Source organism: Nomascus leucogenys, chromosome 23, assembly GCF_006542625.1.
Source record: "Nomascus leucogenys isolate Asia chromosome 23, Asia_NLE_v1, whole genome shotgun sequence".
In the NCBI taxonomy this organism is placed as follows: Eukaryota; Metazoa; Chordata; class Mammalia; order Primates; family Hylobatidae; genus Nomascus; species Nomascus leucogenys.
The window spans coordinates 23476744-23548832 of NC_044403.1; the positions used below are offsets into that span (position 1 = coordinate 23476744).

General features: G+C 36.9%; 2 protein-coding genes across 9 annotated transcripts in view; one reads left to right on the top strand and one right to left on the bottom strand.

Moving 5' to 3' along the window:
* CLEC2B (C-type lectin domain family 2 member B) overlaps positions 1–2054 on the top strand; it is a 16572-nt gene extending 14518 nt beyond the window's left edge. Inside the window, exons 4-5 of the mRNA XM_003265467.4 lie at positions 709–812; positions 1791–2054. Coding sequence (XP_003265515.1) covers positions 709–812; positions 1791–1899 — 213 coding nt within the window. The 3' untranslated portion in view covers positions 1900–2054. The remainder of the gene's footprint in view (positions 1–708; positions 813–1790) is intronic.
* A 13374-nt stretch (positions 2055–15428) lies between these two features.
* Positions 15429–60230, bottom strand: KLRF1 (killer cell lectin like receptor F1). 8 transcript variants are annotated; one of them, XM_030804601.1, is made up of 6 exons: positions 60152–60230; positions 27984–28082; positions 26957–27106; positions 18507–18646; positions 18024–18136; positions 15429–16016 (listed from the first exon to the last, which is right to left on the bottom strand). In XM_030804601.1, the coding sequence occupies exons 2-6, from the start codon at positions 28069–28071 to the stop codon at positions 15908–15910; spliced, it is 600 nt and encodes a 199-aa protein (XP_030660461.1). In that variant the 5' UTR covers positions 28072–28082; positions 60152–60230; the 3' UTR covers positions 15429–15907. The 8 variants fall into 8 exon arrangements, 5 of the variants coding, with proteins under 5 accessions (XP_030660461.1, XP_003265513.4, XP_012357803.2 ...); XM_003265465.4 differs by lacking the exon at positions 60152–60230 and adding an exon at positions 32774–32916; XR_004028288.1 differs by lacking the exons at positions 18507–18646; positions 60152–60230 and adding an exon at positions 32774–32916.
* Between the last annotated feature and the right edge of the window lie 11859 nt (positions 60231–72089).

Below are 72089 nucleotides of genomic sequence, written 5' to 3' on the forward strand. Positions count from 1 at the left end.
AGTGATACAGTGTGAAGCTTATAGTTTCCAAGCTATTTAGTAGCAGAGTAGCCTCAAGGACTTTCTAATTCTATGATTAAAGAAAAAGGTCGAGTGTTAAGCAAGGTCGAGGTAAGTTAAACAATGCATCAGAAGAAGAAATGTCAGGAAAAAAAGCATTGCATTTATTTCTGAATGATGTATTTGGAAATTTAAATGTTTAGCAGAAAAATAAAATTTGATAATTAGGTTCTAAAGAAACTAGATATATGAGGATGTGTATGTGTGTGTATTTACCTACGTAGTTTGGGAAGATAAACTGAAGTAAAAAGTAACACTAAAATGAAGCTACTACTATTTACTGGGAAGTGGACAAATAGTATAATAAATATCTCGTAATTGAAAACGCTGTGCAAGAGCTCAATTTCAAACTTGTCTTTCTAGGAGCTCACAGTTTGAAAACTGTGAAGGAATAGATATTCAAATTGAACATTTATCAATTTGGAATCTTATCTAAAGAAAATATATCTAACCTACTTGTTTCACGAAAAAAACTGAAGGTCAGAGGAAAAATAAAGTACTTCTTAAAAACTCCATAGTTATTTTCTAGTGAAGCCAGGAGTTGAACAATTGTTGCCTTGCACTTCACAACCTACAAAACAAGAGGTACATGGTAGGTTGTCGTAAAAATCGGCATGTATGATTTTGAAATTAACTTTGTCTCTAAAGAATTTTCTTAGGCGGTACAAATGCAGTTCTGATCACTGGATTGGACTGAAGATGGCAAAAAATCGAACAGGACAATGGGTAGATGGAGCTACATTTACCAAATCGTGAGTTTATTTTTTTCTGGGATCACTTAAATTTAGATAGTGCAGCCTTCTCTAGGACTTACGCTTTAGCTAAATTTCTCTAGAGCCCAAGATTTTTGCACATGTTAGAAAGATGGAAGGGAGATTGAATATATATTGAGATTCATTCAAGGAGGCAGCCACGAAGGTTGGAAATTAAGATATAAGGGAACAGATCTCCTAGTTGGCTATTTGGAAAATAAAGACCTGAGATTCATATACACAACTCCCCCCACCCCAATTAAACTTTTGTCTGATTATAAACTATCTTGTCCAATTATATGACTCTTCTTTAAACTTTTTGTTGCCTATTTTCTGATGTCTTTTACAGTACAATTTCAGTTTGATGTTCATTTTAATCTGATTTTATTTGCAATTTCACTATTATGCAATTTGTCATGGGCTTCATATCTTTAGCGTTATAATTTGGAAAATGTGTGTACACATCCCAAATGGTGACTCTCAGTCACTTAGCCACTTAGTTTATGTTAGAGTTTCGCAATAGAAACACTACTGATATTTTGTACTGAATACCTCTCTGTCGTGGAAAAGCGGCACTTTTCTTTGTGCATTGTAGGGTGTTGGCAGCATCCCTGGATAAACTATCCACCCTACTCAACCTCTGCCTTCGCTTGTGACAATAAAAAACATCTCCAAATATTGTCAAGTGTCCCTTGGTTTGGAACCAAAATCATCCCTAATTGAAAACCATTGGTTTATATGAACTGGTAGCTCCACTGATTATATGTAACCAACCTAATGCCAGTTTAACATGTACAAATTCTTGGTAAAGAAACTCTTTTGATCTAAATTAGTATAGGTATCTCAACACTAGCCCAAGACAGAACTGTGCGATAGCACACCTTTCAGCACTTTAGACAAGTAGAATTTTTGTTTAAAGGTGTCAGTGGGCAAGGAAGAAATCACGTGACTACATAATGGTTAATCCCTTTGTTGCAGGTTTGGCATGAGAGGGAGTGAAGGGTGTGCCTACCTCAGTGAGGATGGTGCAGCAACAGCTAGATGTTACACAGAAAGAAAATGGATTTGCCGGAAAAAAATACACTAAATGTCTCGGATAATGGGGAAAACAGAAAGTAACACTAGTAAGTGTAAAACCGGCAGAGAATTTTTTTTAATTAAACGAAGTTCAAGTTTTGTACCTGTCTGGTTAATTCTGCTTATGTGTCAGGCTACACATAAAAGCCACTTCAAAGATTGGCAGAAAATGGTTACAGGTATTCTGCTGAGTTTTTTTCTTTCTTTCTTTTTTAACTGTAAACCAGAAAACAATTGCGGGGATCAAGGATAGACATAGCACTTAGACAGGACTTTCATGACCCAATGTGGAACAATTTGAGTACCACAATAGGAGATTATGGCCTATTGAACAAAATGTGAAACTGGGAGACCACAAAGATATAAATGGAAAGATGAAGTACCTCCTGACAGAACAAGAATGGCACTGAACAATGTTATATGGACAATGGCTATTTTATTCAAGACTATTACAATAGGGAAAAGAGACTAGGACTCAGTCTGAACTAAAATCTGTCAAAACAAAGGGGGGTGGGGCTTTAAGAGTGAAGGTGAGGAGGAGATCATACACCGTATGTGTTTGCTAACCGGCTTTACCCAAAAGAAAATTAAACTTTCTTCGATCTGTACAAGTTGATCAAACAAATGGGGTCATTCTTGTCATATGCAACTAAAACAGGGTAGACAAGCCAGGGGAAAAAGGCACTCAGGGCACACAGCATTGCTTCAAAATATAATTATCTACAAACCCAGTTGCTAAAACTACCTGTTGTAATCTAAAACCAGTTTTATCTAACAGCTATTAACCTACTGTGACTGCAAAACTGGTTTTACCCACCACTGTCACACACCAATCAGAACTTGCCAGCTCCTCAAAACTTTACTAGGGCCAATAAATTTTTTTTCAAAACAATACGTAACTTTCTTTTTTTTTTTTTTTATAACATCTCCAACCTTCATTTTGTTCTTAGACAAACCAAAGATCCCCTGGTCCTCGCATTTATGCCAAATTACAATTCTCACCTCTCTAATAAAATATTTTAAGTGTAGAGATTTGTCCCTATATTTTATTTTGATTTTGACCTACTTGGTGTCAAGCTGGGTTCCAAAGCTGACTCAGCTTGGGGAGAATCACTGGCCCACAGAGCTAGGGCATGATGTACCCACACTGGGGCTCACTGACTCCTGTGACCCCACTGTTTCTGCAGGTTGCCTCATTTCTCCCTGGTGAGTCTCTTGGACTGCACTCCCAATTTTAGTTTGCTTCTGTGTTATCTGGATTTTGGATGAGGAGGGGATCTTTCCTCTTCTTGTTTCAGAGACCTCTTTCTGCCTCTGCTTGGAAGATCTTCTGTTAGGGAGGACTATTTTCCTCCTGACAGAGCTCCGCTGTGAGGTCTGGGTGACAGATTTCTCTTTTCAGGCTGAAGCCTCACCAAAACCATTTTTATTTTTTCCTTCAGTTGGAGAAGGCAGCTGATCTTCCTTGGGTTTATTTGGCCTTTTCATAATCAGTGCTTGCATTTAATTGGCTTTTGTGTATTTGGCATTAAACAAAATCACCTAGATAAATGTAGTTACAAATGGATTCTCAAAGTTTAAAGGCATGCCAAGATATTTTTTGTGACTCTAGCTGGTAACATGTTCAAATATTATAGAGATTATTCAACACTCTATTCTTAGGCTGGGTGCGGTGGCTCACGCTTGTAATCCCAGCACTTTGGGAGGCCGAGGCGGGCGGATCACGAGGTCAGGAGATCGAGACCACGATGAAACCCTGTCTCTACTAAAAATACAAAAAAAAAAAAAAAAAAAAATTAGCCGGGCGTGGTGGCGGCACCTGTAGTCCCAGCTACTCGGAGAGGCTGAGGCAGGAGAATGGGGTGAACCCAGGAGGCGGAGCTTGCAGTGAGCCGATATCCCGCCACTGCACTCCAGCCTGGGCGACAGAGACTCTGTCTCAAAAACAAAACAAAACAAAAACCTCTATTCTTAAATCTAAACTAAAAGACCACAGCTATAAAACTATGCACTCCAAATAAGCCTCCTATCTCAATTGATTGCGTCGCTACAAAATACTATCTCGAAGCTAGCTGAGACTCTTTCCTCTCCAGGGCTTTCCTCTTCTCTTATAATTCTTCCTCTTTATCTTTCTCTAAGCTAAACTCTTTCCAAACTCCTCAAATATTCTGGCATACTGGTTATTTAAGTAAAAACACTTGAAAGTCAGAAAATATAAAAGAAAATCATTTTTACTTTCATGTTGTTTCTTAAAAGCAAAAGGTGAAATTCCCATGTAAAAGACACTTTTCCTGTACTAAAAGGAATAGCAACATTATTATGACCAAAGACAAGTATTTGAGACCAAGAAAATACTGTATGAACCTTGTTAAAATCTTTTGGGGGCCTCCTCACATAATTGAGTCACATTCTCAAAGTTAACTATTCCTTGTCCGATCCAGTATGTTGGTAACTGACTCACCTGTCTTTCCCCAAAATTTTGTTCACAGCCTTTGTAAAATTGCCTATTGACAAAGTCAAAGTAAAAGAAAACAAAACTTAAGGTTTAGCCTTATCCCATTTTGTCAAAAAAAAAAATAATAAGATTTAGATACAATTGTTTTTAATCAACTGATGAGTTAATAATGTGTTACTATTTTATGACTAAAATCAAAAATCTGAGCTATAAGGTCTCTCTCTATATATATATGTTTAGAAGTGTTTCTACATATTTACATATGTTAGATTATATATTAAGTCTAAATGGTAAAATATGCTGTTGTTGGACAGAAATTTCTTTAAATTTTTTTTTAGATAAATGGGCACTCATATAAAATATATTTTAATTACACAAATGTTTTCTTTAGTTCACATGACTTAAATAAATATCAAATAAATAGATTGTTTTTAATTTGTTAAAATAAAATTAGAAATGGTTTCAAAATTGTCAACATACATTTTTGCCTGAGTTAACTGGTCAGTTTTATATTTGCCCCTACTAGATATTTTAAAGTCATAAACCTATAAACCCAACTTAAAACAAAATAATATTTGATATATTATTTTGATAAATAATTTTTAATAAATAAGATTAATTTAACAATCTATATCAAATTAATAATTTAACCAATAAATTATTAACAGTAATTTAATTAATTATTAGATTATTAATTTATATCATTTTAATTAAATTATTAAATAATGATTTAATGTCTATTAAATTAATATATTTAATTAAAAATTAATTATGATTTAATACAAATATATCTTCTGAGTTAACGATGAGATGTACATGCATTTAACTTCAAGATTGTTACTTAAACATCTGATATTAACTAGCTACAAATTGGTTAATAAAAAATAAAATGAGTAGCTCTAATATCTGAATTTTCATAAGTAATTCAGATATAATTGTTAATAAATTAGATAATTATTGATAAAATAAATGTTTATAAATGAAGTTTTCATATAACTGAAAATCTTAACGTTACCTTAGTTAAGTTAAATATTAGGTACTCATTAAATGTCTGGGTAATAAATAAGTTAAAAAATTAAAACAAATTGTTAAATAAGTTCCTTCTAGCATCTTAAATTTTATCAAAAGACTAACAATATCTGGGTTTTCAATCAAAATATAAATTTTAAAGGGTAATTTTGTATGAAAAAAATCTTACATCATAATTTTCTGTCATAAGATAAAATGATTGGTTGTCCCAAAAGAAAAAATAAAATCAAAAATTATAAGACTAAGACCGGAAGTTTTAAAAAATTATAAAAGATCTAAGCAAGTTAAAGAAGAGTTATAGAAGATGGGTCTTATAAAAGAGGTTATATGTGTGATTGAGTTGGGTGAGATTGAGAAAAATATACTTACACGTTTTTCTAAAAAGTAAACATTGGTATCAAGGGTGAATCTGATCCTCAATATTTGAAACTACAAGGTTTTCTTAAAATATGTATATGCTTTTCATAAAATTGCAAGAGGTTTGATTTATAATCACAAAATCTGTGTCTTTAACAGCCTTATTCTAAACCACAGTGTCTGTTTCAGCCATTTTTTTTTCCTGGAGATCTATTTAATTTCCCTAGTTACAGGTTAAACATGCTCTCCTATTCATTTACATAATAATTTCACTTCTTGAAATAAAATTTTCCTTTCCAAATTTCTCAGATTTATATCCCAGTGGTTCAACTTTGGCTGTACCCTACTGCGTGTGATTTGCAGGCATACATCACTACCTTAGGTTTTCATACCATTGAGAACCTTGAGAAAAAGCCTTTTTGTTTTGTTGTCCACTCCAGTAACTCTTTTCCTCTGTTTCTAACTCTGCTGTTATGTCCTGACAGTAAAATACTTACCATGGAGGCCTAGAAAAGCAGTGTTTTCCTTCAATATAATTTGATTTTGTACTCTTTGCTTTTCTTGATATATCTAATTGTTGCACTTATAATGTTAGACACATTGTTCCTGTGTCTGATTAAATTCAAGTGTCCTTTTCATTGGGTTCAACTTCCAGATTATCTAAATGAACATTCTGTAAGGAGAAACAATTACACTGCAAAAGATATTACTTTACCCTTTTGGTAGCTGGCTTAAAATAAAAAGATTTTACATTTCATCAAAATAAATTTTGTGTTGTCTTTACTAGGTTTGTAATTACTTAAAAAACTGAGCTTTAAAATGATGAAGATTTTTGCATCCATGTAACTTTCTATGTTGTTGTTGAAGTCTTTTGATTATCACTCTGGTTAAATAAATTATTATTTTACAGTGACCTGTGCTTCTGTTTTGATCAAGTGGTTTTTAAATTGATACATAATATTTATACACATTTATGTGATACGTGTGATATTTTGTTAGATGAATAGAATATAGGATTACGTTAGGGTATTCAGGGTATCCATCCCCTTCAATGTTCATTATTCCTATGGGTTGAGAACATGTCAAGTCCTCTTTTCTAGATATATTGAAATATACAATACACTGTTGTTAACTATAGTCAACCTACTCTGCTATAGAACATTAGAACTTATTTCTTCTATCTGATTATATAGCTGTACTATTAAATGGTGTCTCTTCATCCCCTTTGCCCAACACATGATTCCCAGCCTCTGGTAACAATCATTCTACTCTCCACCTCCTTTGGATCAACTTTTTAGATTCCACTTATGAGTGAGAACATAAAATATTTGTTTTTCTGTGCCTGGCTTATTTTACCATAATGACCTCTAGTTCCATTTATGTCCCTGCAAAAGACATAATTTTATTCTTTTTCATGGCTGAATATTACTTCATTGGGTATATACTGCAAATTTTCTTTATCCATTCATTCATTGGTGGAAACAGGTTAATCCTCTATCCTGGCTATTATGAATAGTGTCAAAATGAACAAGGAGGTGCATGTATCCCTTTAATATACTGATTCTTCCCTTTGGATAAATACCAAAATAGTGGAATTGCTGGATTGTATGGCAGCCCTATTTTTTAATTTTTTGAGAAATCTCCATACTATTTTCCAGAATGGCTGCAATAATTTACATTCCCACCAACAGTTTATAAGAAATCCTTTTTCTCCACATCCTCAGCAGGTGGTGTTTTTTTTCTGGCTTTTTAATAAAAGACTCTCTAAATGGGGTAAGATGATATCTCACTGTGGTTTTAATTTGCATTTCTCTGATGATTAGTGATGTTGAACATTTTTTTACATATCTGTTGGCCATTTGTTTGTCTTCTTTTTAGAAATGTCTATTCATGTCCTTTGCTGTTTTGTAATGTGATTACATGGTTTTTGCTGTTGAGTTTCTTGAGTTTCTTGTATATTCTATTATGTGTAAAGAAATTTTCTCTCTTGAGCTATCTATAATTTATGGTAATTTGATAAAATATACTTTTTTAAAAAAAGATAAAACCCTTTGGTATTTTTCCTCCTTCCTTGATTCCTTCAAAATTTAAAATGTACTTTTTAGTATTCTTATGGCAATATGGTTATTTACATAAAGGTATTTCCATAAGTCCAATAAAATTCTGCTCTCTCTTAATAGCAGAATACAGTTAAAAAACATTGGTTACATTACTAAGGCTTTGACTAAAATGTCATATTTAACAATATACATAACATGCTTAACTTTGAAGGTTCACAGCCTTACAATGAGTAAATAAAAACTGTTACTTCCTAGAAGTCCCAAAGACCTTAATACTCTAGATAAAATCTAAAGTTTGCCTTGGTTTGGCTTTGCAGCCTCAAGAGGCTTTAAAATCTGATATTTCTGTGTAATCAATGTAGAAAAGAAGTTTCTGGGAAAAAAGCTAGAATATACCTGTTATTAGATCATAACTCTGTACATTATTTCTGAGTTCTTGTTATTCATCTCCAGACTAGACAAGGCCATAAATTATTCTACATTCCTCCAATTCAACTTTATTGCATCAAAGTACTAAAATGAGAACTTCTCTGTTCCTCAAGCCCAATAAGCTGAAACTAGATGTCTTAAAAAACACATCTTATGCCTAATGTGTGGATCACACAAAAAGTTTACCAAACCACCTGATGCCATAATCAGAGACATTCAAAGTACAAACCAGGATGAAAAGCTGATTTTTTTCATGCTGTCATCAGCTTTTCCTAAGATATTGGAACAAAATTCCACATCATGAGGATACCCTTTTCCTCCTTAAGGTTTTCATTTGGCAAGATAACACGGGAATTAAAATTTCACAGTTAGCAACTGTTTGAGATAAGTTGACAAAACTTCACCCAAGAAATCCTTTTAGTAAATCTAGTGAATATCTTTGACAACATTCCTAACACAACTTGTTCTTCAGATTGTGTTAGTAGTCTCTTTTATAAAGGCGACATTCTCTGGTTTAATTCAACCCAGTCATAAAATGCTACTCAGTGACTACAAACGGGTTTCAGATCTTTGGATTTGTCTAGTTTGTTGCCCCTTAGGCTTGGGGTCTTAATTCAAAATCATTGTACAAACTAAATATGTTATATTGTTGTTAATTATTTTTATATTATGATTTTTAAGCTTTATTCTTATCTCCTATTTAATCGTTATGAAGCCATCTTCCCCAACGAAACATTGGCCCAATGCTTTGAGATGATTACTGATGCCAATGAAAGTATTAAAATACTCTATAAAACTTGATGCTAGACTCCAAACAAACTTTTTTTTTCTTTTGATCTTTTTGTTAAGCAAATATGGGCCAGATCCCTGATAGAGGCTTCCACATCTTCCTCTCATGTGAGACAGAGACAACCAAGACAGCCTTATCCTGGTACCAGAGGGAATTAAGCCTAACTTCAAAATGGTTGACTAACAATGCTTTCAGAAAGAGATCTTGATCAAAAGAGAAAAATGGAAAAGTTGATCATACAAATTAGGTCATTTTGTCATACTCAACCAGAGCAGAGTAAACAGGCCAGGAAAAAAAAGCACTCAGACCATTGCCCCAAAAATTTAATTTTCTACAAGCCTGGCTGCTAAAACTGCTTGTTGTAACCTAAAACCAGTTTTTCCAATAGCTACAAAAATAACCTACTGTGATTCTAAGACTAGTTTCACCTACGACTGTCATTCACCAATCAGAACTTGCCAGCTGCCCAAAATTTTACTAGTGCCAATGCACCTTCTTTACATAACATTTCTCCTTTTAATAAAACCTCCAACCTTCTCTTTGTTCTTTGGATATACCTAAGACTACCCAGTTGGTATATATGCCCTAATTTACAATTCTTACTTTCTAATCAAAACATTTTAAACTTAGAGATTAATCTCTATATTTTATTTGACTTTGACAAATCCCATGACAGGCGATAGTTTTATAAAGTGAAGCAAGGTATCACACTGAAGTTTTAGGCTCCTACCCTCCCACAGAGACTGGGAAATAGGGGCTCTATCATGCTTGAGGATTATATTTCAAAGAGATGGTCCAAGATCCTTTAGGAAGACATTCCCGGATTATAAAATCTGTCAGAGGATTTTTAAAAGATTGATATGTCAAAAGGGCAGAGTAAGAATTTACAATTATAAGTTTGCTAAAGTAGATGCTCTAAGAAAAGGGAGGTTAGGGACCTATAATTGAGAAGAACCCTGTTTAGAATGTAACCTCAAGGCCAGGAGCAGTGGCTCACGCTTGTAATCCCAGCACTTTGGGAGGCCGAGGCATCCAGATTGCTTGAGTCTAGGAGTCCAAGACCAGTTTGGGCAACATGGCAAAACCGCGTCTCTACAAAAAATACAAAAATTAGCCAGGCATACTGGTGCATGCCTGCAATTCCAGCTACTTGGGAAGCTGAGGCAGGAGGATCACTTGAGCCCAGGATGCAGAGGTTGCAATGAGCTGAAATCATGCCATTGCACTCCAGCCTAGGTGACAGAGTGAGACCCTGTCTCAAAAAAACCGAAGAATTAGAACACTGGCAAGATGGCCAAATAGGAAGAGGTCTAGTCTGCACCTCCCAGCGAGATCGACGCAGAAGGTGGGTGATTTCTGCATTTCCAACTGAGGTATGCAGTTCATCTCACTGGGACTGGTTGGACAGTGGGTGCAGCCCAAGGAGGCTGAGCCGAAGCAGGGTGGGGCATCACCTCAACCAGGAAGTGCCAGGGGTCAGGGAACTCCCTCTCCTAGCCAAGGGAAGCCATTAGGGACTGTACCATGCACTCCGGCCCAGATACTCAGCTTTTCCCATGGTCTTTGCAACCCGCAGACCAGGAGATTCCCTCCAGTGCCTACACCCACCAGGGCCCTGGGTTTCCAGCACAAAACTGGGCAGCCATTTGGGCAGACACCAAGCTAGCTGCAGGAGTTTTTTCTTTCATACCCCAGTGGTGCCTGGAACGCCAGTGAAACAGAACTATTCACTCTCCCGGAAAGGGGACTGAAGCAAGGGAGCCAAGTGGACTGGCTCGGTGGGTCCCACCACCACAGAGCCCAGCAAGCTAAGATCCACTGGCTTGAAATTCTCCCCAGCCAGCACAGCAGTCTGAGCTCAACCTGGGATGCTCGAGCTTGGTGGGGGAACGAGCGTCTGCCACTGCTGAGGCTTGGGTAGGTGGTTTTACCTTCACAGTGTAAACAATGCTACCAGGAAGTTCAAACTGGGTGGATCCTACCACAGTTCAGCAAGGCCTCTGCAGCCAGACTGCCTCTCTGGATTCCCTCTTCTCTGGGCAGGCCATCTCTGAAAAAATGGCAGCACCCCCAGCTCCTTGGGACAGAGCACCTGGGGGATGGGGCGGGTGTGGGCCCAGCTTCAGCAGACTTAAACATCCCTGCCTGGCAGCTCTGAAGAGGGCAGCAGATCTCCCAGCACAGCATTCAAGCTCTGATAAGGGACAGAACGCCTCCTCACGGTCCCTGGTCCCCATGTATCCTGACTGGGAGATACCTTCCAGTAGGGGCCGACAGACACCTCATACAGGAGAGCTCTGGCTGGCATATGGCAGGTGCCCCTCTGGGACAAAGCTTCCAGAGGAAAGAAGAGGCAGCAATCTTTGCTGTTCTGCAGCCTCTGCCAGTGATACCCAGGCAAACAGGATCTGGAGTGGATCTCCAGCAAACTCCAGCAAACCTGCAGCAGAGGGCCTGACTGTTAGAAGGAAAACTAACAAACAGAAAGGAATAGCATCAACATCAACAAAAAGGACGTCCACTCAGAAGGGGCCAACTTCAAAGACCAAAGGTAGATAAATCCATGAAGATAGGAAGAAACCACTGCAAAAAGGCTGAAAATTCCAAAACCAGAATGCCTCTCCTCCTCCAAAGGATCACAACTCCTCACCAGCAAGGGAACAAAACTGGATGGAGAATGAGTTTGACGAATTGACAGAAGTAGGCTTCAGAAGGTGGGTAATGACAAACTCCTCCGAGCTAAAGGAGCAGATTGACAGAAGTGGGCTTCAGAAGGTGGGTAATAACAAATTCCTCCGAGCTAAAGGAGCATGTTCTAACCCAATGCAAGGAAGCTAAGAATCTTGAAAAAAGGTTAAATGAATTTCTAACTAGAATAACTACTTTAGAGAAGAACATAAATGACTGATGGAGCTGAAAAACACAGCATGAGAACTTTGTGAAGCATACACCAGTATCAATAGCCAAATCGATCAAGTGGAAGAAAGGATATCGGACATTGAAGAACAACTCAATGAAATAAAGTGAGAAGATAAGATTAGAGAAAAAAGAGTGAAAAGAAACTAACAAAGCATCCAAGAAATATGGGACTATGTGAAAAGACCAAACCTATGTTTGATTTATGTACCTGAAAGTGACGAGGAGAATGGAACCAAGTTGGAAAACACTCTTCAGGATATTGTCCAGGAGAACTTCCCCAACCTATCAAGGCAGGCCAACATTCAAATTCAGGAAATACAGAGAACACCACAAAGATACTCCTGGAGAAGTGCAACCCCAAGATACATAACCATCAGATTCACCAAGGTTGAAACAAAGGAAAAAATGTTACGGGAAGCCAGAGAGGAAGGTCGGGTTACCCACAAAGAAAAGCTCATCAGACTAACAGCAGATCCCTCAGCAGAAACCCTACAAACCAGAAGAGTAGTGGGGACCAATATTCAACGTTTTTAAAGAAAAGAATTTTCAATCCAGAATTTCATAGCCAGCCAAACTAAGCTTCATAAGTGAAAGAGGAATAAAATCCTTCAGAGACAAGCAAATGCTGAGAGATTTTGTCACCACCAGGCCTGCCTTACAAGAGGTCCTGAGGGAAGCACTAAATATGAAAAGGAACAACCAATGCCAGCCACTGCAAAAACATGCCAAATTGCAAAAACCATCATCGCTATGAAGAAATTGCAACAACTAATGGGCAAAATAACCAGCTAGCATCATAATGGCTGGATCAAATTTCACATATAATGATATTAACCTTAAATGTAAATGGGCAAAATGCCCCAACTGAAAGACACAGACTGGCAAATTGGATAATGAGTCAAGAACCATTGGTGTGCTGTATTCAGGAGACCCATTGAATGTGCAAAGACACACACAGGCTCAAAATAAAGTGATGGAGGAGTATTTCCCAAGCAAATGGAAAGCAATGAATAAATAAATAAATAAATAAATAAAATAAATAAATAAAGCAGGGGTTGCAAACCTAGTCTCTGATAAACAGACTTTAAACCAACAAAAATAGAAAGAGACAAAGAAGGGCATTACATAATGGTAAAGGGATCAATGCAACAAGAAGAGCTAACTATCCTAAATATATATGCACCCAATACAGGAGCACCTAGATTCATACAGCAAGTCCTTAGAGACCTACAAAGAGACTTAGACTCCCACACAATAATAGCGGGAGACTTTAACACCCCACTATCAATATTAGAAAGATCAACAAGACAGAAAATTAACAAGGATATCCAGGACTTGAACTCAGCTCTGGACCAGGTGAACCTAACAGACATCTACAGAACTCTCCACCTCAAATCAACAGAATATACATTCTTCTCAGCTCCACATGGCACTTATTCTAAAATTGACAACATAATTGGAAGTAAAACACTCCTCAACAAATGCAAAAGAACTGAAATCATAACAAACAGTCACTCAGACCACAGTGCAATCAAATTAGAACTCAGGAACAAGAAACCCACTCAAAACCACACAGCTGCATGGAAACTGAACAACCTGCTCCTGAATGACTACTGGGTAAATAACAAAATGAAGGCAGAAATAAAGATGTTCTTTGAAACCAATGAGAACAAAGATACAACATACCAGAATGTCTGGGACACATTTAAAGCAGTGTGTAGAGGGAAATTTATAGCACTAAATGCCCACAAGAGAAAGCAGGAAAGATCTAAAATTGACACCCTAACATCACAATTAAAAGAACTAGAGAAGCGAGAGCAAACAAATTCAAAAGCTAGCAGAAGACAAGAAATAACTAAGATTAGAACAGAACTGAAGGAGATGGAGACACGAAAAACCCTTCAAAAAATCAATGAATCCAGCAGCTGGTTTTTGAAAAGATCAACAAAATAGATAGACCACTAGCAAGACTATTAAAGAAGCAAAGAGAGAAGAATCAAATGGATGCAATAAAAAATGATAAAGGGGTATCACCACTGATCCCACAGTAATACAAACTACCATCAGAGAATGCTATAAACACCTCTATGCAAATAAACTAGAAAATCTAGAAGAAATGGATAAATTCCTGGACACATACACCCTCCCAAGACTAAACTAGGAAGAAGTCAAATCCCTGAATAGACCAATAACAAGTTCTGAAATTGAGGCAGTAATTAATAGCCTAACAACTGAAAAAAGCCCAGGACCAGATGGATTCACAGCCGAATTCTATCAGAGATACAAAGAGGAGCTGGTACTATTCCTTCTGAAACTATTCCAAACAATAGAAAAAGAGGGAATCCTGCCTAACTCATTTTATGAGGCCAGCATCATCCTGATACCAAGACCTGGCAGAGACACAACAAAAAAGGAAATTTCAGGCCAACATCCCTGAAGAACATCGAAGTGAAAATCTTCAATAAAATACGGTCAAACCGAATCCAGCAGCACATCAAAAAGCTTATCCATCACAATCAAGACAGCTTCATCCCTGGGATGCAAGGTTGGTTCAACATGCAAATCAATAAATGTAATCCATCACATAAACAGAACCAATGACAAAAACCACATGATTATCTCAATAGATGCAGAAAAGGCCCTTGACAAAATTCAACACCACTTCACGCTAAAAACTCTCAATAAACTAGGTATTGATGGAACGTATCTCAAAATAATAAGAGCTATGTATGACAAGCCCACAGCCAATATCATACTGAATGGGCAAAAACTGGAAGCATTCCATTTGAAAACCGACACAAGACGAGGATGCCCTCTCTCACCACTCCTATTCAACTAAGTACTGGAAGTTCTGGCCAGGGCAATCAGGCAAGAGAAGGCAATAAAGAATATTCAAATAGTAAGAGAGTAAGTCAAATTGTCCCTGTTTGCAGATGACATGATTGTATATTTAGAAAGGCTGAGGCAGGAGAATGGCGTGAACCCAGGAGACGGAGCTTGCAGTGAGCCGAGATTGCACCACTGCACTCCAGCCTGGGCAACAGAGCGAGACTCTGTCTCAAAAAAAAAAAAAAAGAAAAAAGAAAACACTATCATCTCAGCCCCAAATCTCCTTAAGCTGATAAGCAACTTCAGCAAAGTCTGAGGGTAAAAAATCAGTGTGCAAAAATCACAAGCATTCCTATACACAATAACAGACAGAGAGCCAAATCATGAGTGAACTCCCATTCACAATCGCTACAAAGAGAATAAAATACCTAGGAATCCAACTTACAAGGGACGTGAAGGACCTCTTCAAGGAGAATTACAAACCACTGCTCAAGGAAATAAGTATATTCTTTTTCTGCACCTAATATCTTCTTATAAGTTTGAAAGCTTCTAAATTAGGAAAGAAAAGTGCAACATACAAAAATTGTATAAAATATAAAACAACACATTTAACACTTTTACCTAGAAATTCTACTTTTAGTGCTTCTATCATAGAAATAAAGGTGCTACTATTTAAGAAAACATTCAGGATATTTATTGTAGCTGAGTGAAGAGTAGCAAAAGCCTGGAAACAAAGTTAATTCTCTTTGACAAAAGGGTAAAAAATGTATAAACCCACATTATAATTCAATCATTAGAAATATAAGAAATTTTGTTTAGGACATTATTAAGAATTTAAAACTCAAGATACAGAAAAACAGGCACAATTTGATCACATTTGGCATAAAATAAGCGATGAATAAAAATCCTGGATATGATCACATGAAGTCACATTGGTTTATACTATCATGTAAAAATTTTGAAGGGTACATTTTAGTTTGTTAACAGGGGTTACTCTGAGGCTAGACCAGTGTCGATGATGGAGGGAGAAGAGAGAAGGGATTTTGGCATTTAATTGCACTTTAAAATCTTACACCTGGAGATTAATATTAGAAACTAATAGGCCAAAAATAGTGATCATTGATTATTTCACTGTGAATTTTATCAAACTCTAATACTGACAAATCCATTTGAAAACACTGCTGCAGGTTTCAGAGTAAATTTTGCTTTCCTTAATGGCAGCACAGCTGTTTTCTTTAGCTGGTCCCTTTATAAAGAATCTAGGGAAGAGAGAATAAATACTTTGTTAATCATTGTTGCTGAAGACATCCATTTTGTCTTCTGCTAATATCATCTTTTAAGTAAAAAAGTTATTAAAAATTTCAGAGCATTTTTACATACTTGGATTCACTAACGATTACAATAACTGTAACTTAGCCTTATTAGCTGTGGTTGGTCAAGAGTTGCCAGAGAGTCTGCAACTAACAGAGGTAAGAATAAATTTCCCTCAACATTCCCATTCTAGTATTCCTTCTCTTGCCCCATGCAGTTCAATTAGATTAAAATAAGATTAACTCCGTTTGGACACCTCACTTAACAACCTCTCTTGCCTTCTTATATCTAATTGTATAAGAATGATAATAATACTTCATGATATTGTTTAGCAGTTATATGAATTGATGTTTGTAAAGAACTCAATACACAAAGCGACCTGTGCATGACCTAAATAATAAATTGCATACTTATTGCATTATTTACTTATAATGTAATATATTAAAAATATTAACACACTTATATATAAAATAATAAAATAATGTAGTGTTAGTGATATATTCTGATAAATTTGTTTGACCTGTGGAAAAAGTTCAAGAAAGAATCTTGGAAAAGGTGAACATGATCTTCAAAGCTTCCAAATTGATAAAGGCAAGTAAGCACTGAATTTTCATATTAGAAAATACACCTTGTCCAAGTTTAGATTCAAATTTTGTATTGAACATATTATGGACAAAAAACTCCAAGCATGATCTAGAGTTAAAACTCAACCCTAAAGGGTAGTGATGAATGGATTTGAAATGAAGACAAAACCAAGTTTGGCAACTTCATGACGTTCAGTGACACAACTCTGCTCTCAGATGACACACATCCATAATTTTATAGTTCATTCCAAATAACGTTTTTTATTCACTTTTTATATTGATTTAGTGCAGTCAGATAGAAAATATGTAATATTTAATGATGAAATAGAAATAAGGGGAAAATAATACAATAACACCATTAAGTTGGTTAGTATAATGTACTATTTTTCTATCACTACAATGACAAATTACCACAAACTTAGTGGCCTAAAACAAGGCGAATTTATTATCTTACACTTATGAGTATCAGAAGCCCAAGACTGCCCTATAGGGCTAAGATCAAAACATCTGCAGAGTCACCTTCTGGATGTACTAGGGAGGAATCTGAGGCCACCTGCGTGCCTTGGCTCACACACAGATGTGCTTTCACATCGTATGAATCTCTGTGTTCCACTTCATATCTCCCAATATGACTCTAATTCTGCTTCCTCCCTCCTCTAAGGATTTAACTGGGATTGTCTTGTGATTTAATTGGGACCACCCAGATAATCCAGCATAATATCCCTATCTCAAGATTCCTTATTTAATTATACCTGCAAAGGCTCTTTTGCCATATAAAATAACACACTCACAGCATTTTGGAATTAGAATGTGAACATCTTTGGTGACCATTATCTTGCCTACTAACATAGGAATAGGATTTTGAATTTACCTGTTTTACTGTTTGTATTTTTAATTAAATATTTTATTATAAAATAATGCACACAAAAATGTTGACAGAACTTTTGAAATCAATAATTCCATGCATTTGTTCAGAGACTTACGGAGAATCTTGTTCTATGTTGTATATATCATTTGCATTTTGACACTATGATAATCACATAACACAAAAATGCACACTGGTTTTATTTTATTACCGAAGATGGCTAAAGCAAACATTGAGACCTTTAAAAATAGGAGACTGCATTGATTCAATCTACTTTTCTATATAAAGTGTGAGAAATTTTAAAATCATAAACCACCATTTTCAAATCCTTTTTCTTTAAAAATCAAATCAAAATATCCATCATTACTCCTGTAAATACTAAATTAATTTTCATTCTTTTGAATTCTGTAGTACCAGTAACTATTTCAGAGTTGAATTTGGTGAACCTGGAGGAGACATATTCTACAATAAACAATAAATCAGATTGCCTTTTAAGAAAGACTCACATCTTTGAATCTATTGGAGAACCATCCACCCAAGTCCATGTCATTTTCAAGGAGGTAAAGTTAAGCCCAATCCATACGTAGTTTGATTGTCTTAGGTTTTTCTGTATAAAAGCCTAAAATGTGGACAATGAGGGACTAAATGAACAAAATATTTTAGCAATTCAGACACACTGAATATTTTAAATGTTATTGCAAAAAAGCACTCTGCATGGGGATTCTTATGGTAATCAATTCATATCTTACTTATACACACATTATATCACATATCTGTTACACACACACACACAATTGCAAGTTGAATATATGAATTTGGGCCAGATCTAGCATGAGAAGTGAGACACTCGCTTGGAATACAAAATTTAAGAGGGTGCCCAAAACTCCATAATCAAGGTAAATGATGATTTAATGCAAAGATGCAAAGATATTTGAGGAAAGCCATTTTTTACTGCAAAGATGCCATAACCCTGATACTAGACCAATTACCATTTCAAGTTGGTCATGTATGATTAGTAGATGAGATTTTCTTTCCAAACAATACACATAACTGTCACTCCAACTTTTCATCTCATTAGAGAACCAATAACACTTCCCTTGGTATTTGAGCCATTCTGATTGGCATAGTACTACAGAGAAATGTAGAAAACAAAATGAAATTAAATTACATATGCATCTCTGAAAATTGGCCATAAGAACAATACTTATATATTGTATAAATAAGAGTTGAGCTACAATAAAATCACTCATAGCAAATTGTCCAGACACAAAAGATGGCCAAAACACAAATGATGGTCCTTGGGAATTAAGACAATTAATTTAATGAGATGAAGCAAAACCTAGACATAATGGGATTTTTGATGCAAGATCTATTATATTGACTAAAATAGCATGCACAAAATAAAATAGCTATTTAAGAGATTAGATAAAATATAATTTGTATCACTTAGAATTTATCCACATAAAGGTTTTTTTTAACTTTTATTTTAAGTTCAGGGGTATACGTGTAGGTTTGTTACATAGGTAAATTTGTGTCATGGGGGTTTGATGTACAGATTATTTCAACATCCAAGTAGCACTCAGTACCCACTAGTTATTTGTTCTGATCCTCTCCCTCCTCCCACCCTCCACCCTCAATTAGGCCCCAGTGTGTGTTTTTTCCCTATATGTGTCCCTGTGTTGTCATCATTTAGCTCCCACTTATAAGTGAGAACATGCAAGGTTTGGCTTTCCGTTCCTGCATTAGTTTGCTAAGGATAATAGCCTCCAGCTCCATCCATGTTTCTGCAAAGAACATGATCTCATTCATTTTTATGGCTTCATAGTATTCCATGGTATATATGTACCACATTTTCTTTATCCAGTCTACTATTGATGTACATTTAGGTTGATTCCGTGTTTTTCTATAGTGAATAGTGCTGCAATGAACATACACATGCATGTGTCTTTATAATAGAATGATTTACGATCCTTTGGGTATATACCCAGTAATGGGATTGCAGGGTTGAATGGTATTTCTGTCTTTAGGTCTTTGAGGAATTGCCACACAGTCTCCCATAATGGCTGAACAAATTTACGCTTCCACCACCAGTGTATAAGCATTCCTTTTTCTCCACACCCTCGCCAGCATGTTATTTTTTGACTTTTTAATAATAGCCATTCTGACTGGTGTGAGTTAGTACCTCATCGTGGTTAACATCACTGATCATTAGAGGAAATGCAAGTAAAAACCACACAAAGTTTTAAAATCACTCTGCTTGTAGTTTTGTGTGTGTATCCCTTTCTCCCTCTTAATATTAATTAATAATTAAATGATTACGTCAAGAATAACAATTTATTTTCAACTTCTTTATTTTCAACCTCTTAATAACTGCAATATTATGAAGTTCTTTGATTTTCCTAACTTAATATTAAGGTAAATTAAATTAGACGGAAAATATTGAGATTTTTGGCATAGTATTGAGAAAAAGTGAGATATATATAAAAATATACGTAAAGGCCAATATAACTATTTTAACTTACGGCCCATTACAAGCTGTCTCTTTTTATTTATTTTTTATTCTGATTATTTTTCTTCACATAACATAAAATTCACCATTTTAGCCACTTTAAAGTGCAAATGCAGTGGCTTTTAATACACCCACAATGTTGTACAACTATCACTTATCTCATTCTGGAGCATTTTCATTACATATAAACACTAAGTAGTCACTATTCATCTTCTACTCCCCCAGCCCTGGCAACCACTAGCCTGCTTTATGTCACTATGGATTTAACTATGATGGACCTTTCATACAAATGGAATCATACAATATGTGGCCTTTTGTATCTGGCTTTTTCGTTCATTCAGCACAATGTTTTCAAGGTTCATAAAAGTTGTAGCATGTATCAGTACTACATTCTATTTCATGGTTGTAAGAATATTTCATAACATGTATGTAGTGCATGTTGTTTATCTCTTCGTCAGCTGATGGACATCTGAGCTGCTTCCATTCTTTGGCTATTAAGAACATTGTTACTATGAACATTCATGTACAAATTTTTGTAAGGACATATGTCTTCCATTTTATTAAATATATACCTAAAATTTGAATGTTGGGTCATGTGATAATTTGAAGAACTATCAAACTGTTTTCCACAGTACTATAAAATTTTACATTTCTACCAGCAATATGTGAGCAATTTCTCCACATCCTCACCAACACTTGCTCTTTTTGTGTGATTATAGCCATCCTGGAGGGTGTGCAGTGGCTTTCCACCCTGCTTTTGATTTCACATTTCCCTAATGAATGATCATATTAAACATCTCTTCAAGTGCTTATTGGCCTTTTGTATAGTGTTTTTTGGAGAAATGTCTATTCATTTTTAAATGCTCAGTTTTAACTGGGTTGTGTTTTTGAGTTATAAGTATTCTTTCTATGTTCTGAATATAATACTCCTATCTGATATCTTTCTCTTTTGGTGTGTTGTCTTTTCCATTTGACATGTTAGAACAACATGAATTTTGGGAATTCAGAGGTAAAACTTTATGAACTGAATATTTGCATACCCCAAAATTCATATGCTGAAATCCTGCCTCCCAATATGATGGTATTAGGAGGTGGGAATTTGGGAGCCAACAACAGATATCAGAATGGGATTAGTAATCTTAAGAGTCCTGAGATAACTTCAGTCATTCTGCTATCTGCCATGAGAGATTACAATGAGAAGCTGGCAGTCTGCAACAGAGAAGGGGGCCCTCACCAGAACCCAATCACGCTGGCACCATGATCTCAGTCTTCCAGTCTTTAGAACGGTGAGGAATAAATATCTGTTGTTTATAAGCAACCTAGTTTATGGTAATTTGCTGCGGCACCCCAAACCGAGTAAGGCACAGCCACATGGCCTCATCTAAATCTAATTAGTTTCTAAAGACCCCGTCTCCAAATCCCATCACATTGGGGATTAAAGTTTTAATATATAAATTAGGGGGAGGGCACAATTCAGTTCATAGCAGCAACCAAGTAAATGTGAAGGCAAATTGTGATTGATTCTCCTGAAAAATTTTTACTAAATAAAACATGTTAGCTAAATCTGTACCCAAACTATTTACCCATGTTTTGAAGGTCATTCATTAAAGCAATTATGTAGTAGAGGTGCTCTAATAAAAGGAATAATTTTTCTTAACTCCCTGTAGTCTATAGTTAGCCTTCATTCTCTAGTAGTGGCTTTAAACATGTGCCATACCAGGAAGTTAAAAGGCAACATGGTAAAGAATAGAATTCCTTTGACAAAGTCAGCAATAACAGACCACAATCCTGCAATTCTTTGCCTTGCTTGTTATCTTGGAGTATTTACCACTCACACTGGCGGGGAAGATTAACTGTTTTCCACTACATGGTGCCCGCCAATAGTGTAAAAGCTTTCCATGAGATCACGTGCTGACTGAGAAGGTCCATTTCAAGGATGAGCAAAGGAATAGTCTTGGGGGACAACCAGGATGAAAGCATCTTTTAGCAAAATGGGGCCAATTTTAATATTTGAGAAGGGAATTGCCCCTTTAATTTACCCTTCCTCAAAGCTATTCACCCCCCAGAAAAATCACTTTAACTTATGAGTGCTTCCTGGAATAAGAGGAATTTGGGCATTCATGTCTAAGAGTCGGTCAGAGCCGGTCAAAGTTGTTTATGTTTTGAAGACTCAACCTCAATTAATATGGTAAAAGAGTGAACGTCTACTAGAAAAGGCCTGCTTTCATGCCCACCATATCCCTATGTGGGAGCGGGATCCTGCCACTCATGGATACAGAGGGAGGTGCAGAAGGAAAGATTGCCTCCAGAAACTAAGGAGTAGACTGGCACTGTTGTCATCTAACCCTAGTAAGTGTTGTAATTGTTTCACCAATTTACCAGAGATTATCCAACCTGGAACCCACTTGTCTTTTGGGATCCAATATAAACTCTCTTGTTCTCAGGGCTCACCCTGAAGCAGGGGCCTGGCTGTAGGTGGTTTGTTTGGCCTAGCAAAGAGGTGGCCTTGCTATCAGTAGTAATTTTTATTCAAGTCAGGTGAGGTGTTATGTGTAGAATTAGCAGACAACATGTAACTGAGTTTGTTTTTCATGAGTTTCTATGAAATCCAGAGCATCTATGGACTCTTGAATTGTTTTAGCAGTATATATCACTGCTAGTAAAGAAGACTTAGATATCTGCCATGAGGCTACCAAAGGATGTTTGTAAAAATTAAGTTGAATGTGTTAGCTTTTGTCACATGAGGCAAGGTATAACAGTTAGAACAAACAATAGGACTAACTGAAAAGCTTGAGAGGAAAAGCTGGGGAATGAGCTGTTTCAGGAATAAGGACTTTGAAAAGCTCCCACATAATCCTGAAAATCTGGAAGGCCAGGCACAAGCCCTGGGCTGGGTGCATGCTCAGAAATTACCTGAAAAGGTCCTAAGATCGCACCTTTGGCTGACCTTTAAGCTCTGCACACACAAACATTGTGCATATCTATATTTACAGATATACATAAAACTATAAATATTTATAGATACAGAGATACATACAAATATATATGTATTTATAGATATAGAGATACATATAAATATATATGTATCTATATTTATAGATATACACACACAATGGACTATTATTCACCCATAAAAAGGAATAAAATGTGGATGAACTTTAAAAACATTATGCTAAGTGAAAGAAGCCTAAGGCCAAATATTGTGTGATTCTATTCCATGAAAATCCAGAATAGGTAAATCCATATAGACTGAGAGTAGATTTGTAGTTGTCAGAGGCTAAGGGGAGGGAGAACGGAGAGTGATTTGCTTGTTGGGTATGTAAGGGATTTATTTTTGGGAAAAGTTTCTCAACCAGATAAACATGGTAGTTCACAATGTTTGAAGGTTCTAAACATCATGAAATTGTTTACTTTTAAAGGTTCAACTTTTCGAATTGTACCTCAGTTAAAAAAAGGAATAGGAAATAAATATATTATAGCTCAATATACAGTATTTATACCTACTTTAATTAATGTTTAATGACATGTACATGATTCCATGTTTACCTACCAAAGCCGCCTTAACTTTTCTAAGGTGTCATTGCAATGATACCCAACACAATGACAGACATTACAGATGGGGAGACAATAAAATATGAGGTAAAGCTACAATATCTATTGGTTTGGGACATACACCTGTAAAACAGACAGATAAGCCAAATGAAGAGAGTGTCAATAAGTAGAACATAAAATATATAAAATTTTCACCTATGATAAAGGAGGCAATGTGAACTAGTAGATTAGAAAAAAATCCTTTTATAATAATTATACATTTATCTGGAAAGTCATAATATATCATCTCATGCAATAAAATAAATGTCAAAATTTTCAGTTAAGTATTAAAAAGTTAAACTTAAAAGTAAAGAATAGAACTTCATCAGGGTGAAAGTATTGGAGGGTGCCCTGCCAGCAAAGATCATCTATCCACTCTAAGAGGGAGTTAAGACTGTCGGTTTGGGGATAGCGCCAAGAGATATCAGCTGTGATGGCTTGGAGAAACAGTGTAAACCAGCAGTGTAAACAAGAGTAGGGCATTTATAAGTAACTGAGAATGGCGAATAGGAGTATGACTAGACAGAAGATAGTAGGGATGACTAGTTTTGGGGGCTCAGTCCAAGCAGTGGGGGTGACTTCGTAAAGCCCTGTTGCAAAAAGTAGGGTAAGGACGAACAGACCTAATAGAATGAAGGGATCATTCCCATTCTTATGTCACCCTCTACCTCTCCCCAGCTATCTCCACCACACTACCAACCTTACTCATTCTCTCCTAGCCGTTTCTAATCTCTCCTTAGCGAACAACTGCTGGCTTTGCATTTCCCTTTCTTCCAGCACCTACACACCTGTCCCCGCCTTACATGTAGACTGGGCAGCATCTCCTGTCTCCCTACACCTCCGAATTTCCTTTAACAGCCCTCACCTTTACCCTCCTGATGAACTCATTTACTTTCTAGACAGGTCCAGCAAGACCTCCCCAGACATTTCACATCAGCAAGCTGCCGCCCTCCTCCGCACTTACTTAAAAACCTTTCTCCTTATATCAACTCTACTCCCCCCATATTTGGACCTCTCCCAACACAAACTACTATTCCTGTGGCCGCTCCTTTAAGTATCTCTCGGCAAAGACCCACCGGAATTCCCCTAGGTAATCTTTCACCTTCTCGATGTTCCTTTACTCTTCATCTCCAAAGCCCAACTACACACGTCACTGAAACAATTGGAGCCTTCCAGCTCTGTATTACAGATAAGCCCTCTATCAATACTGGCAAACTTAAAAACATTAGCAGTAATTATTGCTTAGGAAGACACTTACCCTGTATCTCACTCCATCCTTGGCTACCTTCCCCTTGCTAGTCAGACCCTCCTCCCAGGCCCTCTTCTTGTTTACTTATACCCAGCCCCGAAAATAACAGTGAAAGGTTGCTCGTAGACACTCAACATTTTCTCATACACCATGAAAATCGAACCTCCCCCTCTACGCAGTTACCCCATCAGTCTCCATTACAACCTCTGACGGCTGCCACTCTAGCTGGATCCCTAGGAGTCTGGGTACAAGACACCCCTTTCAGCACTCCTTCTCATCTTTTTACTTTGCATCTCCAGTTTTGCCTCACACAAGGTCTCTTCTTCCTCTGTGGATCCTCTACCTACATGTGTCTACCTGCTAATTGGACAGGCACATGCACACTAGTTTTCCTTAATCCCAAAATTCAATTTGCAAATAGGACCGAAGAGTTCCCTGTTCCCCTCATGACACCAACACGACAAAAAAAGACTTATTCCACTAATTCCCTTGCTTGTTGGTTTAGGACTTTCTGCCTCCACTATTGCTCTCAGTACTGGAATAGCAGGCATTTCAACCTCTGTCACGACTTTCCGTAGCCTTTCTAATGACTTCTTTGCTAGCATCACAGACATATCACAAACTTTATCAGTCCTCCAGGCCCAAGTTGATTCTTTGGCTGCAGTTATCATCCAAAACCGCTGAGGCCTTGACTTACTCACTGCTGAAAAAGGAGGACTCTGTATATCCTTAAATGAAGAGTGTTGTTTCTACCTACATCAATCTGGCCTGGTGTATGTCAACATAAGAAAACTCAAGGATAGGGTCCAAAAACTTGCCAACCAAGCAAGTAATTACGCTGAACGCCCTTGGGCACTCTCTAATTGGATGTACTGGGTCCTTCCAATCCTTAGTTCTTTAATACCTATTTTTCTCCTTCTTTTATTCGGACCTCGTATCTGCCGTTTAGTTTCTCAATTCATACAAAATCATATCCAGGCCATCACCAATCATTCTATACAACAAATGCTCCTTCTAACAACCCCACAATATCACCCCGACCACAAAATCCTCCTTCAACTTGACCTCTCCCACTCTAGGTTCCCACTCCGCCCCTAATTCCGCTCGAAGAAGCCCTGAGAAATATCGCCCATTATCTCTCCATGCTACCCCCCCCAAAAAAATTTTTTTTTCGTTGCCCCAACACTTCAATACTATTTTATGTTATTTTTCTTATTACTATAAGAAGGCAGGAATGTCAGGCCTCTGAGCCCAAGCTAAGCCATCGCATCCTCTGTGACCTGCACATACACGCCCAGATGGCCTGAAGTAACTGAAGAATCACAAAAGAAGTGAAAATGGCCTGTTCCTGCCTTAACTGATGACATTCCACCACAAAAGAAGTGAAAATGGCCGGTCCTTGCCTTAACTGATGACATTACCGTGTGAAATTCCTTCTCCTGGCTCATCCTGGTTCAAAAAGCTCCCCCACTGAGCACCTTGTGTCCCCCCACTCCTGCCCGCCAGAGAACTACCCACTTTGACTGTAATTTTCCTTTGCCTACCCAAATCCTATAAAACGGCCCCACCCCGTCTCCCCTTCGCTGACTCTTTTCAGACTCAGCCCGCCTGCACCTAGGTGAAATAAACAGCCTTGTTGCTCAAAAAAAAAAAAAGTTAAACATTTAAAAATAGAAGGTAATATTCTCAAAATTCTGTATGACTGGAATTTCTAAGCTTAAAATCGTAATGAATAATTTTTAAAATATTGACTTTTATCCAGTCTGTATTTCAGAAAAAGAAGAATAAATAAGTGACAAATAAGGATGGCTATTTACATACTGCTTTTTAGTAACAACTAACTTTCCATATTTATATGTATCAACTGCATTTTAAATTCCTGGAGGGCACAGCCTATTTCTTATGTTGTTTTACAATTTTCTCCCACTGCAACAAGTTTAAAGATATCTAAATCGAGTTTTGAATGAAAAGTAGACTTACACCAAACCTTTACTTGTTAGTTTAATCTATTGCGTACCTGTTCGAAAATACTTCACATTTAGAGAGTCCAAAAGATTAAAACCAGGATAAGCCAAAGCCTTGAGACATACCTGTCTGGTCTGCAGATCTCGAAACACAAAGGTCCTTATTACTTATATTTCTTCTTGTGCCATTATTCACTTTTAGGTCTCCAATATCCTCATACTCAGTGGTATTTGAATAACTTCCTTTTTGGCATTTTAGCAATACTCCCTGAGAAACTTGAATACAGGACTATTTTAAGGTTAGGTAAATATCTTCTCTATGGAATGTCTCAGAGACACATTCAATGGAATGATTCTCATGATTGGAACAAGAAATAATTGAAGCGGTCACTAGGATCTTTTTAAACTTTTCATGTCTACTGATGGAAAGAATTCAAAATATTATACAATCAATTCATTTATCAACACATATTTGGTGAGAATCTATTCTATGCCAGGCATTCCTACGAACTGGTAATACAATAGTAAATAAAGCCAAGTTTCTGCTCTGGGAAGTATATGGGCTCTTTTCATCCTTTCTTAATGTTTTGCTGCAGCCTCCAATACTGTATTCAGTACATTGTACCATAATTACTTAATACGTGCTTCTCCCACTAGAATATCACATTCCTCACCCTGACTATTCTTTTCTTAAAAATTCTGGGGAATTTGTAATATTTGGAGTGTTGTAGTTGTTCAGTGAATATTTGTTGGGCAAAAGGAAAAGCAAACTAAATGCAACCTTAGATAAAATGTATTAAAATATTTCAGCAAAACAGTAAAATTTTATCTATTAAAGTATCCAAGAAACACAGAAAAATGGTTTCAAATACCACACATACACACACACACCCACCCACACACACACACACTCTACACATACTCTCCTTTCTCCGTATTAGACTGTATGCCACTTGAGGACAAGGTACTTACCTGATTCGACTGCATATTAAATATAGCACTGTGGAGTGTACTAATAGAGCTTTACATGCAGTAGCTTCTAATTCAATCTTGGTTAATGTAGTGAAGAATGAATGAATAATTATAAAAAGATTTATAAGAGACAAGTAAACATTTTTCATATTTTTATTTAATTAAGATCTTCTAAACTTACCCAACAGGATCAAGGAGACCAAAGTCAAAGCGAGAATACCATTCACGGTTCCAGATATTCCCAGTAAGATTTTATACCAGTGCAACATCACTGAATAATCTGAGACATTAATCACATGACTTAGTTTAGAAAAGTATGTTTCCAGGAAGTAATATAACAGCAATTGTAATAATAGGATTGTATAAAATATTAGTTTTGGGTTTCAAAAGATATTAGGCAATCAAAAGCATGAAGGCTAAGTAAATAGAAAAACATATACATTTATTTAATAATGATAACACTCTGGATGGTCAGAAGCTATGATACGTGTCATATCAAATCCTAAGAAATTGCTAATATTTAACATTGTTAACTTGTAGAAAGAATTTTACTCTATACGCTGAATAATTTTCCAACCATTACAGAGACACACTCACTCACGCACGTGCACATGCATTTACAGATAATACATGTATATCCACATAAACACTTTCTCATTAATCATTAATATAACATTTACAAGTCAGTCCTTTGAGCCTTTTTTATTTACTAAGGATGAATCCGAACTAAATATGGCTTTAGGTATCCTGCTATTTTAATCAAAAAAAACCCTATAATCCTTCGTAAGTCGTGAATAATATTTCATCTTATTATTACATGCTAAACTTTTAAGAACTGTTGTATTTTTCATATACTTACACTGTCAGGTTTAAGGTAAGAGCGCTTGTTCAATGATTATTGTTCAAGAAACTGCTATCATTGGACAGACAGTAGAGAATCTCATCCAGAGGATTTAGGTCTGCTGGGCACTGACTTATGAAATTACACGAATAATTATGTTATACTGAATAAGTGAATATCTATAGTGAAACACTTTGTCCTTATCAAAGATAATTTATGTAAATCTATCATAATAATTGATAAGAATCCTCTATTGTAACCGAAATTATTATTCTTGTTCAGTCAATAAATTGAATTACTAATGCTGAAATTTAGATTCTAAATACTCTTTAAACCTGAGAAAATAGAGAAACTACATTTGACGCTGTCAAGCCCTGTCAAGAAAGCACATGATGAACCCTATAGAATGATATTTTAGATAAATAGTTTGCAGGTTTTCTCTTATCATAACATTGTCAAAGATATTAAAATAATTTTATCAAAATTCATTTAATGAATACTCCACATTTCTGAGATTATTTTTGAATTTTTGATATATTAATATTGATAAGCAATAAATTCCAAGAAATCAAGCATGTGTCTTAAAAAAGTCATATATTTATTTTAAAACTTAAAAAATAATTATCAGAAAACATTAGGAAAAAAAAGTTGTGGAAAGCAATTGAAATTCAGCTCAGACTCATTATTTCTCCTAAGCACTACAGGTTGCAGTGAGCCGAGATCGCACCGCTGCACTCCAGCCTGGGTGACAGAGCGAGAATCCATCTCAAAAAAAAATAACAAAATAAAAATAAAAGTAAAAAAAAATTAAAAAGATGCTGAATAATGGAGAAAGTAAGTATCCTGTGTTTTCTCCTACAAGGAAATGGTTTAATTTAACTTATAATGGTTAAAACACAAGCCTTTTAACCACCCAAAACCAGAAATAATAAAATAAAAAACCAAAATCAGTCTTATGAATGTCTATACAAAAATGGTAAATACATTATCAGCAACCAAAATATATTATAACCATGATTGGTTTATTCTAGGAATATAAAGATCATTCAATAGTAGGAAATCCATATTAATATTACATTAATTAAGTTAGGGAAAAAATCTATCATCATCTCAATAGATGTAAAAAATGAAATTGATAAAATCTCATACCTTCATGTTAAAAAACAGAAATTAATAGATACTTGTTCAACATAATATTTTTATGTCTAATGAAGCTAACATCTTACTCAATGAGAAAACTGAAAGAAGCTTTTCTGCTTAAGTCCAGAAAAAGAAAGATAGCTCAAATCTCCACTACTTTTTAATATGAAGAGGTAATATATAATTCAATGAAGACAAAATATTCTAATTACAGGTAGAAATATTAGAAAAAGAAGGTAAAATTATTTGAAGGTAATGTGAGTACAGATTTGGTAAAATAAAAGAATCAATTGAAAAAATACTATAATTCCAGAAACAAAAAATAGTGGCTGCATTTATAAAAATAACATACTAAAATCAGTACCCTGTATAATCCAGTAACCACTGTGAAAACATAGATGAAAGAAATTCATTACTCATGGATAGTTAACCAAAAAAAACAAACAAAAAGAAAACTAGACAGAAACTCAACAAGTGTCCCAACCCAATACAAACAAAACAAAACTAAACTAACTGAAAACTGAGTAACATTAATTTGATCATGTTCTTGGATAAGAAAACTATGTGTCAAAAATATAAATTCTCCCTAAGCTTAACGACAGACTAGGAAGTAATTTAGATGTAAAAGCTACATCGGGTTGTTTTATTTTTTGTTGTTTGTGATAAGTGAGCCTGAATAATTTTTTATAAAGTTATTTGAAAGAACAAAAGAGTGAGAATAGCTAAGTAAACACTGAAAATATAGAAATACAAAGTGGTAAATTTTATGAAGGGTGCTGGATTTATGCAAGGTGGATTTCTCTGAAAGTAATTTTTTAAACTTTTAAAATTTTTATTTATTTATTTGAGACAGAGTCTCGCTCTGTTGCTCAGGTTGGAGTGCAGTGGCACCATTATAGCTCATTGTAACCTTGAGCTCCTGGGCTCAGAGATCCTCCCACCTGAGCACCCTGTGTAGCTAGGACTACAGGCATGTGCCACCATGACTGACTAATTTTTTTATCTCTATTGTTTGTAGAGATGGGGGGTCTTGATTTGTTGCCCAGGCAGGTCTTGAACTACTGGCCTCAAGCGATCATCCTGCCTTGGCTTTCCAAAGTGCTGGGATTAATGGCATGAGCCACCACACTTGGCCCCTCATTATATAAGTTTGACTGAAAATGTGTAAATGTTTTATGCTACCATAAAATAAGTTAAGCAAAAATGAAAAAAAAAAATCCACAAAAAATGAAGAAAAGGAATCCAACTAGGTATTGTTAGTGTCTTCACTATAGAGAGAGGAATTACTTAAAGTGATTTTAAAACATTTAACTATGCGTGCTCAATGGAATATATCTTAAGGATTTTTTAAAACTGCAAAACATTTTAATCTGTTTTAAGTAACTATATTATTATAATATTATTTCTATAGTGATTCTGAAACTACTACATATGTATAGTGGGATAGAGCAATTATGTAATTTCTTACTATCACTGGCAACAAAGATTTTTCAATATATGAGAAAAGATTTACAAATATGCCATCACAAAATTAAGTTAAATGAATGAACATCACAACCCCAAGGCTCACATTGTCAATGTAATTCACATAAAATATGTCTTACCTCAAGCTTTAATAAATATTAGCTAAAGGTACAAGACATAAATATTAGTATGTGTTGCTTAAATATCTGGGAGCTGAAAATCTGCACATTTTTGCTTCAGAGAGACAATTATGAACAGTGTGGAAAAAAGTCTGCAGAGAAGTCACTACATGTTGTAGTCTTTCAGGTTTAATATCTCTAGTTTCCAAAAATGAAATAAAAATTGAGTGTAGGAAGTAAAGATTTGAAAATATGGGAATCTAAAAATTCACATGAAAGAAGCAATAAATTTCTTATACATAGCACGTATGAAACTCTAAGATGAATCAGTGATGGATGATACTTGCGGAAGGACTCAAGAGATAAGTAAAATTTTCATGGGTGAAGTTATTAAAAGAGAAATATTTAGAAAGCAACAGAACAGAACAGACAGTCTCTATAACTGTGAGTATTTGTATCTTTAATTTCTGCTTATCTCTTTTGCCAAATCACATTAAGGTGGCATGATGGAATCGCACTATGTATGGAGGGTATGCTTGAAGTAGCAAATTAAAATGTTGATTGCTGGTGTATAAACTTTATTTTGAGTCAACTTGGTGAAAATCATATTTTAAAGTTTTTGAGAAGTTGAATTAAAAATTAGTATTAAAGGCTGGGCGTGGTGGCTCATGCCTGTAATCCCAACACTTTGGAAGACTGAGGCGGGCGGATCACCTGAGGTCAGGAGTTCAAGACCAGCCTGGCCAACATGGTAAAACCCCATCTCTACTAAAAATACAAAAAATTAGCCGGGCGTGGTGGCGGGCCCCTGTAATCTCAGCTACTCAGGAGGCTGAGGCAGGAGAATCGCTTGAACCTGGGAGGCAGAGGTTGCAGTGAGCCGAGATTGTGCCATTGCACTCCACCCTGGGCAAAAATAGTGAAACTCCGTTTCAAAAAAAAAAAAAAAAAGCATTAAAACACCATATTCTATGAATGATAAGGAGGTGAATGGCACCAAATATTCACTAATTTGAAATTATTAATTTTAACTGAGTGTGCATATTTCCTCAGAGAATGTCCTTAAGAAATTATATCAGACAAAATATTACAAGTAAGTGTTAGTTCCACATTGATAAATGGGAGAGAGAGAGAGAGAGTATCTCATAGGAAATTTGTAAGATTAAATGAAGGAACATAGACAAAACATTCTGTATAGTGCCTGCAACTGGTGTTTCTTACATAGTAAGAGTGGTTGTTATTTTTAAATCATTATTAATATTGAAAGAGAGGGAAGGGGAGAGAGATACAGAGACAGAGAAAGAAAAGCACCCAAATACTGAAACAGTCCAGTAACACAATGGAACAGAATATGGGAAACTACTATGTTAATTCACACCAACTGAAAAGCAAAATTAAATTCCATACCTTTGAATGTAAGTTGAGATGTTTGGGCAGAACTCCTTTTCTTTGACTGTACATTCAATGTCATGTACCTTTCTTCATCTTGCATCTTCAGTGTGAGTGAATTTGTGTGTATACAGGTATGTTTTGTTTTATTAAGTATAACATGAAATGAGGAAAGAATAATAAATCTGCTGCTAATCAGAGACGCTACTCAAATTGTCCTTTCACAGTACATATGAGGGTTCACAGTTTCATTTATTTGTGAAAACCTCAGAGGAAATGTTTTGTTTTTAAAAGTTGCTTTCCCATGACATAGATAACACATAATTTCTCAACTGTCCACCACATATTGAATTGAATATTCTTTTGAGCGCTTTACAAATTTCTCTTAATTTACCCTTAAAGTCAAGGGAATGGAAATTATGCCCTTTTTTGAGGTGAGGTAAATAATATATAGCTGCCTTTTGTTATAGACTAAATATTTATGTCATTTGAATTACCCTCCCTAATATATTGATATTTAATTTAATAATTTGTAATTGCCAAACAAATTCTTTATCCTAAAACAATATTGTTTATAAATCACATTAATAATTTAACAATATAATTTGATTTTTTTTAACTTTTAGGTTCAGGGCTACATGTGTAGGTTTGTTATATGGGTAAAATCACATCACAGGGGTTTATTGTACATATTATTTCATCACCCAGGTATTCAGACTAGTATACATAATTATGTTTTTCTGATCCTGCCCCTCCTCTCACCCTCCACCCTCAAGTAGGCCCCAGTGTCTGTCATTCTCCTCTATGTGTACATGTGTTCTCATCATTTAGATCCCAGTTATTAGTGAGAACATGTGGTATTTGGTTTTCTGTTCCTCCATTAGTTTGTTAAGGATACTGGCCTCTAGCTTCATCTATGTTCCTGCAATGGACATCATCTCATCCTTTTTTTATAGCTGCATAGTATTCCATGGTGTATGTGTATCCCATTTTCTTTACCCAGTCTACCATTGATGGGCATTTAGGTTGATTGCGTGTCTTTGCTATTGTGAACAGTGCTACCATGAACAGATGCATGCTTGTGTCTTTATGATAGAAAGATTTATATTCCTTTGGGTATATACTAGTAATGGGATTACTGGGTCGAATGGTATTTCTGGTTTTAGGTCTTTAAGGAATCACCATGCTATCTTTCATAATGGTTGAACTAATTTACACTCCCATCAATGGTGTATAAGTGATCCCTTTTCTCCACTACTTCATCAGAATCTGTTATTTTTTTGACTTTTTAATAATAGCCATTCTGACTGGTATGAGATGGTATCTTACTGTGGTTTTAATTTGCATTTCCCTAATGATTAGTGCCGACTGGAGGATGGAGGGTGGGAAGAAGGAAAGGATCAGGAAAAATAACTAATGGATACTAGGGTTAATACCTGAGTGAAGAAATAATCTTTACAGCAAACCCCCATTACACGAGTTTACCTACGTAACAAACCTGCACATGTACTCTTGAATTTAAAATAAAATTAAAAAAAAAACACAATACAATATACCCTTTTAAATAAGATAAACTATTAATTCAAGGAGAAAATATTTGACAAATTATCAGAAATATATTTGTTGCTTAATGACAAAAAAGAATAATACATTTTTGTGTTATTTTTGTTTATTTTTACTTGCTAAATTGTGTTCTTTAATTTATAATTACAATTTCTTTGTCCATTATTTGACACTCCAAATGGATAAGAATTAAATTAAGATTGATAAATAAAACAAGAAAAGTGTCTGTTCATGTCCTTAGTCCACTGTTTAATGGGGTTATTTTTTGCTTGTTAATTGGTTTAAGTTTCTTACAGATGCTGGATATTAGACCTTTGTCAAATGCATAGTCTGCAAAAATTTTCTCCCATTCTGTAGATTATCTGTTTACTCTGTTGATAGTTTCTCTTGCTGTGCAGAAGCTCTTACAGTTAATTAGTTTTTTTGTTTGTTTGTTTTGTTTTGTTTCCCTTTTGTTGCAATTGCTTTTGGCATCTTTGTCATGAAATATTTGCCCATTCCTGTGTCCAGGATGGTAATTCCTAGGTTATCTTCCAGGGTTTTTTATATTTTGGGGTTTTAAACATAAGTATTTTATCCATCTTGATTTCAGCTTTGTATATGGTATAAGGAAGGGGCCCACTTTCAATCTTCAGCACGTGGCTAGCCAGTTATCTCAGCACCATTTATTAAAAAGGGAATCCTTTTCCCATGGCTTGTTTTTGTCAGCTTTGCTGAAGATCAGGTGGGTGTAGTTGTGCAGCACTATTTCTGGGCTTTCTGTCCAGTGGTCTATGTGTCAGCATTGGACCATTCTGTTCCAATGGTCTATGTGCCTGCGTTTTTTTTTTTTTTTCCAGTACCTTGTTATTTTGGATATTGTAGTATTGTAGTATAATTTGAAGTTGGGTAATGTGATGCCTCCAGTGTTGTTCTTTTTGCTTAGGATTGCCTTGGCTATTTGGGCTAATTTTTTTGTTCCAGATGAATTTTAAAATAGTTTTCTTCTAGTTCTGTGAAGAATGTCATTGGTAGTATGATAGGAATAGTATTAAATCTGTAAATTGCTTTGGGCAATATGACCATTTTAATGATATTTATTATTCTGATCCATGAGCATGGAATGTTTTTCATTTGTTTGTGTCATCTCTGATTTCTTTAAGCAATGTTTTGTAATTAACTTTGTAGAGCTCTTTCACCTCCCTGGTTGACTGTATTCCTATGTATTTTATTGTTTTTGTGGCTATCATAAATGGAATTGCATTCCTGATTTGGCTGTCAGCTTGGGTGTTGTGTATAGGTGTACAGGAATGTTGGTGATTTTTGTATGTTGATTTTGTATCCTGAAACTTCGCTGATGTTGTTTATCAGTTGAAGGAGCTTTTTGGCCAAGAGTATGGGGTTTTCTAGGTATAGAATCATGTGGTCTGAAAACAGGAATAGTTTTACTTCCTCTCTTCTTATTTGGGTGCCCTTCATTTCTTTCTCTTGCCTGATTGCTCTGGCAAGGATTTCCAATACTATGTTGAATAGGAACGTTGAGAGTGGGCATTCATGTCTTGTGCTGTTTTTCAAGGGGAATGCTTCCAGCTTTCGCCTGTTCAGTATAATGTTGGCTGTGGGTTTATTATAGCTGGCTGTTATTATTTTGAGATGTTTCTGCAATACATAGTTTACTGAGCGATTTTAACATGAAAGGGTGTTGATTTTATTGAAAGCTTTTACTGTTTCTATGGAGATAATAATGTGATTTTTGTGTTTAGTTCTGTTTATGAAATGAGTCATATTTATTGATTTGTGTATGTCGAACCAACCTTGCATTCCAGAGATAATGTCCACTTGATCATGGTGAATTAGCTCTTTGAGTGGTGCTGGATTCAGTTTGTCAGTATTTTGTTGAGAATTTTTGCATCTATGTTTTTCAAGGATGCCGGCCTCGAGTTTTCCTTTTTTGTTGTGCTTCTGCCAGTTTTGGTATCAGGATGATGTTGGCCTCATAGAATGAGTTAGGGAGGAGTCCTTTCAACACAAATTTTTGGAATAGTTTCCATGGGAATGGTACCAGCTCTGTACATCTGGCAGAATTTGGCTGTGAATCCATCTAAGCTTTTTTTTGGTTGGTAGGCTATTTATTACTAATTCAATTTCAGAGCTCATTATTGGTCTGTTAAGGGAATCAATTTCACCCTGGTTCAGTGTTGGGAGGCTGCATGTGTCCAGGAATTTATCTATATCTTCGAAGTTTTCTAGTTTGGCATACATAGAGGTGTTTGTAGTAGTCTCTGATGGTTATTTATATTTCCTGGGAGTCAGTGGTACCATCCCCATTGTCGTTTCTAATTGTGTTTATTTGAGTCTTCTCTCTTGTCTTCATTATTAGTCCAACAAGAGACTTTTTTTTTTTTTTTTTTCCAAAAAACCAACCCCTGGATTTGTTGATCTTTTTGATGTTTCTTTTGTATCTCAATCTCTTTCCGTTCAGCTCTGATTTTGGTTATATTTTGTCTTCTGCTACCTTTGAGGTTGGTTGGCTCTTACTTCTCCAGTTCTTTTAGTTATGATGTTAGAGTGTTAAATTTGAGATCTTTCTAACTTTTTTGTGTAGGCATTTAGTGCTATAAGTTTTTCTCTTAATACTGCCTTAGCAGTGTCTCAGATATTCTGGTATGTCATATCTTTGTTCTCATGAGTTTCAAAGAACGTCTCGATGTCTGCCTTAATTTCATTATTTATCCCTGAAGTCATTCAGGAGCATGTTGTTTAATTCCCATGTAATTGCATGGTTTTGAGTGATTTGTTTTGTCTTGATTTCTATTTTTATTGCATTGTGGTCCAAGAGTGTGTTTGGCATGATTTTGGTTTTTTTTTGTTTTGTTTTTTGTTTTTTGGTTTTTTTTTTTTTTTTTTGCATTAGCTAAGAATTGTTTTATGTTCGATTGTGTGGTCAATTTTAGATTATGTGCCATGTGGCAATGAGAAGAATGTATATACTGGCTTTCTGGGTTCGGAGTTCTGTAAAGGTCTATCAAATCCATTTGGTCCAATGTCAAGTTCAGGTTCTGAGTATCTTTGTTAATTTGCTCCCTTGATGATCTGTCTGGAGTGTTAAAGTCTCCCACTATTACTGTGTAAACATTTAAGGCTCTTTGTGACTAAGAACTTGCTTTATGAATTTGGGTGCTCCTGTGCTAGGTACATATATATTTAGGATAGTTAAGTCTTCTCATTGAATTGAATTTATTATTATGTAATGTCCTTCTTTGTTTTTTTCATCTTTGTTGGTTTAAAGTCTGTTTCGTCTGAAATTAAGATTTCAAACCCTGTTTTTTTACCGATTTTCATTTGCTTGGTAGATTTTTCTCCATCCCTTTATTTTAAGCCTGTGTGTCATTGTGTGTGAGATGGTTCTACTGAAGATAGCATACCACTGGGCTTTGCTTTTTTAACCAGCTTGCCACTCTGCACCTTTTAAATGGGGCATCTAGTCTGTTTACATTCAAGGTTAGTATTGATATGTGTGGATTTGATCCTGTCATTGTATTGTTAGTTGGTTATTATGCCAGCTTGTATCTCCCCATCCCTTTTAGGGATGTCGATGATTTGTAGATTTGGCCCCTTTACATAATCCTATATTTCTTGAAGATTTTGTTTTTTCCTTTTCATTCTTTTTTCTTTGTTTTTGTCTGACTGTCTTATTTTCGAGGGCTAGTCTTCAAGTTCTTCAGCTTGGTCAATTCCGCTGTTAATACTTGGAATTGTATTGTGAAATTCTTGTAGTGTGTTTTTCAGCTCTAGCAGATCAGTTAGGTTCTTTTCTATAGTGGTTATTCTGTCTGTCAGCTTTTGTCTTGTTTTAGTGTGACTCTTAGTTTTCTTGGATTGGGTTTTACTGTTTTCCTGAACCCTGATGATCTTCATTTCTATCCATATTCTGAATTCTATTTCTGTCATTTCAGCCAGCTCTGCTGGTTAAACACCCTTGTTGGATAACTAGTGCAGTCATTTGGAAGACATAAGAAACTCTGGCCATTTGAGTTGCTGGAGTTCTTGTGTTGCTTCTTTCTCTTCTCTGTATGTGAGTGTTTCTTTAGCCATGATGTAGAGTGCATATAGCTAGTAGACTTCTTTTCTGGATGTATTCACAGGATTGAGGCTTTGTGCAGGGTCTTTACTTGCAACTGACTTGTCTTTGGTCTCATGAAGGAGTGGGGGGTATGTTAGTGAAGTAGTTTGGTATTAAAGCTTTGGGATGTGATCCAGTAGGTTGTGCTTAGACAGAGTGTTCAGTTGGTTGGCTCTTGATCAGTTGTGTGGCTCCCTTATATTTCTTCACAGTTGCAGCCATGCTGCCTCTCAATGCTCTGAAAGTTTGGGATCCTCTCCCACTTGAGTGTTGGCTGTAGATTATGGCTTGTCATTCCTGGGCTTTCCCCCACAGCTCTGGGGTGATCTCAGTGTTTATGTTTCCTCTCCAACTTGGAGGCAGCAGCAGAAGGGACCTTAGGAGTGGCTGTGGCTGAAGGTCTTTTATTTACCTCCTACAGGCTCTACCCCAGAGAGGTGTGGGTCAGCAATTGCTCAGTGCAGTCTGCCCAGGATGCGGGTATTTGTGCTATGGGCCCAAGACAGGGTTTCCCTGCTTGGTGACGAGCAGGGGGAGTGTGCGAGACCTGTGGGAGATGAACTTTGCTTCTCTCCTTGGGTCGACTGTTGCTTGTTGGGGGTATGGATAAGGTACTTAGGGTCTTTGCTCCTGAGGGTAGCAGGAGTAGTACCGCTGCAGAGGCAGTGGCAGATGGGCTTTTGGTTGCCCCTGAGGGTCTCATGTCTGAGGAATGCAGAGCTGCTGTTACTGGGAGTGTTCAGCCAGGGGGGTGGGGTAGCTGCATTGCTGGCATGAGCTTGGTATTCCACTTTCTGGGGAGCAGAGGATTAAGAGTCACCAGGAGGAGGGAATGGTCTCCTCTCCCTATGGCGTCTGTGGCATGCTATAAGCTTGAGTGTAGCCCTTAGGATCTTTGTTTCCTCCCCAGACTGAGGGTAGCAGGGATAGAACTGTTTCTATCCCTGTGGCAGAGGAACTGTTGGATGCCTCTGGAAGCCTCTCCCCAGGGGAACTCTGGGCCACTACCAGTGGGTATGGTCAGCCACGTATGGGGCAACCATTCTGTGGTCATGAGCCAGGGGCCCTGCCTGGTGAAGAGTTGGGAGGTGGAAGTTCCCAGGGAAAGGCGGCTGGACTCTTCTCTGTATGATGACTGTGGTGTGCTGGAGGGGACAGTGTGGTCACTAGGCCCTTTGTTCTTTCCCCAGCCCAACGGCTGTTAGGCAGCACCGCTGCAACTGCAGTGGTGGAGGGGTTGTGGGTTGACTCTGTGATTTCCTCCTCAGAGAAATGGTGGGCTGCCCTTGATTGAAGTGGTAAGTTGGGGGCAGGGTGGTTGTGCTGCAGTACCAGGTCCAGCGGCTGTACCCAGGGAGGAGAAGTGAGGTCCAGCATGTGTGTGGAGAACAGTCCAGCCACTTATTCATGAGGTGGGTGCTCTGTGCTGAGGGCCAGATCAGCCCCTACTCCCCAGAGACTCTCCAGAGCCTGGAGACAGAGCGAGGGATGCAAGAGAGCAAAAATGGCAACCTGCTTGTCCCACTGGGAACTCTGTCCAGGAAGTTGCAGAGCTGCTACTGGCTCGATAGCCACAGCAGGTGGTGGCTGGACACCCAGGCTGAGAAGACCCACCCAGTGAGGAGATATGGCATCAAGGTAACAATCTGGTCATGTAACAATCTGGTCACCATTCTTGTAGGGCTGTTGCAGTATTCTGGGAGTCCACTCCAGTCCCTAGTTACCTTGGATTTTCCAGTACCTGAAGGTATCAACAGTGAAGGCTGTGAAACAGCAAAGATGGCAGCCTGCCTCTCTCTCTGGGAGCTCCATCCCAGGGATGTTCTCACCTGTTGCTGGCCCAAACACACTGGTGAGGGTGGCTGGTGATCCCAGTTGGGTGGTCATACCCAGTGAGGAGAAACAGGATCAGTGACTGCTATAAAAAAGCACTCTGGCCACTTTCTTGTAAAGCAGCTGTGCTGTGTTGAGGGTCCAGCCAGCCCCCTCATAACCTCAGACTCTCCAACGCCCAAAGGTGACAACAGTGAAGGCTATGAAACGGCACAAATGGCAGGCTGCCTTTCCCTCTGGGAGCTCCATCCTAGGGAGGCACAGACCTGTTGTCAACTGGAAAACACCCAGTGGCTGTAAATCTCGGTTGTGAGATTCCAACCAGTAAAGAGAAACCGGGTCTGGGATTCACACGGAAAGGCAATCTGGCCGCTTTTCTGTGGAGCTGCTGTGCTCTGCCAGGGGACCACTCCAGTCCCTAGTCGCCTCAGACTCCCTGAAGGCAACAATGGCTAAGGCTGTAAGACAGCAAGGATGGTGGCCTATTCTTGCCTCTGGAAACCCCATCCCAGAGGGGTACAGACCTGTTGCCAGCTCAAAAACACTTGTGGAGGTGGTTGTGGACCTCAGTCAGGAGACTCTGCTCAGTGAAGAGAAATGGAATCCAAGACCCACGTGAAAAAAGCAGTCTGGCAGCCTCTCTGTAGAGCAGCTATGCTATTTTGGGGGATTCTCCAATCCTTAGTCACCTTGGATTTTGGCAACAATGGCTAAGGCTGCAAAACAGCAAAAATGATGTCCAGCCCCTTCTTCTGAGAGATTCATCTCAGGGGAGGTACAACCCTGCTACCAGTGGCTGGCTGGAGTTCCAAGCCAGTGTGTCTTATCCTGTGAGGTGCCATGGAAGCAGGGCCTGCGGCCAATCCCTGCTCAGCCCCTTGGATTCAGCCTCTTTCCTAGGGATGTAGAGATGTCTAAATTCCCAGCCACTTTTGCTGGGAAGCCATGGTATCTAAGGCTCCCAGGGCTCTGCGTGTGCCTGAGAGGCTACTCTTCCAGGACTCCCTGTAGCTCTGTGTGTCAGACTGCAGGTCTTGGTGGGAGGGGTTCACAAGGGGATCTCCTGACCCAAGGGTTGCAAAGATCATTGCTTCCTTGGGTGGGGAAAGCTCCCCTGGCTCCATGTTGCTCCCGGGCGGGCAGTCGTCCTGACTTGCTTTACTTCATCCTCCACGGATTGAGTTGTTTTCTTGATGAATCCCAATGTGTGTACCTGGATGCTTCAGTTGAAGGTGCTGTATTTACTAGCCCTTTCTATTTCTCCTGTGAGAACAGCACACACTAGCTGCTTCTAGTTGGCTACCTGCACTTGCTCAATATTATAATTTGAAGAAGACAAAAAAATACTGACTTTTTTTTTTGGCATTCTAAGACTAATTCTAAATACAAAAATAAATAAATAAATAAATAAATGCAAAATTTAAGGGGAAAACATTTTCATTTTGGCATGGACTATGCCTGGAACCAGGAGATTTACCAGCAAGTCACCTGAGGGCAGATGTATTACTGAAGTCTCTTTCATCTTGGACTAGATGCTGCTTGGTCTTCATAGGAATAATCACATATTTTAGGAACAGATTTGCTTTCTATGCCTACAGTGCTTCTACTAACATCAATACTTAGAGTTACAGAATGTCTTATCCATTGTCATGCTTCGTCACACAATATTGTATTTGACATTTTACAACAAAGAAAGATTGACAATCAGTTCATGCCTATAGAAGTTACTTGCCCAGTTGCTCGGGATCTCGCACACACTCCACGGGCAGTTGGAGGTGAACTGCTGCTGGCCACACCAGAGGCTGCAAGACCAGACACGGACAGGTACAAAGAAGAGCTGCATCACTTGCACAACCCAGAGGAGAATTGATATATCCTTAATGTCGATTCAAGCAGTGATGAGAACCACGGGTCTTCTATGGCCAGAAGAGCTCAGAAGAGACAGACCAGCTCTGTGGTAGTGATCAACTCTGACTCTGATCATGAATGCTACTCCTATGAGGAGAAGAAAGCTAAGATATTCGAAATAAGCAGTGACGATGAGAGTCTGGAGTGTTGTTATGTGCAGACTACCATCCAGGAACCTCCAATAGTTATTAGTGATGGTGATGACGACAATGATGACAGTAATGATTTGGAAGTTCCTGTGCCAGCAGAAGATTCGTATGATGAGGACCAAACTGTCTCAGATGAAGAAGAGCTGGATGAGGCTGCTGTCTGCCAGCATGATTCATCTGATGATGCTGGTTGAGCATGATCTTGGTTAGAATCTCAGTGAACCACCAGGTGATGCTGACGCTAACCTTGAGGTTTCAGAGAGGAAGCTGCCAACTAAGGAAGTGCCTGCACCTGTGGTGGAACAATCAAGGAAAAGGAACGCAAAGACCAAAAAATATCATGGGGCGACTGAGAAAAAGGCAGGCAAAGACCAAAAATATAGTGGAGCCACTGAGGAAGAAGAAGGCAAAGACCAAAAATGTATCTGTAACACCTGCTGGTAAAGGACAGAAAAAGCGTGGACCTTCAAAGAAGAAATCCGGTGTGGCCAAAGTTGAAAAATGCAAGACTAGGACTCATAAGTGCCAAGTCCCTGGATGTTTCTTGCTTGACCTCGAAAAGTCAAAACAGTACTCTGGAAAAAATCTCAAGCGAAATAAGGATGAACTGGTTCAGAGAATCTATGTCCTGTTTAACAGCTCCATCTGTGATAAAAAGCTACTACAGAAACTAGAGATCAGCTAGAATAAAAAGATGCTGAGAACTGCTGGCTTATGCAGCACTGGCAGGAATTACAAAGCAAGGCAGAGTTCTTAAGGTTATCTCAGAGTATATTCATGTGAGCTAAATCCTTCACTGGTAAGAAGTGTTAGAAAAGTTTGTTTTTGTGAAATTAAGGATGTTAGAATTTAGGTACTGTTAAGTAATATTAGAATTTAAGATTCATGTTATTAACCATGATTGACCTTAACAAGGGGCTCTGTTGCTAACCATTCTGTGCCCTCGACAGGGTAGATCTGAAGCCCTTGGAATCTACCTTGGGTCTTACTTCAGCTCAATAGTTTTCACACGTAGGACAAAATGCAAAAGAAAAGTGAGTTTTCAAGAGTGGCAGGTTGAGAGAAAGAAGAGAATGCTGGATGGGAGGCTGAGGTGGGCAGATCATGAGGTCAGGAAATCGAGACCATCCTGGCTAACACGGTGAAACCCCATCTCTAATAAAAATACAAAAGAAAAAAAAGTTAGCCGGGCATGATGTTGGGCACCTGTAGTCCCAGCTACTTGGGAGGCTGAGGCAGGAGAATGGCGTGAACCTGAGAGGCGGAGCTTGCAGTGAGCCGAGATTGCGCCACTGCACTCCAGCCTGGGAGACAGAGTGAGACTCTGTCTCAAAAAAAAAGAGAAGAGAAGGCTGGAAAGAGGACAAGTTTTAGAGGCAACACTTAAAAACCAGGGCTACTGTGACATCTACCTAGACAGGAAAGATGAACATGTTTCATGAAGTTCATTGCTGATGACACTGAATGAAACTATCTGAGCCATGTAATCAAAAAATAAAATGTTTTCTGCATCTCAAAAAAAAAAAAAAAAAAAAAAAAAGAAGTTACTTGCCCCTAAGTAACTGGCTAACCAGGGTATTGAAATGACTTCCTGAAAGCACACTAATGACACCAGTTGGAATAAAACAGTTTGCAAGTGTGGGATTCAGTTTTATAAGAGGGGGTATTTGCCTTACCAATATATGTTGCTGTCTCTGCCATAGCCAGAATGTACAGGTTTGGGAACCAAAGCATAGAGTTAGGACTCAGATTTGGAGTAGCCTTGTACTAGTACACCTAATACTTCACTTGAAAATTGTCTCCTTTTCCCAAGATCTTGTTTGTGCTGGGTTTAGAGGTTCTAAGGCCTATGGCAAGATTATTCTAATAAGGAATATGACCATTATCCTGATGAACAGGAAGATGAGACTTCCTTGTTGCACGTTGGGATCCTCAGTCATTGAAGCAGCTGGCAGAGAAGAAGATTGCTGTGGCTGGGCGCGGTGGCTCACACTTTAATCTCAGCACTTTGGGAGGCCGAGGCGGGCAGATCACCTGAGATCAGGAGTTCGAGACCAGCCTGACCAACATGGAGAAACCCCATCTCTACTAAAAATACAAAATCAGCTGGGCGTGGTGGCGTGTGCCTGTAATCCCAGCTATTCAGGAGGCTGAGGCAGGAGAATCACTTGAATCCAGGAGGCGGAGGTTTCAGTGAGCTGAGATCATGCCATTGCACTCCAGCCTGGGCAACAAGAATGAAACTCCATCTCAAAAGAAGAAGAATAAGAAGAGGTGTAAGAAGCAGCAGCAGCCGCAGCAGCCGTACAGGCAGCAATTGGGTTGCTCTTACGCATTGTGGTAAGGACTATGCCTGGAAGCCAGGAGATTTACAGGAGCGTATTTTAGCACCACTTTCCTCATAGTCTTGGTAAATACAATGCTAGGGCAACCCAATAAACACACCAATAACTTGGATCCAACATAATGATAATCTAGGTCATTGCTTGATCCAAACACTTTGTACAATTAGCTGGACAGAGTCAAAGAAAAGAAAGATGGAGTGCATAGCAAGCTATATCTTGTCTCCTTCTACTCAAGTGGTATCTGCTGACAGAGAAATAGACCTCAACCACACAAAAAGACCACAGAAGTCCATCTGTGGCTCAGACAGAATCATCCTGGATATAGATAGCTCCTATCGCAGAGTCCTCTTGTCAAATCTTCTCTCAGAAGTTAGTGTAGAAATGATAAATCAAACCGTAGCATGTTGAGACATTTCTGTTACTTCCACAAATAAATTTTGAATTCATTGAAATAACTGGCTTTTTACATTTAAGCTAGAAACTAGTATATTAGAAAATAGGTAGGATTTGCCTTGTCAAGTTAATTTGAAAGTGCAATTTTTATAGTTCTTGTTATCATCATGATTTATAAGAAAAGCATTCTTGTTTCGTTTTATTTCTTTTTTATATTCTTATTGGTACATAATATTTTCATGTATCTCTAAGGTACATATGATATTTTGATACATGCATCGGTTGTGTAATTATCAAGTCAGGGCATTTAGGATCTCCATCACCTCAAGCATTTATTATTTCTTTGTGTTGGGAACATTTCAAATCTTCTCTTATAACTATTTTGAAATATAGAATACATCGTTGTTAACTATAGTCACTCTACTGTCCTGTTGAACACTGGAACTTATTCCTTCTAATTGTATGTTTGTATACCTCCCCCCTCACACACACACACACACACACACACACACACACACACATCCTTCACAGCTGCTAGTAACTATCATTCTACTCTTTACCTCCATTAGAATAACCTTTTATGGTGGCAGCAAAGGGTGGGCTGGGCGGGCAGCCCTCGGGCCCCCAAAGGAGTGCAGATGTCAGCGGTGGCGGAAAGGCCGTCCCCAGGCCACTGAATGATGCACTTGGGCACTTGTGGGCGGTGCCAGGCTTTGCGGGTCCAACCTCAGGCCTCCTGATGGTGCACACAGGCTGTGGTAGGTGGGGCGAGGGGATCCCCAGGCCTCGGTGGGGCTTGCTGGCAGCCAGGCTGGGTCTTCAGTCAGGCCTCCTAATGGTGCAGGAGCATACGCGGAGCTACGGGTGGGACAGGGCCATGGATCCCCAGGCCTCTGGGCAGTGTGCTCAGGCACGGGGAGAGGCTTTGCTTGGTGGTGTGGTCCTACCTCAAGACAATCCAATCCCCTATGTTGTGCGCAGGGCTCAGGCTGTGGTTGGCAGAGTGGGCAATCCCCAGGCGCCCCCCAGCGGCGGGCTTGGGTGGTGGCAGCCCTGGCTGTGGAGATGGCAGTGGGTGGAGAAAGCTTGTCTGTGCGCAGCGGCTTTGCTATTGGGAGTTGGGGTGGCTGTCAGTGGCAGCGACCTCACTCAAGTGGCTGTCAGGCTCTGGGGAGCTTGTGTTTTGGCTCCCTTTGACTGGAGGCAGCCTCCCCAGTGCACTGCACTGCCAATTCCCCGGGATGTAGAACACCTTTGGGGCTAGAGTGCCAGGGACGCAGCCACACGGCCGGCACCAATCAGCCTTGTGCCACTAAAGCCCTCCCGGTGTGTGGGGCGTTGTGGGGGAAGTGAAGGATGCCTGCGGGGCTCCAGCGATGTGGAGATGCAGAAGCTGTTGAGACCCGAGGCAGGATAAAGTCTTGTGGCGGCTGGGCTCCAAATGGCCTGGTCCAGGAGGTGTGTGGGACCTCGCCTGAGCTCCGTCCTGGAACAGTGCTGTTGTGCAGGCTCCACGCAGCTCCCCATCCTAGTCTCGGGGCCCCCAGGGCTCTCCCATGGCTAGGACTGCAGGACTCTGCGGTGGGAATGTGGACACACTTTCCCTGCACTAGGAAGTCTCTGGGCTCCCAGACAGTTTCAGCTGAGCTATTTGCCTCCCGTCTGCCTCTTTCCTGCCTCAGAGCTTTCCTGTCGCTTCTCTGTTTAATTCGAGTGTGTTCTTTTAGATGCTGTATTCCAAGTCTGATTTTCCACTGGCTGTTTTGGTTCTTCTTTGTGGAGGGAAGTCCTGAGGGCCTCTAGTCAGCCATCTTGAAGCCCTTCTCGGGGGAAAAATGTTTTCTTCCTGGGTACCATGAAATGTGTAAAAAGAGTCGAAATTGCCACCTTGTAAATTTATTATTCTATTTTTAAAAAATCCAGCTGGGCGTGGGGGCCTGCGCCTGTAGTCCCAGCTACTGGGGAGGCTGAGGTGGGAGGATCACGTGCACAGGAGTTAGAAGTTGCAGTGAGCCCTGATCACACCACCGCACTCCAGCCTGGCTACAGAAAGAGTACCTGTCTCTAAAATAATTAATTAATTTTAAAATCCTACAAAGTTTTTAGGAAGGAATTTTTGGTTAGATTTATATGTCAGTTAAGACATAAAAGAGGGAATGCCATGAGACTGGCAGCAGGTTTCCACAGTGCACTTTGCTGCAAGGTTATTCCCCCAAGCCTGGTGGGCAAATCAATGGCTGACCACCTACTCTGTGATCAGCCCATCCCCCATGGAAGTTTTACCTCTTGATGGTGAATGCTCTCATAGACTCCAAGTGTACAAGCATTTGAAATGCTTAAACAACACTACAAAATTAAATGAATAGGTAACTGATTCGACAAATACAGTCAAACTGCATTAAAAGAGAAAGCAGCAACAATATTCTGTCTCAAAACTGCCCCTGCTTATTAGGAAGTCAGACTGATTTCTTCCCACATCATAGGCAATTCCCATAAGTTTTCCATTCTCTCTAAGGTAATAAATATTATCCTCTCTATTTCTGGTGATAAAATATACCCCAACGAACATGAAACAGACTCCCTGTGGGTAAAATAACAGAAACAGACAAACAAATGAGAAACCAGAATCTGATAGCTAGCCGGATGAGGGATTAGTCAGGTATCCCAGGGTTATTAATTGCCATAAGGTTTCCTTCCCATAATTAAACAGGAAGGAAATGCTGAAAAGCATTGCCAAAACAACCATAGCTGGGAAATTTCCAAAATATCTTGATAGATTGCCTGATGCCAGCGGACAACCTTCTCCCCAGCCTTGCTGTCCTGCCATAAGTCAGACTGTCCTACCATAACTTAGATTGGAAAAAGGACCCAATCTTTTTTTTTTTTTGAGACGGCGTCTCACTCTGTCGCCCAGGCTGGAGTGCAGTGGCGCAATCTCGGCTCACTGCAAGCTCTGCCTCCCGGGTTCACGCCATTCTCCTGCCTCAGCCTCCCGAGTAGCTGGGACTACAGGCGCCCGCCACCACGCCTGGATAATTTTATGTATTTTTAGTAGAGACGGGGTTTCACCATGTTAGCCAGGATGGTCTCGATCTCCTGACCTCGTGATCCGCCTGCCTTGGCCTCCCAAAGTGCTGGGATTACAGGTGTGAGCCACCGCGCCCGGCCGGACCCAATCTTATAAACATTCTTTATTGATGAATGGCCACAGACCTTAAACCAGTTACAGACAGCTTGTGGAGATTATGCACAAACTATTTTTGTGCCCTATAGTTCACCTGTTGAGGTAAAGAGCCAAATTTCACCCGATTTAATGTTAAAACACCATCCCAAAGTGACCGTGGAGTGCATGTTACATCTGTTTACCCAATGCACAAGTGCTTGACTTCCTTCATGAATATTCAAAAGTATTCACAGAATTTTCCTAACCCTGCTCAGTATGTATGTAAAACTGACTGTATAAGACATGTATGCCAGCCCCCTCTCGCTTCTTTGGAGAGTGCACTTTCGGATTTTCCCCAAAGCTACATTTCCCTAATTCTGGGGTTGTTTTTCCCTCTGAAAATAAAGTCTTCTCCTTTCCTTCCTTTGTGGATCTCATGGTCTTTTGATAATGAAGATAATAAAAGATCCAATTCCGCCTAATATCTTAAGTCCAACTTTTATCTAATTTAACACTTTTCCTCTCTCTCAGCTTGGATTGGATCTGCTTAGTTTGGGACCATTAAGGGGGCAAGTGAGTATAACGGGCTCTGCATGAGCTCCTTCCCTCTCTAGTATCTCTTTCCATTCCCCAACCCTGATCCCCAGAATGAGTGAAGGTGAAACAAAGGGAACAGAAATAAACACAGAATAAAGATGATACCAGCCTGGACATTTTTTTTTTTTTTTTTTTTTTTTTTTTTGGACTACTTCTATGAGTTTTTCAGAAATTCTGCTCATGGGGTACTCTGCGGTTGTCTGATGTGTGATGTCTCCTTTGGCAATCCTGCTTACAAATCACTGTACCTCACCCCTCACAACTCCCCAGGTACTTTTTTTTTTTTTTTTTTTTGCTTTCTACTCTATACTTCCAGCTTCTTTTCATTGAGGTTGACTTGCCTGTGGTAGGAAGCAGTCTTAGGTGAATTTTATTTTAGGATGGTTCCCAAATGGCTGCTTTGTATGAGATCTACATCCAGCCCATAGGAAACACTCCCTTCAGCCTCACCATTGCTAGAAGTGTGGCTTAATCTACACATCCACTTTTACTCTGTGGTTATGTGTAGTTCTAACAACCTCACATACTGAAAGTGTTCACCTCTGCAACCTCCAACTCCCAGAGGACACTTGCCAATATATGTCAGAATCCGAACTTGGCTTAAGGTAAAAGAGAAGTTCTTTTCCTTATTGACACAGAAAGACATTGGGAAATGGGAAGTACACTGGCAAGCCACTTCATAAAAAAAATTCTCACTTCCTAATCTCTGAACACTCATAAACTCTTAATGTGCTCTGAAAGCAGATGATAGACCACAATTTGAAAAAAACACTTCTGCAAGCTTGTTAGCATGTCCTGTATAGGAGGTCTAGCACCTATAGAATTGTTCTTGACACCTGTGCCATCAGATAAAAGTAAACAGCAGGAGTGACCACATTTTAATATCCTACTAGTCATTCAGTATTTATGAATTATTTTCTGAGGACTTATTACATGCCAGACACTGTTTTGGGAGTCTATTTTAGACTTCAAAAATCTTTTAAAAACAAACATTTCATTAAACTATAGGTGAAAATTTAAGCATATAGTCATTAAGTTTGTGAATCAGACCTATTTTAGAGAGGAATTTAATTTGTTTAAATTAGGACACACAAAAGATAAGCCCTAATTATTCTAACTACTTATTAACACAGCTCCCTGCGATTTCTGGGAGCTTAACTTCCGTTCAGGCTCAGAAACTGATTTTGGGAATATGCTTGGGCCAGGTTGTTAATTTGGGAGGATTCAGATAAAGTATAAGAAATGCATTCACATTTGACTATGAGAACATCAAGTTATATTGTATAATTCCAAAAATAATGGTCCCTTGAATATATCCAGGATGACCTACAAATCGAATTGTTCCTAGATAAAAACCCTGATGCTTGTAGAAAATCTATGTAGAAAATCTGACACTCACTATTCAGTTGTTGTCATTCACAACTCTTGAGTTTCAATGATTTCATGATGAAATTTAGGACTGAGAAGCTTGTTTCTTGCTGATTTATCAACCTTTCTAATTGATCTTTATGTCATTCTCCTTTTGTATACTTCAAGTAAATAAATATTTGATTTATTCATGGGGTAATTTTGTTTGATACTTACATTAATCCATAGGTACAGTCAATATTTTCAAAACAGTAGTTTTACATCAAATAAAGCAGCATTAAAAAAACAGATTTATCAATAGAATAACAACTTTTGAAAGTAGAACATTTTTTAAAATCAATTTTCTTAACCTAAGTTTAAATCCAAGTAGCCAGTTTTTTCCAACAATAATAACAATTTATCTTTGAACACTACACAAAATCTCATGACATAATCAAGATTAACTGGGGTATATGGATGGTTCTTTCAAGAATTTGTATCAATTCTGCCTTCTGGAGCTAGTAAACCAAGTGTAACATCTTAATATGACAGCTGTTGGAACAATTTAAGTTAAGAAACTTATTCCCAGTAGCCCTTTTCCTGATTCTGGCTAAGTAGCTTTAGTTCCTGGAAATAATACTTAAGTTATGGTTTCAACTAATTCAACTTCCTGTTTTTTCTCTTTTGGACTCTTAAAAGTAGGCATTTACATATGTGCACGTATGCAGAGGAAAACTAAGAGAAAGTTAAGATGGTTTGAAACAATCACATAAAAATTATTTCGAAGAACTGGGCCAGGAATGGAGGAAAAAAATTCCACCCTTTCTTTTTAGATATACTTGTAGTGATTTTACCTAAGATTCGTTACTTCACACAGTCTTGTCTTATATTGAGCTTGTTGGTCACTGAATTTCCCCTAGTGCTCTTGCATACCTCTACAAATAAAGGCAATTCTCCCCATCCTATTAACTTCTTCAGTTTAGATTTTAATACACTTAAAATATTCATCTTGCTAAACTCTCAATTTTCTCCAAAATGCAGAATGTTTGGAGTTTATGATTCTATTACTCAGTGTATTAGATATCCAAGTTGTATATCATCTATACATTGAATATATTAACCTAAGCATTTATAAAATGTAGAGTAAGAGGGAATGAAACACAAAACGTTCTGGCATATAGAAAATGATCTCTCTCCTAACTAATGGCACCTAACCTGAGGTAGCACTGCTTTCATGTAGATATTATAGCATTCTGTGGCATATATCTCAGTGAAAATCATATACTGATATCTTCATTGTTTTCCAAAACCATTAATGTGATGAGTCTTTTAACACCAAGAATACCAGGTCATTCTAGCATGACTTGTCTCCTTACTCATATTATACATATGGATATTTACTAAGACTTAGCTAACTATATTTTTAACATTGCACTCTGCCAACTCTTGCCTAAAGCTCTTTGATTCAAATGTCTACCAAACCAAGGCTGCATGATTGCAGCATTCTGTGGTACATGGAGAAACTACTGTTAGCATTCACTCTTGCTTTTGCGCGGGATGCGGGTCTTTTTTGAGCCTACTGTTTTCTTACCATCCTGTCATTGATCTTTAAGCTAGTTAATTTTAAGTGAATATATTTTCTAACATATTAGGATATATAGATGATTACCATGAACCCTAGTTACCTGTTATTACAACTATGGCATATGTTCTAAATATTTGAAATCACTGTTATTCTGAAAAAAAATCAATACAGCAAGTAAATTTGACTCAAACAAGCAAGTGAAGTGAGATTTACTTTAGACCAATTATTTCTTCTTACTTTTACAAATACATTGGGGAAAAAGCATTAATCAGGAAGGAGCACAAAGGAATTTTCTATGGTACTGGAACTATCCCACAAATGTATCAGAATGGTGGTTACATGGATTCACACGTATGTCAAATGTATAAAACTGCACAATTTAAATTGGTATATTTTATTCACTGAGCTGTAGGCAAGTTTTACTTTAGTTAAAAAAAGAAGTACTCACATACAAAATAAACCAACATATCAAAACAGAAGCATCATTATTAGAGGGGAAATATAATTATCCCTTTTAGGTCCTCTAAATACAATCCAGTTCCTAATAAGAAATTAGTACTCTAAGTTGAAATGTCCCAACCCACCTTTACTTTTTGCTTGATGGTTGTTTTTATTAGTTAATAATAGTTAACATAGAAATAACATATTCAGTGTGCTGAGTAAAAATAAAAGTTAAATTACATTTTAAAAATTCAAAAACTGTCAACTAAGAGTCTTATGTCTGGTTACACTATCTATACTATCTTTCAAACATGACAGTGAAATGAACACCCCTCCCCCCAAAAAAGTAAACTGAGAAAAGCCATTGATAGCAGACTTGCTTTGTAAGAAATACTAAAAAATATTCTTAAGAGTGAAAGCAAATGACACTCAACAGCAACTTGAATCAACAGGAATAAACAAATATTAGTAAATATGTAGCTAAGTATATAAGGTAGTATAATGGTATATTTCTTTCCTTTCTTCTTTTAACTTATTAGAAGTCAGTTGTATAAAACAATGTGCAAACAATTGTAATCCTGAGTGTATAACAAATAGAAATATAATGTGTTTGATGATAGCTGCACAATGGAGGAAGATGAGAGAAACACTTATATTGGAGGAAGTAAATTGTATCAGATACCTGAGAAAAAAAGAAATGAAGATAATATCTTGAAGAAGAAATAAGGAAAACTCGGAATAGTAAATAAGAAGGTTAATATAGCAAAGTCTAAAAATGTATACTTGTTCTCTTTTTTTAAAAGACATAAAATTATATAAAGTAATAACATAATAATTTATTCTTTGGTCTGTAACATATAAAGACATAATATGTATAAATAGCACCAAAAAAAGGCAAAAGGATTAAAATCATATGAGAGTGATTTTCTAGATCCTACTGAAATTAAGGTAGCATACACCTCAAATAGATTCTTATAAGTTAATTGTACATCATGAGCCCTACAGTAACATTAAAAGGAAACCTGGAAAGTGTACCAAAAAAATCTTTAAAGAAATTAAAGTTAAACTAGGAAGTATTACATTAATGCCAAAAAAAAAAATTAAGTAAATAGAAAACAGAAGACATAGGCCAGGCATGGTAGCTCATACTTTTAATCTGAGCACTTTGAGAAGCTGGGCAGAAGGGTCATTTGAGGTCAGGAGTTTGAGAACAGCCTGGGCAACAGATCAAGGCCCTGTCTCTACAAAATGCTTTTAAAAGTTAGCCAGGCATAGTGGCATGTGCCTGTCATCTCAGCTGCTAAGAAGGCTAAAGCGAAGGATTACTTGAGCCCAAGAGGTTAAGGTTGCAATGAGCCATGATTACACCACTGTACTCCAGTCTGGGCAAGAGAATCAGAACCTGTCTCTAAAAAAAAATAGAAAACAGAAACAAAAATGACATGAGACACACAGAAAACTGAAAATGGCAGACATAAAACCAGCCATGTTAATAGTTCTATTAAACAGAAATGGATTAGCCAATCAAAAGGCTCAGATTGTCAAACTGGATTAAATGAACACAATCCAACTATATGCCATCTACATAAGAAACTTCAGATTCAGATAAAAATAGGTTGAAAGTAAAAGTCTCTAAAATAACCAAATGAAGAGCCGGTATTAAGTGACCTGGGCTAGCCTCAACAAATTTTAAAAAATTGAAATCATATAAATTATGTCTTCCTACAACAATGCAATAAAATTAGATATCGAAAAAGATAGAATTTTTGACATTTACAAATATGTGGAACTTAAACAACTTACAGCTAGATTTATCAATGGATCAAAGACAAAAATCACAAGGAAAATTAGAAAATACTTTGAGATAAATGAAAAATAAACATATAAAAATTATAGGATGCAAATAAAGCAGTACTTATAGCAATATTTATACCTACAATGCTATACTATTAAAATAGAAGAAATCTCAAATAATAACCTAAGCTACCACCTTTAGGAATAATAATATTAAAGTAAAATGTACAGCGAAATAAGCCTAAAGCAAGCAGAAAGAAGGGAAAAAGAAAGATTACAGTATAAATAAATGAAATAGAGAATAGAAACCAATGAATAAAATCAACAAAACAGAAGTTAATTCTTTGAAGATATCAACAAACCCAACTAAACTTTAGGTAGACTGACCAAGAAAATACAGAAAATACCACCAAAATCAGGAATGAAAGAGGGGAACATAACTACCTACTTTACAGCAACTTTAAAAAGACAAAAAAAGAATTGTAAAGGAGTAATACGAACAATCATGTATTACAAATTAGATTACTTAAATGAAACAAAAAAATTTTTTGAGAGATTCAACTGATGAAAAGTCTCAAAAAGAAATAGAAAAACCACATAGAAATATAAAAGTAAAGAAATTAAATCAGTGGTTTTAAAACTCCTAAGGAAAAGTCCAGATCCAGATTACTTAACTGGTGAATTCTACCAATTATTAAAAAATTAATACAAATCTTGCACAAGCTCTTCCAAAAAACTATAACAAGAGAGAACATTCTGCTATGGTTTGAATGTCTGTGCTCCCTTCAAAATTCATGTTGAAATATAATCGTCAACGCAATAGTATTAAAAGGTGGGGCCTTTTGGAGGTGATTAGGCCAAAAGGGCTCTGCTCTCATGATTGGTGACCTTATAAAAGGGCTGGAGAGAATTAGCTTGGGTCCTTTGGGCCCTTCCATCCCTCTTGCCCTTTTGTCCCTTCTGTCACGTGAGGACAGTGTTCAATGTGTCATCTTGGAAGCAGAGACCAGGCCTTTACTGGACATTGAGCCTGCTAGCAGCTTGATTTTGGGCTTCTGAGCCTCCAGAACCGTAAGAAATAAATTTCTATTATTTATAAATTGCCCAGGCTAAGGTATTCTGTTACAGCAGCAGGAATAGACAATCACAATTTCCCAACTCATTTCTTGAAGTCAACAACACACTGATAATAATATAATACGATGTTAAAAAATTGCAAGAAAAGAAAACCACAGGCTCTTATTACTATAGATATAAAAATTCTCAATAAAATATTAGCAAATTGAATCAAATAATATACAAAAAGTATTACACAATGATCAAATAGAGTGTATCTCAGAAAGGCAAAATTGGTTGAACATCCAAAAATAATTAATTTAATATACCATATCAATAAAATAAAACATCAAAACAATATGATCATCCCAATTGACATATAAAAACACTCTTGTATGCTAAAAACAGTCAACAAATGATTAACGTACGGGAACTTTTTCAATCTGATACAGAACATCTACAAAAAAACACATTTGGTGTTATACTTGATATAACAAACTTGAGGCTTTCCCTATAAGATCAGGAACAAGACAAGGATATCTACTCTCAGAGAAGTATTTGAACAAATGGTTCTTGAATAACTGGATATTCATATACAAAACATAAAGTTAAACCTCTTGCTACACCATATACAAATTAAATCAAATAAATCAACAACCTAAAGTAACAGAAAAAACAACAAAACTTTTAAGTGAAAAATGACCATAAATCTTCATAATCTGTTTTGGAAATAGTTTCTTTAGATATTACACTAATCACACAAATAATCAAAGAAAAAAACAGATAAATTGAACTTCCTCAAAATTAAAAACATTTTTGCTTAATATAATACTATCAAAAAAGTGAAAGGATAACCCATAACGTGAGAAAATTTTTGTGTATCATATATCTGATGGAGGACTTGAAAGAAGAGTATATAAAGAACTCCTACAATTCATTATTTAAAAGATACATTACCCCATTAAAATATGGGCAAAGGATCTGAAAAGACGTTTCTCCAAAGAAGACATAAAAGACACAAATTGCAAAAAGGCCATGAATGATGATCAAGAACATAGTTATTAAAGAAACACAAATCAAAACCATAATAAGATATCATTTCATGCCCACTAGGATAGCTATAATAAAAAAGACAGACAATAACAAGTATTGATAAGGATGGAGAAAAATCAGACCTAGCTACCTTGCTAACGAGAATGTAAAATGGCATAGTCACTTTGGTAAACAGTTTGGCAATGCCTCAAAATGTTAAATCCCAGCAAGTTATTTCCAGGATATCAACAAAGTTATTCTAAGGTTTATATGGAGAGGGAAAAGATACAGAAAAGCCAACACAATATTGAATGAGAAGAACAAATTTGGACTGACATTACTTGACTTCAAGACTTAGTATAAAGCTGCAGTAATCAAGAGTGTGATGTTAACTAAAGAAAAGACAAACAGATCAAGGGAACAGAATGGACAGCCCAGATGTAGACTCACATAAATGCAGTAAACTGATCTTTGACAAGGCAGCAAGAGAGTACAAAGGAGCAAAGGATCTTCTTTATAACAGTGATGCTGGAACTGGACATCCACAAGCAAAAAATAAGAAGAAGAAGAGAAAAATTTAAAAAAAAATCCAGACAGAGAATTTGAACTCTTCTCAAAAATTAACTGAAAATAAATTTTATGAAAAAATGTAAAAGACAAAACTATAAAACTCATAGAATAAAACTTAAAAGAAAATCTAGATGATGTTGGGTATGAGAATTTTTTAGATACAACACCAAAGATATGATTTATGAAAGAAAGGATTAATAAACAGAACTTTTTTCAAACTAAAGACTTAAAGACTTCTAACTCTGCCCAAGATACTGTCAAAACAATGAAAAGGTTTTCTTCTACGGTTTTTATGGTTTTGGGTTTCACACTTAAGTCTCTAATCCATCTTGAGTTAATTTTTGTATAAGGTGTAACGAAGGGGTCCAGATTCTGTTTTCTGCATATGGCTAGCTAGTTCTCCCAGCACCATTTATTAAATAGGGAATCCTTTCCCCATTGCTTATTTTTGTCAGGTTTGTCAAAGATCAAATGGTTGTAGATGTGTGATGTTATTTCCAAGGTCTCTGTTTTGTTCCATTGGTCTATATGTCTGCTTTGATACCAGTACCATGCTGCTTTGGTTATTGTAGCCTTGTAGTATATTTTGAAGTCAGGTAGCATGCTGCCTCCAGCTTTGTTCTTTTTGCTTAGAATTGTCTTGGCTTTACGGGCTCTTTTTTGGTTCCATATAAAATTTAAAGTAGTTTTTTCTAATTCTGTGAAGAATGTCTGAGGTAGTTTGATGGGAATATCATTGAATCTATAAATTACTTTGGGCAGTATGGCCATTTTTATAATACTGACTCTTCCTATCCATGAGCATGGAATGTTTTTCATTTGTTTGTGTCCTCTCTTATTTCCTTGAGCAGTGCTTTGTAGTTCTCCTTGAAGAAGTCCTTCACATCCCTTTTAGGCTGTATTCCTAGGTATTTTATTCTCTTCATAGCAATTGTGAATGGGAGTTTATTCATGATTTGGTTCTCTGCTTGTCTGTTATTGGTGTATATGAATGCTTGTGATTTTTGCACATTGATTTTTGGGCTGATTAAGGAGTTTTTAGGCTGAGACAATGGGGTTTTCTAAATATAGAATCATGTTGTCTGCAAACAGAGACAATTTTATTTCCTCCATTCCCATTTGAATATCCTTTATTTCTTTCTCTTGCCTGATTGCCCTGACCAAAACTTCCAATACTTAGTTGAATAGGAGTGGTGAGAGAGGAAATCCTTGTCTTGTGCCAGTTTTCAAAGGGAATGCTTCCAGCTTTTGCCCATTCAGTATGATATTGGCTGTGGGTTTGTCATAAATAGCTCTTATTATTTTGAGACACATTCCATCACTACCTAGTTTATTGAGAGTTTTTAACATGAAGGGATGTTGAATTTTATCAAAGGCCTTTTCTGCATCTATTGAGATAATTATATGGTTTTTGTCATTGGTTCTGTTTATGTGATGGATTACATTTATTGATTTGTATATGTTGAGCTAGCCTTGTATCCCAGGGATGAAGCCAACTTGATTGTGATGGATAAGCTTTTTGATGTGCTGCTGGATTCAGTTTGCCAGTATGATATTGAGGATTTTTGCATTGATGTTCACCAGGGATATTGACCTGAAGTTTTCTTTTTTTGTTGTGTCTCTGCCAGATTTTGGTATTGGGATGATTCTGGCCTCATAAAACATAAACCATAAAAACCCTAAAAGAAAACCCCCTAAGCAATACCATTCAGAGCATAGATATGGGCAAAGACTTCATGGCGAAAATGCTAAAAGCAATTGCAACAAAAGCCAAAATTGACAAATGGGATCTAATTAAACTAAAGAGCTTCTGCACAGCAAAGTAAACTATCCTCAGAGTGAACAGGCAACCTACAGAATGGGAGACAATATTTGCAATCTACCCATCTGATAAAGGTCTAATATCCATAACCTAAAGGGAACTTATACAAATTTACAAGAACGAAACAAACAATCCCATTCAAAAAGTGGGCAAAGGATATGAACAGACACTTCTCAAAAGAAGACATTATGTGGCCAACAAACATATGAAAAAAAGCTCAACATCACTTGTCATTAGAGAAATGCAAATCAAAACCACAATGAGATACCATCTCACACCAGTCAGAATGGTGATTATTAAAAAGTCAAGAAACTATAGATGCTGGTGAGGCTGTGGAGATAGTGGAATGCTTTTACACTCTTGGTGGGAATGTAAATTCGTTCTACCATTGTAGAAGACAGTGTGGTGATTCCTCAAGGATCTACTACCAGAAATACCATTTGACCCAACAATCTCATTACTGGGTATATACCCAAAGGAACATAATTCATTCTACTATAAAGACACATGCAAACATATGTTTATTGCAGCACCATTCACAATAGCAAAGATATGGAACCAACACAAATGCCCATCAATGATAGACTGGATAAAGAAAATGTGGTACATATACACCATGAAATACTATGCAGCCATAAAAAAGAATGAGATCATGTCCTTTTCAGGGACATGAATGAAGCTGGAAGCCATCATCCTCAGCAAACTAACACAGGAACAGAAAACCAAACACCGCATGTTCTCACTCATCAGTGGGAGTTAAACAATGAGAACACATGGACACAGGGAGGGGAACTACACGCACTAGTGCCAGTCAGGGGATGGGGGGAAGGGGAGGGAGAGCATTAGGACAAACAGCTAATGCATGTGGGGCTTAAAACCTAGATAGCGGGTTGAGAGGTGCAGCAATCCACCATGGCACACGTATACCTATGTAACAAACCTACACATTCTGCACTTGTATCCTGGAACTTAAAAATAAATAAATAAAATTTTAAAAAGCAATGAAAAGATAAGCCACAGACCAAAAGAAAATACTTAACAAAAGACATATCAGATAAAGGACTGTAATCCAAAATAGATAAATAACTCTTAAAACTCAACAATAAGAAAATGAATTACCTGAGTAAAAAATGGGCCAAAGATCTGAACAGATACCTCATTAAGAAGATATACAAATGGAAAATAACCTTATTAAAATATGATCAATATCATATGTCACTAGGTAATTTCACATTAAAACATGCCATTACAGAAAAACCAACTACCATATGTTCTCACTTACATAAGTGGGAGTTAAGTTATGAGTATACAAAGGCATACAGAGTGATATAATGGACTTTGGAGACTCAGAAGGGGAAGAATAGGAGGGGTTTTGGAATAAAAAACTACATATTGGGTACAGAGTACACTACTTGGGTGATTGATGAGTGTAATAAAATCTCAGAATTCACCACTATATAATTTATCCATGTGACCAAAAACCACTTGTACTCCAAAAGCTATTGAAATTTAAAATTTTCTTTGAAAACATTTACGCACCAATTAGAAACGTCAAAATCCAAAATACGAACAACACCAAATGCTGATAAAGATGTGGAGCAATAGGACTTTCATTCTTTGCTGATCGAAATGCAAAATGGCACAGCCACTTGGAAAACATGTTGACAGTTTCTTACAAAACTAAACACATTCTTACCTTATAATCCAGTAATCCCGCTTCTTGGTCTTTATCCAAATGAGTCGACAACTTATGTCCACACAAAAGCCTGCTCATGAATGTTTACAGCAGCTTTATTCATAATTGCCAAACCTTGGAAGAAACCAAGATGTCTTTCAGTAGGTGAACAGATAAACTGTGGTACATTCAGACAATGGAACATTCTTCATCACTAAAATGAAATGGGCTATCAAGCTACGAAAAGGCATGGAAGACCCTTAAAATGCATATTTTAAATAATTCAATAAATAAAAGATTTAAATAAAATAAAAGATTTAAATAAAAAGTTTGCATATTAAAAATACATGAGCTGCAAAAAATATATTCTTGAGGTACAAAACTATAAAATATCACATAATCATTTTTTAAAAAATTATGGGGCCCTTTTCTTATAGATGTTTATAATGTATTTGCTTACACGCCTTTAATGGATATGTGCTCTGAATTTATATATTCGTTGTCTAATTATTTTAAAAGTTAATATAAATTCCTATACATTATAAATTAATAAATCAAGAACTTATTGCTTGTCAGCGAATGTGCTAGGTACTGGAGAATAAAGATATTAGTAAAAGCTGCAAGTGCCTCAAAGGATTTTATATTTACAATACAGGCTAAGCTCAAATGTAGAGAAAAAGTGTACGATGGCAAGGCTTAGAAGTCTCTAGAACTACATCTGATAGAACAGAAAGGGAACAAATTGACAAGACAAAGGTGGATATTAAGATAGTTTTTCTGATTGAGCATTGGTAGTGGTAATTCAAACATGATTTCTACATGTATTCTACATGCATTATATCATTAGAACCTCTTATCACACTTTAGTTTCAGCTTAGATTGTTATCCTTGTTTGAAAACGAAGAATAGAAACATAAGAAGAATCATATTATTCTCCAAAGTAACCTAGAGATAGTAAAATTCTGAGGCTAGGACTTAAGAGGCCTCAAATCTGACTTCATGGAGCTGTTTCTCCACACAAGCTTTCCCTAGACTAATGAGTAGTACAATTGGTTCTATACTCTCTTAAAACCTTAGTCCTTCAACAGCTGGAAACACACTGCTTTGCAAATCACTTAAATATCTAGTTAAATTAGTTTTTTTTCTTTTTATGCAAACAATGACCCCTGAAAGGAAAAAAAAAAGCACCCTGGTACTTCTACGGGATCAAAAAAATCGATATTATATAATAAAATGCAACAGATGATATAATTTCTGTGATTTCACATCATACAAAGTTGAAACATATATGAAAAATATATTAAAACCATGTGATTGAACACCCACATAAAGTACAAAAGACCAAAGTTTAGAAAATAAACTGCAAAATCCTCTGTTTCTGCTCATTTATCTAAGCCTTTTCTCTTGGTCATAAACACTACATAGATAGAGAAGGCAGCCTTGCTCTTAATAATACCTGAGCATTGAAGACCATTTTCCCCAAAATAGCTTCTACCATACATGCATTCATTCTTTCACTCATTCACTCACTCAGTATCAATTTAATACCTAGAATGTTTCAGATCTTGAAAGTACAATAATTTAAGATCAATGATTTATAATTGAGAAAGGAAATGTCAAATATCGGTGATGGAGTTTATTCTTACCTAATTTCTACTTTTTAATTTATATACCAATAATACTTTATGAAACACATGAAATAGAAGAGTCTATAACTTTTATTTGTGTATTTCTAACATCCATCAGTTTCTGGCCCACTTGTTTGTCTAATAAGTGTTTGGCTAATGATCAAATGGAAAATAGAATTTGGTGAAGGTGTCCAAATGCAGAAAGGAAGGTGTTTACAGGGAGGACAACATGAGAGCTCAGCAGTTTACCTCCTGACCACACAGTAGCAGGTGTTTCCTTAAGGCCTCACACCACCACTAGAGAGCAACAGTTCACAAGCGAACTGAAGGTCTACGCGCAAGAGCCCTTGCAGGAATGCAGAACAGGAAGGCTGCGAGGTGGAGGCCTTGTGTCAGAAATTGGCCTGAGGAGCTCATTTACTCCAAGGCAGTTATTTGAAACACAAAATCAAGTGATGTGCTTTAATTCGCTGGCCCTGTGCCCTCTATTATTTAACCTGATTCTTTCTTCGAGTCATACAAAACAATTACTCTAATTATTTTTAAAAAATATTTTTAAGCATCTGTCCTGATCTGGTCACTGTGCTCAGTCATTGCGACACTACCTATTATTATCTGCCTGCATTCACCCTCTGTTATACAGCAGGAATAATGAATAGTTTCATCTTTTAAATTTTAGTTTTTAGGATTATCTCCCCCTCCAAAAACATTGAAATGATTACAATTATGTAAATTAAAGTAATTTTGATTTAGGATATCCTCCTACTATTAAATACCAAATAAGACAACTGAATATGCATTTCAAGTTTATGAATGCAAATAAACATATATGTTAATGATTAGGAACCCTCTTGTATTAGAGTCAATTGCTCTCAAGCTGGTAAAGAAATTAGAGTTTCTTTTTCCCTGCTTTATTACATAAAAAGTTTATACGCCACAAATAGGCTAATTTGATTGCTTTATAAACATATTGCCTCTTTAAAATATAAAGTAAAATAACTTGCAAGAGGAACTTGAAAACTGTCAATGTCAATCTGTTCTAGCACACTCTATCCCAAATCTTCAACAGGCTTGAAAGCTCCAACATTACTGTAAATTCATTTCTTTTCTTTCTTTCTTTAAGGAAAAAAAAACAGAGTTAGGAACTTAGTCTGTTAGGCATTGTGCCAAAGTAAGTTCCACTAAGATTTGTGTAAACATTCAATGTGGTGTTTATTTTTTTTTTCTGAAAATTCTTTGTCCTAAATGCTTACTCCCTGTTTAACATCTACAAAGAAAACAATATGCAACACATCCTTTAGCTCAAGTTATAATGGAGTTATGATTACAGTTCATTACAGCCAGTCTTTGTTACCCAAGATTAGATGCATAAAAGGCTGACCACTGGGCCCTGCCTTTTGAAAGCTACCTAATTGTAAACAAAAGCACGTATTAGATTGGTGCAAAACTCATTGCGGTTTTTGCCATAATTTCAATGGCAAAATGAATATGTCTGCTCCCCCAAAAAATGTGGTTGGAATACTTGTAAAAGAAAGAAGAAAAAAAATTATTCATAGAGATCTAAAATCCTGAAACCAGCTCAAAGAGTATCTGAATGTTTATATTGTTTTGAATTGAATAAAATGAGCAGTGAAAACAAACAAACAAACAAAAAAAGTATGTCTATTTCCAATTTATTCTGTGTCCTGGAAATAAATTTTTTCTCGTTTTTTCTTTAAAATGAAATTCACATACACACACATACACCCACACACACACCCACACACTTATGGGAAGAAATTAACAAAAGATCTCTAACCAGAGAGTATAAAATTTCAGTGCAGTCTCATGAAAATAATTCATCATAAATCCTCCACTGTCAAATCAGATTACATAGTAAACTACATACTATAGTTACAATTATGATTACTTTAAAGAAAACACCTAAGAAAGTTAATATGAAACACAGAACAACCCTTATGCATAATTCACATGAAGAGATTGATAGTCAGCAATCTCTGAGTCAGCAGCAGCATTAGAAGTGGTAAAGATGGCGATGTTGATATCACTAGTATAATTGATACTACTTCTCTAGCAACCAAAGGAAGGAAGTATATAAAGGAAAAGTAAAGATCAATTATGTCAAATTTTTCTGAGAAGCCCAGTAAGAAGAAAACTGAAAATTAAATATATAATATAGCAACATATCAGTAATTATTTAATACCTGGACAAAATCAGAACAAAAATGATTCTGAGGCTTATCCAGAAGAATAATTACAGCAGAAAAGCCAAGATGTTTTTTCCTCCTAAAGGAAGGAAATGGTGGGGTCTTTAAATGTCAGATATTAAATAATGGCAACCAAAACAACAATGGTAGTGTCTTCCCAGACAAATTCAATCACCATTCAGATCTCAGCTCAATTTTTAATTTGTGGATAATCAGAAGGGATGTGGACTGACATTGTCAATCATGTGGTTCTTCCTAAATCCCATGTAAAAGCCGATGTATTTGTCCTCACAATATTCCAGTGGTTGACATACTACTACTCCTTGATTTCCACCATTCTCCTATAGAAAAGGTATGAAAAGTGTTGAGGATGTAAACTTAAATCGTGATAAATGTTTGGTGGTTAACTGATGCAACAAGAAGAATCAATACAACACACACTATTTGAAAAAGTTCTATTTCTCAGGCTAGACCTCCTGGCCAGGATGCTACCAGTATCACCTACCCAGAAAAAAAGAGCTGGAGATTTTTCAGCAAGCTCAAGCTGAGTATATATTGGACCATTGGAAATGAAATTTTGAGAGGTACAGAGTCATGGTACCTTTCAAAGCAGGGTAAAACTAAAGAGAATATATGGTACCCCAAGGTAAGCAGGCTTCTGCTTCTTACTTCTTGGACTTGCTATCTGCATATCACTTCTGCAGTGCCTTTTTCTCTCAGGAGCACTACCATACTTACAAATGAGAATCTAGAAGAAATCTGGATTATTCAGAGAAGTCCTCTCTGATCACATCTTTTAATATAATCGCCCTCGGTCTACCCACTCTCACTCACTATAATATGTACACATCGATGTCTGCATTAACTAAACAAATAATTATTGAACATCTGCTATCACCTGGCAATGTTCTAGGCACTAGGGATATAGCAATTAGTACAACAAAACTGATGCCCTTATGCTGCTTACATTCAAATGAAGGGAGATAGGCAGTAAACAGAACAATCTTATACTAATAATTCAGTTGGTGGAAAAGTGCCTTGAAGAAACAAAGCAGGGTCCAGGCATAAATATGGGGGTCCAGGGAGTTCTTTACCATTGCTTCAAGACAGAAGCAGAAAGATCACAATTAAAACACTGTTAACAATAGCAGGCAATTGTTGGTGTTAGCGTGAAATGTGAAATACAGTGGTCGCAGTGGACGTATGATTCTGTGTGCATTGCTCATTGAGGATTAGATGTGTTTAGGAGAGAGAGGACAAAGTTGACTCAAGAGTTTTTGATATGTGTGAATGTGATAAAACTACCATTGAGATATGAAAAGCTGGAGAATAAGCTGGTATGAAAGGCAAAATGAGAACATGAGTTTTTAACATTTTAAATTCAAAATGTCAATTTGACACTGAAGTAGAGAGGGTGACTAAGCAGTTGCCAGACAAATATGGAATGCAAAAAGGAGATCAAAGCTGAAAAACAGGTTGTAAGAATATGGAAGGCATTAATGCTATGGGCTGGATGAGATAATCTAGGAAGCTTGTGTAGATAAAGTAGAAGAAAACAAAGGGGTGAAAAAGGATTCTTCAGAGAAATGACTAGTGACATAGAAGGAGAGAAGTTTCATGCAAGCCAAACTGAAAGAAAGAGAAAGAGAAAGAAATGGAAATCAAGATGAAAACAGAGAACCACTCATTAGTTTTGTAAAATGAAGGTCATTGGTGGTCTTGACAGGAATAGTTTAAGGTGCAGTACTAACTACAAAAGCCTGTTTCAAGTGGGTTATGCTTTTTAAATGAGACATTTCAGCATGATTTTTTATTTCCCCAGCTAAATAGACCTATTCACGTGCAGGTATAGTGTAATCAGAAAAGTAGATTTAATTGCTGGGGAATTATATAAGCCAAATTATATTAGTCAAATCACACAGCTGTGACAAGAGACAGTAATTTCATCAGTCATGATACAAAGGTGATTCCGCTGTTACTAACAGGATTTTACAGTCCCAGCCCACTTAGGGCTCAGATATTTTAAGAAAACCAATTTGTTGCTTCACTGAAATTTAAGGTATGTTGGGTTCTATATTTATTCTTCTTATTAATGTTCTCATTTTATCTTCTTTTAAATTAATTCAATTATTTGCTAGTTTGACATATTTTGTATTAGGCTTTTCTTATACTAATAAGTGTAACAAACTGTGACAATAACCTTGAATGAAATTGTAAACCGCCAATACCTCCAAAAATACCCTTGAAATTTGTAACTTCTTGTTTCTAAGAAAAGAAGTTAAATTGACTTCCTATAAATTACATAGTTTTGTGGTGAAATGAAGAGAAACGTGTATAGGAAACAGATGCGTAGGAGTTACTTCCTTATTTGGTGGCAAATGAATTCTGAAGTTTTGAAGAAAGGTAGAAGGTGAGTTTTCCTAAAACCAGAACACTTAAAAACCGTTCCAACATCCAAAGCAAGACTGAGAAGTGTATTTCCTACAACTGGTTTATCATACGGCTCCTTAGCCCCTTTATTAGAACTTTTCCTTTTATCACCTTGTGTAATTGTGTAATCATATTATTTTACAATCACTTCTTTGCAGGTAAACTATTTTATTTATAAGGCTTATATATATAAAATTCAACTATAGACACGCAGGTCAGAGACTATGTTATTCATTTTTTATTCCCATGGTTCTTATTTTCCTGATACTCATCGTGAAGCATGGGGCAATAGTACTTTTTGATATTAACATCTGGATAAACAAAGATATTTCCTATTTTATGCATCAGTTTAATATTTGATATGTTCTGCTGTACTTCTGGATACAAAATGCTCCCTGATTTTATCATTCGATTGCATTTGACTCAGTACACCTATGACTCAAACCAACCATGTGGTCAACGTAGAAATCGTAGATATACAGCCTTAGCCACTATAGTCAAAGGTATACATTTTGTGTTTACAGCACTTTCCTTTCTATTTCTTTGGAAAAAATCATCTGCCTGCATGATATGGTCCTTGGAGGTTTTCAGTCAGATATACACCATTCTCCTGGTTGAAATGATTACTTTAAAAATGGCAGATGAAGCTCCTAATGCCATAGAATATTGATCTACATACTCTGATGACAGTAAATGGAACTATGTTTGCTTTTTATTTGTATGACTCATGTTTATGGTTTCCTAAAAAATGTTCATTTCCATGTGTTTATCAGAGAGTCAAAACATTCCTTATGATTATCTCCCAAAAAATGCCAGATGCCAGGAGTTGGAGAAGCAGCTTGTTGAGATACAGGCTGCAGGGAAATTCTGTTTGCTCATTCTTTTGTAGTATTGATTGGTATGGCTCTTTGGGAGTAAAATGATATGTATCATCCAAAAAATAACTATATCAAGAATGATATCCCAATTTTTTGCTAGGATTTGTCCCCAAATTTCTTCGGGCTGTGTTACAGGTCAAGTTCCTCAAAAACAGACTCTCAGATGAAGGATTACATAAAGGATGTTAAGTATCTGTGGATGAGAAAGAAAGGATTGGGCAAAGGCAGATATTGAATTGTGATGCAGTAACACAAAGTCTTAAGCTAACAGTATAGGGAGCTCTGGAGGTGAGTGCCCTTTCAAGTTTATCTTGATATAAGGCAACAAGTCCAAGCTTTTATACTCCCACATGAACCAGCCGTTTGATACATCTGGCGCTAGGAGAGAGTGTGACTTTGAGAAGGCAGTTCTGTTTAGCTGAGAGCCATACAAGGAAGATTCAGTTGAAAGCTTTTGACTCCCAGGTGCTGAGAGAATGAGGCTTCAGTCCAAAGTGGAGACACACCATTGCACCCATTGTAAATGGAAAACCAGTTTTTAAACCAAAAGATAAGGAAGACATATATATATACATACATACACACACACCCACACACACATATATATACATACATACACACATATATGCAGATAAATAGCTAGCTAGCTAGATAGATAGATAGATAGATAGATAAATTTTCTTGATCAGACTCCTTTGCTTAGGGCTAGCACCATATATCCAAAAGTCCATTAAAATATCCAACTCAATCTCCCACATATTCCAGAAACAAAAGTGATCATTTTGATTCTTTTCTAAATCTAATTTTACCCCCTAATTTCTGACTCATTTGAAAGAATACTGCCCACAGTTTTAGGAATCAAAGCATGAAGGCCATCCTTGACTCTCTGTCTGCATTTTTTTCTGATTAAATGACCCTATCTAATAAATCATAGACTGTAATGACTAATAATGTCTTTAATTCAACAACTTTCCATCATCTCTACTTCCACTGCATTGGTCTTAAAGGCAGTCATCTCTCTATGGTATCCCTTTATTCCAGTTCATCTTGCACCTGTTAGACTGAGTGGCACTTCCAAATATTAATATCTAATTGCAATTTGTCCCAAATTTATAACAATTTATTACTTTATTTCTGCACTTAGAATAATTCCAGACTATTTAACAGCATTTATTTCACCTTGTAATCTGGCTTTGTCTCTTGTTCCATTCTTCGGTTTCACTGTAGTGGACCATTCTTTCTCCCATCTCTAAGACTTGTACATTTTACCCTTGTCTACAAAGTTGTCGTTGTTTTTTCTTTCCCTGCCTTATTCACCTGGCAAACTGTCTCATCTTTCACTTCTCAGATTAAATATTTACATAATTTTATAGAATGCCACCTTGAGAATAAATTCTCCAAGATGTGTTCTACATGCCCTCAGAATTACCTGCTTAATTGTCTTGCCAGACATCAGCAGAAACAGTGGAATAAAGACCTACAAAAAGCTATTCCTTCATAAAATAACAAGAACATTGACAAAAATTGTCAAAAAAAACTTCCTCAGAATACTGTAAATTAACCAAAGACTTGCAAAAATCTGGCAAGCATTTACTCAAGAAAATAGGTGAATTTAATTGAGAACAGTGACCTTCGTGGAGATTTAACTTGCTCTATTCCTATTCCATATTCCTCAGCTTCACAGTAGCCTTGAAAAACTATAGTAGGTCTTACGACTATAGTAGCAGTAGTCAACTGTAGCCCAACAGGTCTCAGAGGGGGCATAAAGGGTTTAGAAGTCCCAAAAATTATTCTCAGAGTACTGTCATTATTCAAACTATCCAACATGATGTTGGAAATTCCCACCTACGACTTTATTTGATCTCAAACAGAGCTTGCTCAGTGCAAATGGCTTTTTCCCTAGGGGTATTTGACAAAAACAATCAGCACCTATTGCTGTACATTGTAGCTGCTTAATATGGAATAACAGCTGGGGCAAAGCAAAAGCTGACCCAAAAACTTAAGAGGGAAACTTGAGGGATGGGCTGCCTATAGTAGTGCATTGAAATGATACAAAATATTGATACAGCTTCAATGAATGGAGGAACACCAGAGTCCTTTGTCTCATGCCAATTTAGATAAAACAACGTGGACACACATGGAGTGGTTTTAAGGAGCAGAGAGTTTAACAGGCAAGAAAGAAAGAAGAAGCTCCCAGGTACAGTGACAGGGTGCGGGGGGGTGGGTCGGTGAGGGGTGGGGGTGGCTCCAAGCAGAGAGAGGAAACCCCAAGTGTGGTGGAAAACAGTCTGTTGTATTAGGAGGCTGGAGGAGGTGGTGTCTGATTTTTATAGGGCCCAGGGGATTGGTTTGACTTGGTATGTCATTCGCATAGCCTGCAAAAAAACTGGCTTTCCCACCCTAGTCTTTTAATATGCAAATGCAGGCCGCCATGATTTTCTGCACAGTGGAGACCTCTGGGGGTGGCCATGATGCTTGGCACATGTGGTGACAAGGAGAATAAAGTGGGAATTGCCATACTGGATGGACCCAGCTTCTAACAGCCGGCATTTGCATATCGAAGCTTGCTGGCTTGGCCCTTCAAGCCGTTTTTTTGCTAAAAAAGAAACGTTTCTGGAGCTGCTTTTATTTAAAGAAAAAAAAAAACCTTACCAAGGACCACTTATCCTATCTGCCTAGAATTATTTCTCAATAATTCCTATAATAATATGATCATCAATATCATGAAAATGACCACACTGCCCAAAGCAATCTACTGATTCAATGCAATTCCCATGAAAATATCAACATCATTTTTCACAGAACTACAGAAAACAATTCTAAAATTCATATGGAACCCAAAAAAGAGCCTGAATAGCCAAAGCAATCCTAAGTAAAAAGAACAAATCTGGAGGCATCACATTACCTGACTTCAAATTATACTACAAGGCGATCATAAACAAAACAGCATGGTACTGTAAATACGTAAACCAATGGAACAGGATAGATAGATAACCTAGAAATTAAGCCAAATACTTATAACCAACTGATCTTTGACAAAATATATGTAGATTGGGGAAATAATTCAATAAATGGTGCTGGAAAAACTGGACAGCCACATGTAGAAGAAAGAAACTGTATCCCTATGCCTCACTATATACAAAAATCAACTCAAGATGGATTAAAGACTTAAATCTGAGGCTTGATGCCATAAAAATTCTAGAAGAAAACCTAAAGAAAAATTCTTCTGAACATTGGGTTAGGCAAAGAACTTATAATTAATACTCCAAAAGAAAAGGCAACAAAACAAAAATAAATAAATGGGACCTAATTAAATGAAAAAGCTTCTGCACACCAAAAGAAATAATCATCAGAGTAAACAGATAACCCGCAGAATTGGAGAAAATATTTGCAAACTAAGCATCTAACAAAAGACTAATATCCAGAGTTTACAAAGAACTCAAATCAGCAAGAAGAAAACAAACAATTCCATCAAAGTGAGCAAATTGCATAACTAGACACTTCTCAAAAGAAGATATACAAATGGCCAATAAACATATGAAAAATGCTCAATATCACTAATAATCAGGGAAATGCAAATTAAAATCACAATGAGATATAATCTAACTCCTGCAAGAATGGCCGTAATTACAAAATTGAAAAACTCTGGATGTTGACATAGATGTGCTACAAAGCAAACATTTATACACTCCTCATGAAAATGTGAATTAATACAAACCCTATGGAGAACAGTACAGAGATTTCTCAAAGAACTAAAGTAGACCTGCCATTTGATCTAGCAATCCCATTACCAGAATTAACAATCCAAATTAAATGTAAACTAAAAGAATTTGTTATTAGCAGATTTGTCTTACAATAAATGCTACAGACAGTCCATCAGACTGAAATAAAAGGACAACTAGGAAGTAACTTGAATCCACATGAAAAAATAGAGATCATTGGTAAAGGTAACTATATGAGTAAATATAAAAGACAGTATTCATGTATTTTTGTTTAATAATTATATTTTTCTGCTAACTTATTAAAATAAAATTGCATAAAGCAATAATTATAAATGTGTATAGATGCATACTTTATAGACTTGTATAGATATTTAATGTACAAAGCTGTAATTTATATGGCAACAATAAAGAAAGTGGGAGGGTCCAGAGGTATCCAAGAGTAACGTTTGGAGATACTGTTAAAATTAAGATTGTATTAATCTTACTTAGATTGTTAATGAATTAGAATGTTAATTGTAATCCCCCAGAAAAGCCACTAAAGAAATAGATGAGAAAATGTATTAAAATAAAACAATACAGTTAAATTGGAGAAAATATCTATTTAACACAAAAGAATACAGTAATGGAATGATAAAGAAATAAGACATAAGACATATAGAAAACAACAAAAGTCAGATTTAAACTCTAACAAATCAGTTATTACATTAAATTTAGATGGATTCAACACCGTGATCTAAAGGTAGCTATTGGTGGAGGCTGGGAGCACTGACTCATGCCTGTAATCTTAGCACTTGGGAGGTTGAGGTGAAAGAATCACATGAGGCCAGGAGACCAGTCTGGGCAACATAGTGAAACCCATCTCTACAAAAACCTTTGTTTAAAAATTAGCCAGGGGTGGTGGTACACACCTGTAGGATTAGGCAGGAGGATCACTTGAGCCCAGGAGTTCAAGGCCACAGTGAGCTATGATCATGCCACTGCACACCAGCATGGGAGACAGAGTGAGACACTGCTTCTGGAAAAAAAAAAAAAAGGCAGATATTAGAAAAATTGACACAAAATGGGATCCAACTAAGTGCTGTATACAAGAGACA

Excerpts from the sequence above, each read along its gene's own strand:
- KLRF1 (XM_003265465.4), bottom strand. The coding sequence starts at position 32,858 with ATGCAAGATGAAGAAAGGTACATGACATTGAATGTACAGTCAAAGAAA. Across the intron at positions 28,083-32,773 it reads ATCTCAACTTACATTCAAAG|ATTATTCAGTGATGTTGCAC; the intron begins GTATGGAATTTA and ends TTAATGTCTCAG. Across the intron at positions 27,107-27,983 it reads GGTCTCCTTGATCCTGTTGG|TTTCTCAGGGAGTATTGCTA; the intron begins GTAAGTTTAGAA and ends CCTGTATTCAAG.